Source organism: Xiphophorus maculatus, chromosome 18 (assembly GCF_002775205.1).
Source record: "Xiphophorus maculatus strain JP 163 A chromosome 18, X_maculatus-5.0-male, whole genome shotgun sequence".
Taxonomy (NCBI): domain Eukaryota; kingdom Metazoa; phylum Chordata; class Actinopteri; order Cyprinodontiformes; family Poeciliidae; genus Xiphophorus; species Xiphophorus maculatus.
Genome location: NC_036460.1, coordinates 9,941,824 through 10,013,912, shown reverse-complemented (window position 1 = coordinate 10,013,912; position 72,089 = coordinate 9,941,824).

Sequence of the window (72,089 nt, the reverse complement as noted above, 5' to 3'; positions counted from 1 at the left end):
ATCAAACCTAAATTACCACAAGCAACCTTCTGATGGTAGATATTTATGAGACTCAAAAACCAACATTTCTTTGCAGAAGACTGCATAGCTTAGAGACAGTTCCTCTTAAATTATCAGTCTTATGAAATATGCCCCTGGAACAATTCTGGACTAATTTGTGTTTCTTTGTATAAAAACCTTGTACAGAATAAAGTAAGTAGTGCATAAATAGCTCTCCCATAAAACAGAGAAAAATAACAATTGCATTTTATATATTCCATGTGTATTGCACATGGCCCTCATCAAGAAAGTGACGCATTTATCAGAGTTATTACACAGCTGTAAAAACTGTCTGAATCTGTCCGTAGTGTGACCTTTGGTCTGTGACCCAAAAGTAGCACCTTAAAACAGCCGCTGTCCTGGGGGAAATCTTCATGCCTTCCTAGAACAGTGAGTTCTGCAGAGGGAAGAGGAAAATCTGGTTTCTTCTGAGTGAAAGCAATATTAACAGTTTGAAATGACCTAGCCAAAGTCCCAAATTGAATTTGATGAAAGAACAGCTGAGGGAACTAAAGACGGACCTCATTTCTATAGATAAAGCATCAAAGCACAAGTGGTACCATGCAAAAAGCTGGTCAGCAGTTTTAAGAAAAGGTTTGTTTGTTTGGAATGGAATACAGATTAAATCTGTCATACTCCAGGGAGGATCTGAAGAAATTCTTGGATTTTTGGTGGCTGGATGCATGATGGCTACATGACTGATTCTGAGAAATTGGAAAAGTCCCCACAAGCCTCAGACTGTAGAATGGAATAAGCTCATGACAGAATATGCTTCATTTGAACTATTCACTGCTAAGATAGACAACATCTAGGTAAAAATAAATCAAATATGGCATCAGTCCATTACATTATTTTCCATCATAAGACAGAGAGCTCACTATACATCTGTATATTTGGGACCTGCTTTCGTATGTCTGATATGATAAAAAATTCAATAACATTTCAAATGAATCCCACAAAACGATAGAATTTACTCTCAATACGTAGAAGGCTCCTTATAATTACTTATTAACTAGCTAATTGATGATTAAACAGGGCTGTGTAATCTCAAGGCCCTCTCATTCGCTCCATTTCTCTGCGCGCCTCATAAACATCCTGCTGCTGTATAATGATGACTATCTATAAAAATCTTCTAACAGCTTTCTCTGTGTTTATTTGCGTACAGCAGAGTTTGTGAGATCTGGATCCATGTTTCCACTCAGGATACTCGAAATCCAACCACTCAATACTGGTGTTAATGCCAGGGCTGAATAGGACCACAGTAGAACCTGCCCTTGTTATATTTTATTTTTTGTATTGTATTGGTGGCTGGTTTAATTGTAATGTCATTAATTTGGATTAAATCGGTACAGTCCTTCTGAGGTACCAAACGCTTGATCCACCACTGGTATTCTGTGTGAGAAGTCAAATTCCCATGAAACATAAATCGAAGTGAGGAAAAAAGTTTAGGCTGAAGCATTTCTTAATTTACCTGTTTTAGATCTAGTTATCTTTTTAAAGAGCTTTTATACAGAACATTTTGACAGAAAAACAAAGTTAATACTTTTGTAGGTTTAATTTTCACGTCCTCAATGATAGATTTGATGTTATGATAAAATAAGATAATAAGCACATGCCTTTGATTGCGGATGTTTTTTGTTGTTTTTTTTTTTTTTTTACAAATTACCTTTAAAGAGCAAAATGAATCAAGTGAAATGCTTCCGAACATTACAAGACAGAAACAGAGGAATGAATTTGCTGGTTCTCGAGAAAGATTTGTCTTTCGAGAACAGGTATGGACAGAGGACTCTCCTCTTCTGCACAATACACACTCTGTTTGCCTCTGTAGTGGAACAAGCGCTGCCTAATCACTTGAAATACACACCGCTCCATTTCTCCAAGCAGCGTGTTTCCTTTAGACACTAAATCTCTCCACCACTCAGGTTATCACCTCACAATGACTCTTTCTCATCATCTTTCTCTACAAGCTCGCCGCCCCACCTCCACAGCCCAAGAGCGCATATATTCCTGCACAAAAAAAAAAGAACAAACCTTCGTTTCAGCCCCGCTCCTCTCCACCATTAAGCAGTAAACGGCTGTTCTGTCCTTGAACATGAAAGCATGAGCGAGCCGGAGACGTGGAGGAGGAGAGAGACAGCTGGAGAAGGAAAGCAACGTATAAGAAAGAGCTTTTTCATAATGACAGTCAGCTTAATGAAAAAGCAGTTTGGGCTCGTATATCTGCTGTTCCCCGAGGTGCAGCCTCCCCATTGTCTCCAAGCCAAGGAGAGTCAGTGCCTGGTCAGGCCACACCGAGGAACGTCAGGTTAGGATGGGAAAGGCCAAAGCAGGTTGGGGGAGAGGTGGGAGGAAAGTAGGGGAAAGGTGGGGGGCACAGTTTGAGCTATAGTGAGGGAGGGTCAGGAAGGGATTGGCCTTGAGTGCGGTACACTCTAGGATATCAATCCTCCAAGGCGGTGCAGGAAGGACATCAGTCAGTGGAGCTGCAAACCGCAGAATGAAACGCATCAAATGCACAGTTACACACAAACTGGGCTCCGTCTTCTAACACAAATCTTCCCTCTTTTTTTCCTCTTTCCCTGTAGCAGCGTCAGATCCCTGCCTAACTCTCGGCTTTTTCCATCAACTGGTTCCGAGAACAAACACATAATGCCTAATTAACGGCAAACAAATACATCAAAGAAGTCGGTACCAGTGGAGTGCATGCACAAGTCCTAAGCTCATTTCTTTCGACATCACTGCAGTGTGACTGCACAACTCTGATGCACGAGGCTTTTTGTCCTGCTGCAGAGTGAATGATGCGGTCAATAAAGTTCAACAGCATGTGAAAGAGCCTATGTGGCTGCCACTCTGACGTGCTCATGTGATGAGCTACTCGGATGAACTGGGCCAAGGGTATCTGCTTCAGTCGCATTTACACAAGGGAGCCTCTATCCACAGAAGAGCAAAAGTAGTTCTAGGCCAAGAAAGTTGGCTGTGTGTGCAAGAAACAAGAGACAAAGAAAGCATAAGTCCGCATACATGATATCTGGGAAGTTATAGAAGCATTTCCATCAATAAAATGTGCATTTGTGAGAGAGTGGAAATGTCAATGTGGAAATGTCTCACATTTAGTGTAAATAAAACCAAAAACAATGACGAACATGTGGTGGTGGAATCAGAGCCGTAACCAGAAATTCAGTGGCCATGTTTAAATCATCTTGGGGAAGTCACCATCACTTGACCAGCATCTCCAGTGCGTATTTTTCCTTTTATTAGTGGAAGTTAATAAGTAATGTTAACTTGTATATTGAGAAATGAGCAGACTTCCTTGAACTTCATTTCTAATTGTGGAAGAACATCATCAGTTATTGTGGGAAATGGGTCACAAACTTCATGTTAATACTGACAACAGCAGGAAAACCCTGTTTTTGTCTTCCTTACGGCCTTTCTTCACTTTTATATTCAATATTTAATATCTAATATGTAATATTGAATTGATGGTGGATCACTTGCTATTAACACGACTGCTTTTGTGGTCTGATTTCCAAATAGTAACAGTTGCTATTATTAGCTGAAACTGTGTGTGTTGGTTAAGTTTTCAGCTCAGTGAGAAAAGGCTGCGGCTTTTTCACACTTTCCCTCACCTTCTTTTATTTCCTTGTTTATTTTCCTGATGTCCCTTTTTTGTAGAAAAGGTGTTACTTTTTCCTCCCCACTGGCCCTTTGGTTGTTGGATCACTCTGTATGTAACTTAGTCAAATTGAACTGTAACTGTGTACCCTTCATTTTCCAGGTGTGTTGCCACAGGACAGTATACTTCCCTTCAACTTTCAAGCTCCAAGGAAGTCAGCTCAGGGCAAAAAAAATACAGTTGTGCTAAAGCAAGATTTCAGGCAGTTCGACCATTTAATTATTTAACGTTAATGTCTAAACGAGGAGGGGAGGATTGATTGTTTATCTGTTACTGCATAGGCTTGAATATGTTATCTGCAGCACACTGTTTGTGGGCCAGTAGTGCAGAGAGGTAAAGTGAGACGCAGCAGACAGGTACGCCTGGAATGCTGGAATGGAAATCAAATCTGCCCTCCTTTCTTCTCAATATCTCACTCCTCCACGCTTTTTGACTTCTCAAAAGTGTGATTGTGCACAGATTACCAAACCACCTTACACCCACTTAAATGGCAATCCACTGATGAATACATTTTGATAGATTTTTTTTGTTGTTTTATTTTTATTTTTGCCCTTCATTGAAAAGGCTACATGTCATGTAAAGAGCAGTTCCAAATAAACAATTATCAAATCATCTAATGCTTTCTTGTATAAATCTTATTTGATTAATATATTTTTAAGCTGTAGAGAAACCAAAACCAAATAGGGCATAAGTATGAAGTAAAAAGACACATTCATTTTCAAACTCAAGGGTGTTTCAAGCATTACTATACTGTGACAAACAACAACAAAAAAAGATTCATAAATTAGAATTTGTAAAACATTACAACACAAAGCAACAATAAAAGAACTCTAATTTCTTCTGCTTTTCCCCCTTTGTCTTTGTAGATACAATCTGCCGTTGACACTGCAAGGAAACCAGACCCACTGTTGCCGACGTCCTAAGCTGCCAGAGCAGGACACACACAAGTTTAATCCCGCCTTCCTACTCTGAGGTCCAAAATATTTTTGCATGATTTGGAGTGGAAGTTAGATGGATAGATATTGGCTGACTGGAAAATTGGACTCCAACTCAGGAGTTTGAGCTGTATGAAATAAATCTAGATCTAGGCGCTCCAAAAAGGTGCTTTTTAGAACATTTTTCACAAAAGCAGTGATTTTACAAAGTCAATATGCACAGGGGAGATTTTTTTTTTACGTAATATTTCCGCTTTAAAGTGGAACTGGGAAAAAAAAAACATAATGTAGAGCAGGTGTCGTCTACTTCTTTTAACCATAACAATAATTTTTCCACAGTAAAAAGAAAGCCGCTATTGTAACCTTAAACCCCAGCAGGTTATGGAGACCTGCTTAGTTTGAATTCAGGTGCAGAATTCCAAATCCCTGTTCCACCTCAGAGAATTCCCTGTAAACACAGGTGGAATGGAACGGGAACAGACCTCTTGGAGACATCTGACATGAATGTGGCCAAACTGTGGCCCTTACTAAATCACGTTTGTCAATGCTGTACTAATATTCAGTGATAAATATGACCTACAGCTTAATTCTGAGTTTTAATATTTACTTTACGTTGAAAATGTTGAAGATAAGATTCAGAACCAGCCTTGTCCTATCAAGCAGTAGAACCATGATAGAATTAAATAAGGCTCAGATGGTTTCCTATTCCCATCTCTCTGAGCTGGAAGAGAAGCTGGTTTCTGCTCCAGCAGCCATTAAGCCGGCCAAAAATTGCAATAATAAGCTGAAAGATTTGCTAAAGGTTTTGGATGTTTGCAATTTCCCTACTTTGAATTATTTAAGGAACCAGGTCAGATGCAAAGTGAGATTTATCAAAAATCTCAAAAAGGTTGATCAGTCCTCTCTGACCTACAAAACCTGCTTGATTGATCCAAAACTTCTCTTTGTTTCTCCATCACTGGCTGCTCATATTTCAAGATTTTCTCACTGAGATAAAGCTCCTTTTCCAACTTTGCTCTAACTACATTTAAACATGCTAAGCTAACATATTTTAAAAACGATTTTAAAACTACTTTTGGATGAGGAGTAATCATAAGGGTCTGGTCAGCCAATGATAAATGGACTTGGAGTAATGTAAGAATTACACAATCAGTGAATATCTCTTTAGGATATTTTATTTAAACAACAAACAGACTTTTTAGTTTCATTAAGGTCAATAATCTTTTACTGTTACCAAAATATGAACTATCTGGTTCAATTATGATTTTTAGTCAAAGTTTCAGACATGTAATTACTTTATTGAACATAACAGAGTCCCATTTCTAAATGAGCAAGGCAATATTTTTAATGAAAGAAGAACTTCCAGCCACCTGTGAGAATAAGCAGCTGGTTGTTTTAACCAAACCTCTGGATCTGCAAGGACACTTTGAAAAAACTTGAAGAATCGCTGCTCTTGAAGGTTCCCATCTGTAGAAGGGAGGCCTTACAACATAAGATTCTCCTTTTATTTCATCTCACTCTCTTTTATCTCTTTATGAATGTCAGCAATAACTTTTTCATGCACATAGGAGCCCATTTAATAATAGCACTGAATTTCAGCCTGGGCCTTTGCCCCTGAAGTGAGTTCTGAAAACGTAGGAGTGCAGTAATATGCAAGTGCACAATAATAAACAGGGAATGTGTCTGAGGGTTGGCGTGGCACTGCTGACCCCGAAACCTAAATGTGTGATAAGATGTAATGAATTTCTGTGGCCTGACATAAAACATACAACATTGACTTAGTGTTTACACTGCAGTGGAATGCCAGATACCCACCTCCACCCCCCTCCGCCTGCATTTCATGTGGGATGACCGCCGTCTCACACTGACACCCTCGCCCCAATAGAAGTTTTAAATTCGCCACATTTAATTTAGAATTTTTACAGGGCTGTTAAACTGAGGACAAGGTGTCTGGGTATGCGCGTGCATATCGGAGACCGTTTTGTGCTGCGCATACAGCAAATAGCTGTGATTCTTTCCTTCGTCCTTTCATCTGGTCGTTCGTTATCTTTATTGTCTCTGAATTTATTCATCTGTGAGTCGACCTTCAGGACTAACTTTATGTAATTGTTCCCTTGTGCCAGGATTGATAACTGGATTATGGGCTCAGCACTGAGTACACAAAGGCTTCTTTGATAAACGCAACACAGACAGAAAAAGGAGGCCTGGAGTGGAAACTGGGCCTCGCTGAAACCGCTGTGGATTACTAAATAAAAGAGCTATAAAACTCAGCCCTTTGGCTCTCACAGGGGAAAGCTTACACTAACACACAGCGGTAATGATTTTAATACCTATGTTCAGAGCAAAGGACCACACGCTGTAAATTACCAACCCTCCTCATGCTGAGATACTCCCACAACTAGCATTTCATCCATTTTTCTACTCTCTCAAGAAAAATATCCACAATTATCTCCTCTTTTTATGAAAAAACCCCCAAAACAATCCCTTTTGCATTTTTCTTCCTTTCAAATTGTTGGAACAGCATAAGAATTCCTTACTTTAACCATCTAACATCTTCAATGAAGTCATCTGAATGATCTACACCTGGACTTTGCTTTACTTACTGAATTATTGTCAACAGGGATCCTTTTGTCTCTGCTGATCAGTCGCAGGCCTGCGAAAATTAAATGTCCGAGCCATGCTGGCATGCAGCGAGTCACGTCAAGCACATTTCAGACGCTTCCAAGTTGTGTTCTACTGGTTGGCAATTTTGCCAAAATATGATAAGAAACAAAAGCAAAAGAGCAGAAAATATGTCTCGGCATCTGTTCACTGTTAGCAGGAGAAGAATATCAGGACCCCTCCTCTGCATTGGACATGATTTCTAAGCTAGTTTTGCTCCATTGGAAATGTTTAGGAAGGATTTTTTAGTGTTTTCATTGGCTAACTTTCCTAAGATCCATGCAGTGCCTGCCACGTTTCCTGGCACCACTGGTAAAGAAGTGTTAAAAGCGTTAAAATAAGTTCAAATCAATGGATAATTCACAAAAATCTACATGTCAAACATTTTTTTGGTACGTCTGCTACCAACTCTTCGACCAACCTCATTTTCTTGACATGAGAGCAAAATTTCTCAAGGCTGAAGACTACAGAGACTTTGACGCATCCCACCAGATCTTCCAGTCTGCCTAATGAACTCTTCTCTTTTCTGCAGGATTCCAGTCCGGGAATGAAATGCAGGCAGAGAAGGTTTGGCTCTATGTTTGGTGAACTATTTCTTGTTTGACTTAATGTCAAGTTAGGAATCATTATCCTATCTTCGGTTTAATGTATTTATTGAAGAGTTTTCATTACAAATATACAAAAATACCAAAATTACCAATGAGAAAAACAATGTACAGTATGTTGCTATAAAATACCAGCTCAACCAATACGGTGCAGTGGAATCTAACTGAAACTTTGGGAAATCCCTTCACTGGATCTGACAAGTCAAACCGGATATTCTGAAGCAGGAAAAAAATAAGGACAAATAGACATTAACAGACACAAACCAGATGGTTTCTGCATTTCCAGTTTTTCTGCTGCGGATTGTGGGTGCCATATGTGTCTGTTGTGTGTGAAGCAGACTCTGCTTTTATTGGAGGACAATGTAATCTGTCCTACATCTGTCAGGGTTCTTTACTGCAGATATGAAGTGCTGACAGCCTCAGTTATTTTTTAACATTCTCTAACTTGTGACTAAGACTGAGAAAACCAGAAATGAACAGGAATCAAAAATGGCAACTGCTCAAAGATTCAACAGTGAAGGAACAGCTGTGGATCACTGTGCTGAAAGATGATGGCAAAAACCTCCAAAACTAATATTAAGCACTTCTCATTCAGCCTCAAAACACAACAAGGCAGAAAGAAACCAGTCTGTTGTTTAGGTCAGTTAATAAACCTTTTACTATTGAAGAGTCCAGGATATTTTTTAAAACACACATTGTTTATGCACATTTTATTTTTTGTGTACAGTTTTGAGGACAAAGTTTTTACCACACTACTTCATTTGAGGTTTTCAGAAATTCATTCTGCACAGCATCACATTTTGATCTCCTGTTGAAGATCTTCTGCTATGCTTGGTATCATTGTCCTGTTGGTGACCCATCTGCCTTATACAATATGTTCTGAAATGCTTTATTTTAGAGAAGTTTATATTCAATTCATTGACTAAAAAGGAACCTGCGCAATCCATCACTCCCCCATCTCCATGCTCTAGAGAAGAAATTAGGCATTTGTGAAGTTGGTGTGCTTGCTTTTCAACAGTTTGCATCATTACTGTCATCTGCCCAAAGGACATTGTTCCATTAGTCTTTATGCAGAGATAGATCCAACTTTGTAAACCTAGACTGTGCTGCCATTTTCCTTTAAAAGGAAATATGCTGTCTCTTGGCAATTGCATCAAGCAAGCCGTCTTTTCATTGTGTTCAAAGGTGCAACAGGTCCAGTCAGAATTATTCTCCAGCTCATTCTGAAGGGTCCCAAAGTGTGCTTACACTTAAGGACTGCATTATGCTACCCACTGAATTCTGGGTCTGCCCCAGGATCACCTCACAATAACTCTGAGCAGACACATTTCTATGTGTTCCAGACAAGATGCTAATAATTACTGATAAATTAATCCTGACCCTGCTGGGTGGCTTTTAGTCGTAAGTTTTCCCATGGCTTTTAATAGGAGCATCATCAAAAGTGAAAGTAAAAGTTCATAAAACAGTTTTAAGATCCCATGGATTCTTTTGGTTTGGGTTCTGCTCTCATCAGCAGTTAAGATACCAAATGTTCGTCTCCACGAGGCCTTACTTTCACAAATGCCAGCTATCCCTTTAACAATGTACAACTTAGCCATTGCCCTTAACGGAGAGCCTGATTTTTCTAACACACAAATTCACCCAGCAACTCATATAATCCAACAACGCTCACTGTGCAGCTGTCCTCTGGCTATATCTGTCCACAGTGGTTTATAGCAGGCGCATGGCACCTCATTAGTGGACAGCGGTTGCTGCACCTCCTTCCATACTTCACATCTTCCATCGCTCCCCACTTTGCCTTGCCCTCACCCTGAACCTGTCCTGAGGGAAGAGATGGGGGATGAGTGAGGAGGAGGAAAATGGTCAGATAATTTTTCCTGCCTCAAAAAAATTAGCAATGTGTACCTTTTCAATCTGGGTGGGTGATGTTCTTTGAATGAAGGGTGATGAAGTGTTTGCTGAGAGCGCCTCTCAGCAGAAAATCCCACAGTGAGTCCTGTCAGAAACTTGTTAATCCCCTGTGATGGTCGCTGTGACAACTGTGTTTGTGTTGGTCTCGGTCGGGGGTTTGCTTTAGACATGCACATGTATCCACGTCTCCGAAATGATTCACAGGCTGCTGAAGAATATACGCCCCACAGAGAATGGAGAGAAAAGAAATGGTGAACTCTAGGCCGTGAAATACTAGATCAGCTGAGTTTTCTGTTTTCAGCCACATCCATCTGACAAAACACTTATCTGTCCCATCTCGCGTACCTTTTTTTCCGGCGGAATAAATCCAAGCTGTTCTGCTCAGGTAGCCGTTCAACAAAAATCCTCCCCTGAAGGGCTCCGCTTTTTAAAATGTCTGATGTCCTTTAACATGGTCGGCCCTGATAGGCTGGGTTCTGCAAGCGTCAATTTCTGATTGGCTGGAGGGCAGAGCATGTGCAAGTGGCACAGGTGCAAAACATTACTCCTGCTAATCAGAACCAATTAGAAACAGGTGTGATCACAGTCCAAGCAGGGAAGGTGACTTTTGAGACAGGAGCAGATCCTGAGGTTAGGGACCCTGCAAGAGACTAGGTACTTTATGTAGTGAAGCAGCATATTTTAATAAGAGGAGGAGCCAACTTCTGGTACAACTGTAAGTCTTTAGTCTGCATTCAGTCAAAGGCAGATTTCTGGCTGCTGTGGTTTGTTGCTCTGCCTTATATATGAGCAGCTAGTGGCTAGTAATTATGGCGATTAGCTGTTAAAACAAAAAGAATATATGTCTTTTTCATCATCTATCTTTGCAAGTTTCAACTGTAGGGTACTGCATGCTTTCTTTTTCTCTTGTGGCTTTTTTTTAGCTTCTACTTGTGTTTTGTGATTGGAGCATTTTAGATTTTGTTTCAGCTACTGAAACATCAGAACTCGGGCTGCCTTCCGGGGAGCCTGTTCAGCAGCTGTTGGCCTACATATTTAAGTCTTTCAAAACAACAAAAAAACTAATTTATGTTTTTACTATTATGCTAGCTGCACTACTCCAGCATATTTTTCTTTCCTCTGTAAAACAATCAGCATTTTCCTGGTGTGTAGGATTTGGTTGTAAGTAAGACTCTTTCTGCTCATCACCTCATCTGAAAACCCTAATTTAAGACATTAAAGTATCTTTATAAAGTGCTTGAAGAAATGGTTACAAAAGACTGAACAAGGCTGGCAGGCATTGTTTATTTACAGTGGTGTTTTCTGCAGCTAAGAACAATAAGGGTTTTCTTAATTTGTATACATATAAACCCATACTTTTATATGTGAATTGTGTTTTGAGCTGTTTTGACAGATTGTGTGCACTTCACCTAAGTTTTAATTGCTTTGAAATAACTGTACTATGAAGTGACACAGAAGCCAATTGCTGTTAGCCACTTGCTAGTCTGGATAAGGATAAGATGGCATATTTAGCTTGCCACCTTGGCCAGATAAATATGGGAAGGGAGGTGACATTTAAGTAAAATGATAAGTTTGCTAAAGTGTTCTGGAACTTTAACTGGAATCATGTGCTTTGGTCAGATTTGACAACGATTTATCCTTTTTTCCTGTATACCGGACGACTAGCTACATAAAAGGAAGTTCAAGATACTGGATACAAAATCAGGTCTCTTCTTTGACAATATGGAAACATCTCCATAAGGGAGCATATAAAAACAACTTGGATGTTATAGTTTCAACAAATGAACAGGAGGTCAGATTAGAACTATGTTGAAAGGCTCTCATAAAGAAAATATGATCCTTCACAGTGATATAAAGCTGCAATAACTGAATCTGGAGCTGGCATAACATCATAGTATTTCTTTTTGCAACTAAATAAGTTTTGTATCTTTGAAGACTGCGTCCTGCTCAATTCTTACTCTGGCTGCATACAATTCGGAATTATGCCAAACTTACAAGGAAGTCAGGCTGGCGCCGTGACTTCACGTCTCAGATGAGATTACTTCAACCAGCCTTTGTCACTGCAGATATTTTGACTGGTTACAGCGGAAAGAATCAGGTTGAACTAATGATGTTAACAATGGCTCCGGTAAAGCAACGAATGTACGGCAACTCTAGGAGGTAATGCTGTTAGTTCCGCCTGTGTTTGACATATCAGGACAACCACAGAACCAAATTCTGTCTCTGTTATGATTTTTCATGTTGAAGATGTAGATAAACTGCAGTATGTTTCCTCTTAGCAGTGACAGAGTACAAGCACTGAGGACTTGCATGTTCAGAGAATACACATGACAACGGAGTTATGATGTTACTGTGTTTCTATGGATTGTGGGCCGGGTCAATTATAGATGATGTTTTACAATCTGTCGTGAAAGCTCCATTAACTCGAATATTTATTCAGTTCTTTGTGTGTTTAATTTGTAGGTGGACTCCGAATGTTTGGAAAGACTTACGAAGTACATAGACTAAAGAGTTGATATGGACTGTTAAAGACGGGCCGAAAGATTTTATGCCACCCACCCATAATAAATATATTGTCATGGTTGTGCTTAGCTGAGTGCATTTGTGTGATCATTACACTTAAGCAATATTTATACCCTAATCGGTCCTGTGCCAGAATGTCCATTTGCTTTGCAGCTGAGTTACAGCATGGCTAATGGTTTTCCGCAATTAAAAAACATTAAAAAAAAACCTTAAATACATATCTTTGCACCAGAAAAAATCAGATTCAAGATAAAGCCAGTTGTTGGGCCTCATGCTTCCTTCTCACAATGTGTCGTTAGAACCCTGTCTGGTACAACCTTCACTAATCCTTTTTATATTATTGCATATCTGCAATACATTACAATGGTGTACAAAGACCAATAGCTTAATAAAAACGATGTTTCAGATAATTTGATGTCCAGATAAACCAGACTATGCTCAGTCTGCATGGAGCAGTAGAAAGACAGCATTCTGATTCACTTTTTTATTAACTCAGCTAATATTTTTCCAACCTATTGGAGGCACTCACATGCTGTGTGTTGAGAATTGAACTTGCATCCTGAGATAGTCACCGACTCATTAAGGATAACAAGAAAAAACAAAGTGATGTATAACAAATCAGCACACGTTCCAGCACAAACATGTCATATTTTTACAATGGAGAAAATACTTTGATTTCTTGGTTCCTTTTCAGGTACAGTTCTGGCCTATTTATCTCCAAAGGTGAACTTGAAAGTATGAGGCCTATTGAGCCATAACCCTTCAACCTCTTCTTACACCATAAAAACCTTTGAAATCCCCTTCAGTGAAAATCCATCTGAAACCGTTGGTTTTATAGAGCCTATATATTCCCGCTTAGTTTTGTAATTCAAATAAGTGTGTTACTCCACTGATGGCAATGTAAAGCTCTTCTTGCGATTTGTCTTGGAATATATTTGCGAGGCTGTATTTTCACCTTATTTGTTTTGTATATATTAGAGCTTGAGAGATTGTCCTATATAAAATGTCAGATCCAGTTGGCTGCTTGTGTTTAGTGGGAGGGTTCACAGAACCTGTGGAGGCTCATTATTTATAATCAACTTTTCTGCAGACTTCATGGTGGATCACAAAGATATTTTTTAGTGTTTTGGATAAATTAATCATTGGCCACAGAAACAGGTCGACCAGTTTACCTAAAATACCCTGAATTTATGAGATGGAAATTATTGTTTTTTTTTTTTATATAACCAGTAAAAGTAGTAAAAGTTTGTCAATTTCTCTTCCATCTACATGATTCTTGCATTTGTTTTCCAATATTTGCAAACAATAAACACTACTTCCTTCACTGTAACCTTGGTAATTATGTTTTCCTCTTTACATTAAGCCTAATATAAACTGAAGCTATATGCTTCAACCATTTAAACTGCACATAGTTAAAGTTGGTACTGAAGAAGCGGGGGTCAGAGACACAAAGAGGAATGAAGTTGCAGCTTAATCCTTTCTGTCACATCTAACTGCTTGCTGAGTGATGTTGAGTTATGTTTAGCCATATAAACAAGGACAGGGAGTCAAACACAGCACATATGTAATTAATAAATTATTTGAGTAAAATTTATATCAGCTGAGGCTTAACCATATAAAAGAGTTTTATATGAATCAGGATCCAAACTAGGCCCTCCTTGCTGCAAGGCAACAGTGCAAGTAGCTGTTCCACTGTGCAGACCCAGTTCCTCAGTAAATCTTAGAAAACTTTACTTCCATTTTAGTACCCTTTTATATTTTTTCCCCAAGACTTTATTTCTAGTCACCTCATGGTAAAATTGGACTTGTCATCACTTATCAACGGTATCCTGTCCAAAGAGTTAGCTTCTGCAACCTGGCAGGATCGATATGGTGTGTGTTCAGGCGTGAACATTGGCCACCTCCAGTCACTGCCTCATTTTTTGGTGTGTATTTGAAAGAAAACAAAAGTGTGACTGTGTGCAAAGCATGCACAACTACTGTGCATGCTTTGCACAACAACTGAATCAGAGACTTGAATAAACAGAGCTGCTGCCACAACTACTCCCACTGCCAAACACTGGGTTTCACATCAACCTCAGTCCACCACATGTAAGCATCGGTGGGCAAACATATAAACAAGGACAGGGAGTCAAAGAGAGAGAAATATGCAGGAACATAAATGTATGAAATGTATGAAAACATAGGTTTCAAGTCTTTAAGAAAAAATTGAGAGCCAGAAATGTGCTGGTTGGAAAGAGGGCAAAGCACAGACAGAGTGGGTAACAACGTGACCTTGTGGCTCACATCTCATTTTATTACAGCAATGTGAGATATAGCAGAAGCTGAACAAATCACTGTCAGACTAGATCCAAACTAAACATGAAACCACATATCCGTCTGACCTTCTGGTAGAACCACTAGAGGAAAACGCACTCACACACACAAATATGTTCTGATCCAAAAAAGAAATGATGTAGCACCAATTTAAAACACCCCGATTTGCTTCACAGAAACAGCCCATCTAACTGGAGACAAATACAGATTAGTTTGGAGTGAAAGATGGAGGGTTTTCCCACACTAGAAAAGAGAGACGCAGATGGGAGATAATGGGAGAGTAAGGAGGAAGGAGTTGCCTTTGTGATGACATCCGTTTAGATAGTTCCTGAGAAAGGAGTGAGGAACAGGGACTTGGCCTAGCTCCGTCTGTGTAGCTGCATTCTGATACAAAAATCAGACAGAAAAGTAACGCTGAAGGCCCAAAAGCAAGGACACTCTTCCAGTTTCCTGAGGGAGTTTGGTTCACTGTGGACAGCTACGAACAGTGGGAGTGAGGTGATGATAGTTTATGGATGGTTAATGTCCCGTCCTGTCAGCTTTCTGCTACACTGTAGAGGGAGTAGTGGCTTTTTACATGTGCAGGCTGTCAGGTTCTAATGGGGGCTAAAACTACCCAGTTTAGACCATAATTCTTCTGTTGTAATAACATTATTACTAACAAAAGAAACAGCTGTCATGACTATTCTGGAGAATCTGAGTTTAAAACCATTCTCCCAAAGCTGGCTTTCTTCTGCTATTTTTTTTAGATATAAAATAATTAAATAAGAATGATAATCATGAATAGAGCCTGTTCAGTCTCTAGTCTCTTTCTTGCAATCCAGCATGCATGCATGCATATCCTGAACAGAAACTTTGCTCTGCAGAACAATATGCAGGATGTGCATGGCAGGAGTAAAGGCTTTTTGCAGCAATTTGTATTCCTTTTCCAGTAGGTACAACACTGCCAATGATTCTAAAGACAGCAACATGAAGGGCACCGGTGGTGCTGAAACTTATTGATGATGTTTTGAGTACTTAATCCCAAACACCCCAGAATTCTTAGCATCCTATGCTGACTTCTCTAAAGTCATCATGGAAGGTTCTTCATTTTAAAAAGATAACCTCCTAAACTTCCTCCACCTCTCAGTCATGTCCACAGTGTAAGCCAAAACTCATCAAACAGGTGTCTCACAGTTTTGCTGTGGGGCGGCAGTGGCTCATGTCAGGCAGGGGGTCCGTCCTGTAACTTGGTTGCTGGTTGCCAGCGCCATCTGTCTCAGTCAATTTGTTGCTGTGTCCTTGGGTAAGATGCTTTCTCTGCTGGTGGCGGTCAGACGGCCTCCATACTGAATGGCAGCTTCATTTATGTCAGTCTGTCAGCAGTGGCAACAATGTCACTGACCACCATCAACGTATGAATGGATGAAGGATTGTAATGCCATCCTATGCAATTCTGCTATTCAAATCTCACTTCACAGCACAGTCTGGGCTTTATCCCATTTAGTTGGATTCCTCCAGTAGAAATGTTAATTAATTAATTAGCGACCAGAAGGAAAAGTTGTGAGCGATGACTTTGTTTTTCTGCGCTGTTTTAGAATAGTAGTCTGCCTGTAGTTTTGGCAGTGACAATGGAGGAAGTGAACAAAGCCATTCAGTCCTCATTGGTCACACTTCCAAATATTGCATTAACATTAACAGCAGCCTCGTTTGACTCGGCATTGAACTGGCACATTACATGTATCACAGGTAAACGTTAGCGACTGGGTAAAGTTTCAAACTTCATCAGGGTCCACGCCTCCAGGAAGCAGTCGTTTCTCAAAAACTAAGAGTCCAGAACCTTTCTATGAAACAAATAGCACAGAACTGGACTTTTACCAGACTGGTCATTTACCATTTAGTACAGTTTATTCTACCGTTTATTATTCTAATAATTATGTAGGTATAACACATCTATAATACTTAAAGCAACTGTGAATTTAAGTTTGTGCACGTTTCAGAGGGTGTAGTTCCTCTTTTTTATGGGGAATGTTTTCCCCCATCCAACTGTATTTAGAGCTGATGAAATATTCTCTTTTTTTCTTGTACATTTCTACCTGTTAGGATAATTACTTTAGCACAAGCAATGGAACCAATCCCCTTTGGTGGCAATGGTCAACCCAGATTATTTGCTTCAGCTGATTTATTGGAAAAGTGGTGAATTTGCATTTAGTTTATTCCATCTTTAAGAAACTGAGACATTCTGTAATAAACATAGACATTAATGTTTCTAACATAGCAGGACTTAAGGCATGTGAGTTTGAGCAAACGCTACATAGCTAAGTATAGCTACAGTACAATACCATTCAAAAAGTCATTTGAATCTTTTCTTGGAACCGTCTGACCAAAAATTAGCATGTCTGCTTGGCTAACAAGTTTGCATTCCTGCCAAATGGAGTTGGAGCTGAGAAAACCCCCAGATGACAGATTTTAAATGCTTGACAGAATTAATGTTCCATTTTTCACTGCAGACAAAAACCAGGCGTTAAAAGGTGTCAGAGTTTTTATGTGAGGTTTTTTTTTTGTTTATTTTAATAGGAAAAGAGGCTCCAGTGAATAATTATGCTGTGGCATTAAAGGAGAGCACTCTTCATACATTGCTGTGTGTTTTGTTTGTTTACTTTGTTGTCACACACACTTAAATGCTTTAAATTATCACATTTTTGATATCAGAAACTGTGATTTTTTTTTCCAGATCTGTTTCGCTTTCCACACCAAGACCTTTTACCACCAGTGTTTTCAAGATGAGACAATTGCTTTAATATCACCTCTATACCAACATGAAGTCAGCTACAAGTTGTCAAAAGCGACCCATCACCAAAAAAAATTCAAGAACATAAGGAGAACAAAGTCACTGACATCTATCAGTCTGGAAATAGTTGCAAACAAACCAACAAGGCTTTGAGACTCCAACAAACCACAGCGAGCACAGAGAAAAGATGAAACAGGTTCAAGAGATAATCAAACAAAACTCTAGGAACACATCAAGGTCTCATCCAAAACAAACTCAGAGCAACATTTACTGCAGGCCTCATTTCACTTAATTTATGTCAGCTTTCATGATTTAAGGATAAGAATATGATTGTGGAAAACTGGCATCCATAGAAGTTACAAGGCCAAAACCATTGCTGACCAACAGCTTCCCAAACGGCATCTCCAATTTGATAAAAAATAGACACCACATTTAAAAAAAATATCTCCCCAACAGTCAAAAACTTTGAAAGCAGTGTAATGCTCTGGTCTAGACACTTCAGGACCTGGATGGTTTGTTGTAATTGATGGAGCCATGTATTCTTCTCTCCACCAGAAAATCTTGAAGGAGAATGCTCAACTTTGAAGCACTCTGGGATTATGCAGAAGCACAGGGATCTATCACACCTGCACGCTCAACTCTGATTGTTTAAAATAAAAAATCCTACTGTAGGCTTTGGAGCAGCCTAGTTAAGGTCTGAACTTAAATTCAACTGGGAAGCAGTGCCTTAACTTTAAACAGGCGATCCATTTTCAAAATCCTTCCAGCTTGACTGTATTAAAACAAAGAAGACTGGGCCAAAATTTCTCCGTAACGATGCAAAAAACTCAGTGCCAGTCATCATAAATGCTTGCTGGCATTTGTTGTCATAAGAGTTACAGAACCAGTAAATTTAGATTCCATCTTAATTTAGACGACATTTTCTCATTAGTAACTGAAATTGTCATTGGAATGATAATAAAATGGATTTGATGATCTGATGGTGCAATGTGTATCTTTATAAGAAGACACCAAAATTTAGCTAAGCTGTAAACCTGTCACAATGAAAACACAGCTCACCACATAAGATTACTTAACAAAACACATCACTGCAAGTTCGGTAATTTCTTAGCGCAAGTTGCAAACAGCGGCAGAAAAAACAAGCTGATAGCAGCTGGTTAACAAGTAGAGGTTTCTGAATGGACGGCTGGCCTGCAACGTCGGTCATAGCATGCCAAATGTCTTATCTTAATAAAAGTGTCGACAAGTGTTTCTGGCAGTTTTTCTTTTTAATATTCAGGGACTTTCACTGTTGTGAGTAAACGTTTTATTTCTGCTGAGGGAAACCAGGGTAGTCAAACAAAGACCTAGACAGACTCCATGAGAACGAACAAACTCCCATATTGTCTGCCATCAGTTTTGATCCGTTTCCAGTTGTGACTGTTGTGTTTGGCAGCCATGTGTGAATATCAGTGTAATTCGGTGGAAATGCTCATTTGCATGTCAATGTGCATCAAAAGCTTTCCGAGTTCTGCTGTAAAATGGGAACCATTACGTGACGTAGCCTTCATCATTTGTCTCCCTTCTTTTGCGAGACATTCCTCTTCCTCTAGTTGTCTGTCTTCTGTCCGTCTCCCTGTCTTTCTGTCTCAGTGTGAGCATTCACAGACAGCTCTCAGAGGAAGTGATGTAGTCCATCTGGGGTGGTCGTTAGCATGCTCAGTGGAGAGAAAGCATTTGGCAGGGGACACATGAAAACATCAAGCATACTGAATCCTCAGCACAACCCAGGGGTGCATTATAACGGGGGGAATCATTTTGGGGGGAAAACGTCTGGAAAGACAACAAAGCAGTGGCAACTGTTACCGAGACAACCACAAGACCGCTCTATTTTCTTTTGGTTAGTTTTAGCACTCTTAGAGGGAAAATCAAATCATTCATGAAGTTGAATTTCTCAAATATCTTCCCATTGTCTGTGAAAATAAGTGGCTGAGATGCCTACATGCCTCTTTCTGTCCGTCACTCCCTTTGATCAACTCCGAGACAGATGCACTCAGCATGGCTCTTTGGCACCAGGCCACAATAAAATGCCCCACAAACTTTTAACACTGTACCACTGGAGTGTGGAAGATCAGATGGCATTCCATAGTGAACTTTTCTAAACTGACATTATAGAAGCACCCATAATGGTATTCATCTGCTTTTCCTTTCTTGGAAAAGTGATCTATGCTGAGGTCATACGAGTTTAAACTATCTTTAATTCACATGTACGTTTATCCATATCAGACAGCAGTACATCTCCATAGTGAGCTCAACACTGGTGAGGCTGTCTTTAATCGCAAATCCAGAATAGATCAAGAAAATGAAAAAAGCATTTATGTGTTAGACTTTTCAGAGGTAATCTAATGGAAATTGTGCAGCTTTAGAGGGATGTTTGCTTTTTAGGTCACCCTTTGGGTGATTGTAGACCTACTCATGTCTGAACAGTGAATGAGTATTTCAGTCTGGAGGTCATTTTGCCAAAAACAATCACTAGGTTGTCGTATTAAGGCTCTGCTTCATACTCGACAGAGCAATAATTTTAATGACAAGTCAGACAGATTGTCGATGGGCTCTGCAGAGATTAGTCTTTGAGGAACATGTAGACGTAATTTTGATGATATACCAGAACAGCCTCATCTCAAACCAAATTGGGCCGCCAAATCTTCATTTCTCTTCATGTCTCAAATCTTAAAGCTCCTTAACGCCTTTGCTACTGCAGCTGTGTTATGTGTTGTATCTGATCGCTACTCTGGCTTCAATTACAAGGGTCATGCTGTGCTGCTTAAAAGGAACAATCCATGATTTCTGTAAGTCTGAACCCGACCTTTTATATATAGAGTCCTTTTATCTTGCATCCTGGTGGAATAGGACGTTTAGCTGGCGAGGAGCGCTGACATCTCCAAATTGAGCATACTCTAGTTGACCAAAGGAAATTTAAAGGCAAAATGTACATCTCATGCTGTCAAAGAAAAATCCAGGAATGGCATTTAACTACGGGAAAAGACAAAGAAAGAAAAAAAAGAGACTGAGCAGTAGTTAAAAGCCTCATGATGCAGTTATACAGCTTAACCCTATAGAGTCCTTGTGTAATCAGCTCCCAACAATCAGTAAAAAACAGATTTTATATGCTGTGTGCAATATTTCTCCTAAGTACACTTGCCAGTTTAAATTAATAAGCTGTTGTGCCACTATAAGTCAGTAAAGCTGGAACTGGCAGGAAAAATAACAAATTAATAATGGTCGGCTTTCTTTATCTGCACAACTGGGAAAGCTAACATGCAACGCGTCTCTAGGGTTACTTAATATCATAATATTGAGATTATGGATTTATTTTGCTCATTCCCTTGGTCCCAATTTGGATTATTTCATGATAATGAGCTGCAAATGCAAATAACAAAGTAGCATTTGCAGTTAACTGGTAACCTTGGAGAGGCGAAAAGAAACGGGACAAATGAATGAGAAGGTGAGGAGGATGAATGAGGTAAAGATGAAGGAGAAGGGATGAGTGATAAGGATGAAGAGATGAACGGCTTAGGGTGAGAGAGGATGAGATTGAAAGAATGTGATGAAGAGTTATGAGCAGATCAGTAATTAGAGGTAAGGTCAGGTAAGATAGCACATTAACTCCTTTCTAAATGTCTCTCAACGTAGAAGAAGAAAAATATTCTAAAAAAACACGAGGGGACTCTAATACAGGCCCTGTAGAAACCAGGATGTTTTACCTTCACAAGAAAAGGTTCTAAATATAATCCTAGTCAAGCTGGATCATCAATTTAAATTTAAATACCGCAGAGAAATGAAGGTCCTTATATCCCTTCACATCAGAGCTAGATTAAAACAGTAAATGACATTAATGCAGTTGTAAAACAAACTGAAGGAGCTGCTAATAAGGTACAAAACAGCTCTGAAAATTAAGTGATTCATTAATAGATTTGTAGTGGGAAAACTTTTCCGGGAAAACAGAAGCAGCTGTGTGTGTATGGAAACATACACACAGGAGACACATTCGGAGGTGTGCAAAATTAACCTCAAACTGTCATTAATCACAAACAGCACATTAGTATGGACCTACAGAGAGCACTCGCTGATTAATTAGGTCCTTCTGCACAGTAAAATATACAGGTAAACACTAAAGAGCGAGGCTGTGGGCAGCAAGCTGGTGGAATAAGAAGAATCATCCTACACACACTGTTCTCCCCAAGGAACCTGGTCAAGGCTAATGTTAATGGGACAAATTATCAGCGTCTACTCACGGCAAACTGCGGCAAAGCCGAGGTTGTTAAGAGCTACACAGTATAAATAAGTACATCCATCGATTTTTAGTTTGCAGATACCAAACCCTGGCAACACAAAGTGGAAGGTTAGTTTCCCGTTTTGTGAGCATACTGAAGAAGCATGGCTGCTTGGAATCCCTGGATCAGGTGCAGCCATCAAGCGAGGCCTAAGGGCAAGAATGAGGAATGGGCTACTTTGGTATTCTCTTGCTAACCTCTTTGCCCCTCACTGACCCCAATAAAGCTCAAAGAATACTTTTGATTGTAGTGATTAAGCTGTACTGAAAGGGAAGGAATTTACTCATCCTTTTCATATTGTTTGCTGGGAAAGCTAAGATAGCCATACATGTCATTTAGTAATGTGACACAACGAAGCCAGGAACAAGTCTGCACCCGGAACGTTTGGAGTTATTTACAGATTCTAAGTAATTGTGGATTCTAAGCTTGTATGTGTTTGTTATTAATATCATATGTATATATAATATAATATGTATATAACACATATAAATAAAAAAATGAAGAAGATGTGATAATTTGAATGTTGACACTTTGTAAACAAGATAAGGGAGAAAACAAAGTTTCAAAAGCATTGTCGTCAAAGCTGACCAGTTAACAAAGGCGGTTCATTTATCTTATTTTGCAATAACTCCAACCGCAGCACTGACTGTCAACAGGTATGACTGACTGAGAAAATGTGCAGACAACAGGGAGATTTTGTCTGGCTTATCAAGCTTTCGGCTTTTGTTCCATTTTCCAGTACGGTTGTGAGCTTCTGTCTTGTGAGCCTTTGCCATGGAATCATCTGTAAACCCTGAACTTTAGTGGAATTAAACCATGCCTAAATACACAATAAAGGGACTATGTTTCTATGGTGACCTGAAAATGCCTTGGGATTCCCCATGAGGAGTGGTCCACGTGTCTGGGGAGAGGGAAGTCTGAGTCTCTCTGCTTAGGCTGCTGCCCTTACGATTTTCCCTCAGACAAGTGGAAGACAATAAATACAACATGTTCGACAATATTTCCTTTCAACCAAAAGAAAGCCTGATGTAAATAATTATTTTATTTTAGGTGTTGCGGCTGTTACATGCATGTATGTAGACACCACTGCCCACCTGCTTGGTCACCATCATATCGCACTTGTTACAGTCGCAGCTGTGCAGCGTCGGGCTGAGCTAGCTCAGATCTGCATGCCGGTGGCATGCTTTGTTTCATAATAGCGTTCCAAAAACAATAGTTCTGAATCTCTATATGTAAGAAACTGATAATATTCCTGCAGACATAAATGACTCCACGTAATTATGACATTATTTTATTTTCAGTGGTATCTTTCTCCTGGATGTTGTCATCTCCAAAGTAAGGATGTGCTTGGCTTCAAGATGTATTCCAATGTCCTGACCCTTTCTTTCTGTCTTTCTGTGTGTTGTACTTTGGAGAAAGTCTGTGACTGTGCGACGGTGTGGAAAATTCTCTTTTCTTCTCTTGTAGCATTAATCCTTACATCACAAGTTATCTGCGTGGCTCTGGTGTTTTTTGCCTCTGATCTGTTCCTGGTATGGGTTAGGGCAGTGAAAAATGACAAAGGTGTGATATGGCAAACAGATGACATGACCAGCAGCCTTTCTGGATAGCATACTCAGGAAAAAGAAACCGTGATGGAGATTAATAGGATTGATTTGCAAGAAATATTGCAACTGGCTTACAATTAGCCTTTAACTGATTCCAACCTAAGAGGGTTTTGCTAAAACACTGCTTGAGATTTATAAAGCATTTCACTTTTCATTTTCAATGTTTTTTGGTCTTACAACATGGCACTTTTAATGGATTGCTTGTCAAACCTAAACAAAGTTACTCTACAATCCTTACAGATTCTTTGTGAAACTTTTATTCTATGTGCAAAAGAGGGAGTTCTTAGTTAGTTTTCCTCAAAATATTGCTAAAATTTTGTCTCATTCTCATAAACCCAATAATGACTATTGTTGATTCTCTTGAGTTACACTCTCATTAAGGTCATTGTCAAATTTTCCTGTTGTATCCAAACTTTTTTATGCTTTTTAACTGTTGATACAAAAAACACCAACCAAAAAGTTTTGTAGAGCACTTTTAATACCCATGGATGAACAAACTGAAGGAGAAAATTTCCCTTCACCCTCGTTCTTTGGTCTGTCCTGTCCAGTTTTCTTTCTTATTTTTCTTCATCAGCATCAGGCTCAGCATTTCTGTGCTACACCGGATTTAAAGGTAGAAACTGAGACGAAAAAGCTTCAACCTTAATTTTCCACTTAGCCCATGTCACAACATATCCTCGGCCAAATCCTTGAGCCTCAACTTTCTTTCCCCTCCCCGCCAGCATCCACTTCCTCCGTCCTCCCAAAATGGCTGGTATCATTTCATAAATCCACACTGAAGCTAGAATTAGTTGGTCTCAGTTTCAAGCAGGGACATGACAATTTCAATTAAATCAATGCTACACCTCCTCCCCTTCTCTCAGTCTTTTCCAAGTTCCTGTGAGGCTTTCTTTTCCTCTCTGTGCTTATGAGTTTCTGTGCACGCACCCCAGCCCCCACCAGCTTTTCTGCGAGTTCCATAATCTGCTTAAAAACCTCTGGGCTGTGCCGTCTATGGGGTGCGACCAGGCATGGCCAAATGCGCCGAGACAAGGGAGAAGAGGGAGAGGAGAGCCTGACGGGGTTGTCTGAAATGAATCTGGATTTGTGCAGAAGTGGTGGTTGTGGGGCGGGAGGGGGTTAGATAGATTTCCATTTAAATACGTCTCACTCTCTGGATTTGGCAGGTTGTTCCCATGGCAACAGTGGCCCATCTTCACATTGTGAATGTCTTATTCCATGCGGGTGAGAGTCGTGACCTCTTAGCTTGACAACTTTAGCCAGTTAGTTTCGCTGCAGAGGCCGGGGCCAGCCAGTCACTGGCAATTCAGGGGAGATTTTGCTGTTGCCGTCTTCTTCCAGATCAAACGCTGCTTTTATTCTGCTGAGCTGTGAGGTTCACACTGGAATACTTTGCAACCATAGCAAGTACTTATTGCTGCTATGACTGCACTGCTCTGGTTTCTGTTTAGGTCAAAACAGTAACATATCACACCTTTGTCTAATTAGAACTAAATGTATTTGATTATACCTTTTGCTTTACACTTAGATGCTTTTCAGGCTATCATAAGGTTGTCTGTTTATTTTTTAACCTCGATGAACTTTAATAAATGTCCTATCTTAATTAACATCAAGATATTTCCCTCTTGAAAATGAGATCCAGATCTCAATGGGGTTTACCTGGTTAAATAAAGGAAAATAAAATATAAAGTATCTTATTAATTTGTGATGGTCATTGTTGCTCAATTCAATTCAAAACAAGTATTAGCTCCTTGAGATAGATTCAGAAAAAAACATTTCTAGTTTACTGTTTAAAACAAAGACAGTTCTTTATGCTTAAAATACTAAGATGCATAAAAAATGTTTTAAGCTTCAACTAATTTTGAAAATACTTGTTTAACTAATTCAATTAAATTCTAGCCATTTTAAGGTCATTCTTTTCATGTTATAGAAAAGCAGCAATAAAAATTGGCTTGAGATTCAGGGATAAAACATTTCTTAAATAATTTCTATTGTTTTTTCTAAACCTTTTTCCTGACAACCACAGCTGAACTCATCAAAAGCGACTGAGTCGGATTCAAAACGTTCAGCCTTCTAGCAATACTAACTTTAGCATTAGCAATAGTCTTAGATCGACTGTATGTAGTATTCATATGGCATGGTTTTGTTTTTATTTACATATTCATTTTCTTTAATAGATTTTTTTTGTTTAGGACTGCATGCCCTGAAAAGTAGCCCTTTAAGATTATATTTTTAATAGTGATTACTTCCACAGCCCTACAGCTTCTCCCTTATGTTCTTTGAAGACACAATTTTCCTTGGTAAATTTAAATTAAAGCTAATTTAATGCAGCCACTTTTTTTCAAAGTGGCTGCATGGCCTACATGTATTCACAACCAGGAATAACCACAACCGCAGCTTCACGTTTAATGGTTAAGTCATGTGCCTTTTGTCTGTAAAGTTATGTTTAAATGAGGGGGAAAGGCGCATATTGGTTTAACAATAACAGGTCCTCAGGATAGAGAGCCTGGGACGATGAGTCATGCAGATCAGAACAAAACAGAAGGAATCAGATCCTCCACCACACTCTTCTACAAGAAGTTTTTTTTTTTAACGTGTTGCTCTGTGCAGGAGTTAAATTCTGTTACTTTTATAGAAACACATTTGGGTCTATATGCTTCACTAAAGTCTTAATCAGTTCAGAAAAACTGGATGCATTCAACCATAAATTTGAACATTTCCAAAAAGTTCATTTATTTCAGAAACTCAATTTACTAAGCTAAACACATTATAAAGATTAATGACACATATATTGACATTTTCAACACTTTATTTCTTTTAATTGGACTATTTTCTACTTACAGCTAATGAAAACATTTCTGATTGCAATATTACGTTAGTCTAACAAAAAAAAAACTGGTTTTACACAGAAGTGTGGGATTAATGGAAAATATGTTTAACATCTGCTTAACAGCTGACATTTTCAAAACCTACCTTTATCTGACAAACAAGCCTCAACAGAATGCATATTCTAATTTATTGAATGTGACAAGCTGGTAATCTTTGGCTATTAATCTAATGCGATAATTTTTATTTATCAATATTTTTGAGCTAAAGTTTATTTTTTTATTTTTAATTTACTGTTTGGAGAAGTGAGAATAGTTCAAACTATTCATAGTTCATGATGCTACTGGGAGAAAGATTATTTACAAGTGGAAAACACTAGAGGCTTGCTAATCTTTCCAGGAGTGGACCTCCCACTAAGTCCCCTCCAAGACTGAGTGTGCACAGAGAGACAAAAAATAATCATAAAACATTGGAACTCCTTTTCACACCGAACAAGCCCAAGTTACAGGTTTAATGTAAATTTGAACAAACCAGAAAAATCCTGGAACTCTAACCTTTCACATAGATTACCAAAGTTAAGACTGTAATGCTCCACAGAATCGCTACTGACACCAAGTTGTTATTTGGGTTTGTTTTACAGCCGGAGAACCAAACGTAAGCCTGTCTGTCAGAAAACTATCTGAGGAGAGCAGGCACTCCAAGCACAGCAAGATGTTGCATTTTCCTAGTCTAGTCAAGATTTTAAACTAACACAAAACCTATTATAAAACTGCATGAGCTAGCTAAAAACAAATCCTGCAAACCTCACTGAATTGAGGCAACGTTGTGAAGAGAGAATTTTCTAAAATGACTCCTGAACTATGTGAGTGACTTTTAACCTAACTTTAGGAAAGGGATAGTGCAAAGAAAGTGTACATTAATTTTATCACTCCAGTCAATCATTTTTGTGATTGTAATCAATTAAACATAACAGCAGATTCTTAGCAAGCAATCCTACATGACCTGAATTGTTTGAAATATTCAGTCTTTTCTGTGATGATGCTGCAACTCTTTCTGGATAACAAAAATCACGGAGGAACACACCTTGAAGCAGATGGTGTAGTAGGTGACAAAAAATAACCAGCTGCATTCTGAAGTCTGAAAATAAACCCCCAGCAAACTAGTTGCACACCAATCAGTTCAGCCCTAACAGCTTTTAAACCCTGGGCTGAAACATCATGAGGGGGGGCTGGGCAGGTGAGGCGGTTTGGGGTGATAAAGGCATCAAGACTGGATGCTGTGTGCATACGCTAACTGGATTACTTCCAGTTAGATTGAGAGATCATTGCGTGTCAGGAAACCGAGACCCCCCGCTGGTTTTTCTTACCAGGGGGTGCATTGCGGCGTTGAGGTGTCAGTGAGTGGTTCGATTCACTCATTTGCAGACATAGCAGTTAGACAGTCTGAGCCTGATCTGACAGGCTGCAGGAAGGTAGAGCTGGGAGCGAACTCTGAAAAAATGTCAGACAGAGGAGGCGGAGGAGGGCGCTGATTGAAAAATTCACAATCCACGCCACCTCTCTCTCCCACACCCTCCTGCTGCGAGGGTGCAGCTGTGTCTGTGAATGCTAAAGGGCTGCCGATGAATTGGGGTGAGATGGGGTGAGTTTAGGTGGCACAGGGAATGTGAGACGAAAGCGAGTGTAAATGAATATGTTTCTGCCTGCCTGAGCTCAAAGCTCCAAATCTTGATAGTATTTCTCTGAAGTATCATCAGTGCTTTCACCAGGCAAGAGACACATTGTTTGCATTCATTTCAGTATTTGGTTTAATTTAGATGTAAAGAATGAGTTTACACTTGTGAAAACTACTTTATTCCTTCACCAACTGCAGTGTCATTCCCAGTGCCTTGCAAACATATTGATAACATAGACTTTCCCCCATTTTGTCAAATCCAAACCTGAAATGTTTATGTATTTCTTTAAGATTTTCTGGGATTGACTAACACAAAATACAGCACGATTGTGAAATAGCTGTTTTAATTTATATAGGATAGCCCTATGTTAAGCACCGTCCATCAACCCAGCTTCCCTGCTCCACTTGAAGAAAAGTATACCCTACGCATGATGGTGCCACCACCATGTTCCATAGTGGGGATGGTATCAAGGTTATTGCAGTGGCAGCATCATGCTAGGGGACACTTATTTATTGTGAATAGTTGAGATCAATTTGGAATGGTGAGGAAATAATAAATCCAACTGAAACTCTTTCTAACTTAATTGAGCGTAACCTGCTTTGCCAAGGATGGATGGAAATTTTGTGCAGGTTATGAAAACCGTGAATCTTTTACCTTTTAATTTCACAGTTATGTGCAGTTTTGTTTTGGTGTAACAGATAAATGGCAACAAAATTCACTGAGGTCAAAGGTTATAGCATCCAAATATATAGCTATCAAAGGGTGTAATACCCATGCAAAGCACTGGATATGGCCCAACCTTCACTTGCTACTTACACAAGACACAAGCCGAATATTCCTTGTCTGCAGGAACTTGAATTATTGGAATCTGAATCTTTGGTTTCCATTTAGCACTTTAGTAAGTTATTGTTTCAATGATTTGTCTCAGTTTACAATTAGACTCCATAAAAATGTTAGAAAATTGGTATATAAAAAAAAGAAACCTCAGAAAACAATGTAGAAGTAAATTTGGTTACTCTATGTGCAAAGAGAGAGAGTGAAAAGAGTCTCAATATTAAGACAAATTTAAGATTAAGCTTTCATAAATGTTTTTGTATGTACAGAGTGAAAAACATGCAAGAAGAATAGCACATTTTTGACCACTTCCTTCCTCCCTATCTAACAAATCCTGACCTGACAGCAGATCTCTGCTCCTTAACCCACCTCCTCTCCTCCTCTCCTTCTCTCCTCCTCTCCTTCTCTCCTCCTCGTGTGATTACCTGGGGGCGGGTACGCTGGGACACAATGACGGTCCAGATAAACTGTGCATGTCCTCTGAGGTCTCGGGGTCACACAGAGAGCCACCTGTGCAGTCCTGTTAAGACTTAGCACTGACACACCAACACACACGCTGCGGTGCTGAAATGACATGGTTCTCTTCCTCCGTGGAATGGCAGCAGACAGCGGTAAATTAAAAAGCTCTTTTCCTAATAATTAGCCTCTCGGCGGAGGCAACCTTTGTGCCTCCCACAGCAGGAGCAGCACACAGGTAATTAATGCCCCACAGCCGCACCCTCTCCTCTTTATCACGACAAGCAGACTCAAACACACACATATCCTGCCTAGTGGGCTGACACGGGCCAGTGGGCCACCTCTGAAAATGATACCTTGTCTTCGGTGCCCCCTTAAGGGTATCTTGCCTGGGCATCCATGGGCAGTGGCAAGGAAACATGGTCTGTTTTCTGCCTTTTAAATACAAAAATCACTTGCATGAGGGGGTTACAGAGTGAATGAGTGTGGTTTTGAATAGAAAACAGTGTGTCTGCTGTTATATTGTGTGTTTGCCTCACACTGTATGTACACTTCCTTTAAACCTTTTCTCATTTTGTCAGAATCAGAATTTTCTTATTGTCATTTTACAAGAAAGCACAATGAAATGTAACATAAAAATTCCACTGGGATTTTGTCGTGTATAGACCAACACAAAGTAGCACATTGATATGTAGTGGAAAGAAAACAACACATGGTCTTATAGTTTTTACTTGAACAAGTCTGAAAAGTTGTAATTTATATGAATATGTTTCTGCCTGCCTGAGCAAGCAAATGTATGCCAACCTTAGGCTAAAAAGCTCATTTTTATTCTTAAAGGTCAGATTTATGAAGTGCATGACCGATGGGTTTCCTCCCCCCAGGTTTCCTTACTTGAGCCACAGCTCTATAATCTGGGGGTGCAACTTTTCCAGTGTAAAACCTTATGCATGGCAGAAAACTAACACCCACATTGCTCCATCTTAATGGTGAAACATGGCAGAGGATCATTCTATGGGGATGCTTTTCTTCAGATGGGACACGAATACTGGTCAGAGTTAAAGTCTCCATAGGACTCAAAATTGGGGCAGGACAAAGCGACTGTGGAATGTTTTAGATGAAATCCTATTCCTGTATTAGAGTGGTCCAGTCAAAGTCCAGATTCCAAATGAAACATGGAAACGAATGTTTGAATACACTCTCCAGCCAATTTGACTGAACCTGAGCAATTTTGGAAAGAGATATGACCAAAAATGTAAATCTCTGGATCAAACTGATAGAGTTGTAACCTAAAAGTGTGACAGGTTGTTCCACAAAGTACCGACTCAGAAAGGTACTTGTAAGAAATGTTACATCTGCATGCTATTCCTTTTCTTGTGCTCATCTTCTACATAAAAAACCCTACAACATGTGAGGCCTGTGGTTAATACATTGTCCTTTATTTGCTAAATTACATGTGGATGCTTTGGTCTGCTATGGAACATAAATTGTGAGAGTTTTTACAGTAAAAGAAATCCTTTATAGTATCTGTCCATATGGTTTTTAAGTGAGTCTGGATGTCTTTGTGTGTGTGATGGCTGGTGTGGGGGCCGGTCAAAATAGCTGTGTAATGGTGCGTGGGCCCTTTTGATAAGTCTTACAGTTGAGACCTCGGCCCAGTCCTCTTATCTACAGAGGACAAAGTTGCACTCAGAGCAGCTGCCACAAGCACAACACACACGAGTTTGCACGCTCCTGCAGCTTCACGGCTTCCCATTCATCTCCACACGCTCAACTTCACACACACATATACACAAACAGATGCGGATTCCTAAAGCAAAGGCCACTGAGCGCATATTCAACACAGGAAATTGCTCTGCACATGTGCCCTGCACCACACTCCATCGTCAACAGTCTAAACAACTTACTGCTTATCGCTAAAACTCTTTCTGACTTCAAATTACTGCGTCATTATCCGCCACTCACCTCCTCAAAATGTAATAATTGATAAAATGAGATTGATTAAGCATGTTATTAGTGCAGGATAATTGGCTTGATAATGAGCAGATTGCCTGCTAATTGCTGAACAGATAATAAAGCTCACGTTTGCCTCAGGCAAGAGCAGAGCAAGGCTCCAGCAGTTCCACTGGCTGCAAAATGTCACGCTGCACAGACAACATGATCATGTATTTAATACAGATCTCCCTTATGTCTGATGATCACCAAATGCAGCATGGCTGCTGGTTTGACTCCTGTTAAACCTTGACCAGAGTTATAATTTAGTAAACCCAAGCTCTTCTTTAATATAGTTATGAGGAGGGTGGCCAACAAACCTTGCTTCTGTCAACAAAAACTAAAATTGCCCAACACAAATCTTTATGTCAGAACAACTGAGTAACGGAACACATCCTTTTGGTTCCCTGATCTCAGCAGCATTCTCTGAAAGCACCACCCCTCGATTTTTTTTAATTATTTGAAAGAGAAAGTGGAGTTTATAGTGAAACTGTGATCTTAAGTCACTATTGGCCTGGTCTATGATGGCCTGTCCAGAGCTGGACAGGCCATCATAGACCAGGCTAAGAGTGCCCAAACATCCAATATCATCAATAGCCAATGGGAGGACTGGCTAAAGACAAAGCCTTTATTCAAGACAGGTTATCCACTGGTAATCACAAACAATACCTCTTGTCCAGCAGGATACCTACTGTTAACATTCCTGATTGATTATTTTGTAACTTGGTAGCTTTATTTGTTACTACCTTGCTATTGACTTTACCAAAGGTAAGATGATTTACCAAAGGAAATTCACTAACCAACAATACCATCATTTATTAGATTATCACTGAAAACTTTTCACATGAAATGTTCATAGTGGAAGTTAAATATTTCAGTCTCTTGAAGGAGTAACCTTTCAGTGTGTCCACCCTTAAAAAACTTACCCAGACTATCTTGGTAGTTTAACTTTATGAGTCAGAAGTGACTCCTTAGTCAGTGCTGTAGCATCTCCTCAGACTGGTACTTAAAGCGATCCACCCCCACCCAGCCAGTTAGTCCTCTGAGTTTTTAGTTTACACCTACACTCTTTAATTTACAGCAGCAGTTATTCCCAAGAATCGTATATTTAAAGATGTGGGAAGTCATTATATAGTTCATCCAGTCTACCAGCAATTCTCAGCAGATTGGTTTGGTACCATTTGCTGTTCTCAGTCTTTTTCTCTTGAATGACGCACTAATATCTTGAGGAGGATGACGACTTTGGAGGTTTAGTCTGGCTTTACAAGGCTAAATTTAACCCTAATGTTCCTTCTAAACTGATTATTTCTTTGCTTCCAGAAACTTAATCTTTATGTAAATATGTTGGGAGGTTTTGGTGGGATGGAATTAATCACTGAAGCCCCTTTGCCTTAACTTGGGGTTTAGTGATTTAGCACCTTTGCATCTCATCTTCTTCCCCACCAGTTTCCCTTTTGCTCCATTCTTTTTCATTTCCGTCTATTGGAGGTGTCTTTCAGCATCCCCGTCAATACGATGGCCATCAATGGCCTTCTGTCCTCCTGCCTGGGCCCCTGTTTGGCTTAGGGCTTCCCTCTTGCTCCGGCCAGCCACCCTTTGTGTGGGAGAATCACAGGAAAGAAAAGCAAAGATGATGGAAAGGAGAGAACAGAGGGAGAGCTTTAGTAAACAGTAGCCTGTCACAGCTCAGCGGGAGGTGTTACAGCCACTGCCTCCACCATCACCGCTGGGATTTCTTTTTAATCACAGGGGCATTTAAAAGAGCCATTTGACAAAGGAGGGTTTTGTGTTCTCCCAGAGAGTGAGCCTGGACATTAACAAACAACTTTGGAAGAATTAAGACATGTCTTAGTGGTGGTAGTGTTATGGTCTTGTTATGGTCAAGAGCTGGCTGATTAATTCCTTCATGCATACAGTACTGACAAAAGGGGAGATTGGTTTTGACACCATACAGAAATATGGATAGAAGTCCCTTTCAGAAAATGCATGGTTGTATACTTGGGAATGAAACGATTCAAACTATTGCATGACCTCTACAGCATGCCACCAAGTGCTGCAAAGGCAATGTGTGGTGGAAATATTAGCATTTCACATCAACTTGAAGGGATGGGATCATGATCTGGTGGAAACACAATCAGGCTGAGGCGCTTTTCTTCAGGAGTTATCAGAAAAGCTGGTGAAAGTTTATGGGAAGATAGCCTGGCCACTGCCTTCCTGTGCGACTCTGCTTGAAAAAAGTCTCGCTTTAAAGGACAGTCTGAGCTTTCTGCCATTGACCTGAATTTCTCTGGTAGATTTTCTAAAAGGCTGATGATGTCAATTTTCTGCACTGTTTTAGAATTATTATCTGCCTGTAGTTTAAAAATGGCAGCAGAGGAAATGAACGAAGCTATTTGGTCCATGTTGGTCAAGCTTTCAAATATTTAATGAACATTAACAGCCTCCTGGTTTGGGTTGGTATTTCTCTCTTCACGGTGGAGGATGTTTACTTGCAGCGCAAGCAATTTCAATAAGCTGCATAGCACCATATTGGCACATTATATATGTCACAGGCAAACGTTAATGATTGGGTAACATTTAAAATTGCAACATAGGCCACACCTCCAGGAAGCAATTGTTTATCAATTAACCAATTAGCATACAGCTATAAATGCAACTAAATAAGGTTAAAAACTCAGAATATATACCGTATATAAAAAACAGACTAAACTTCAGTTTTTTATTTGGGAAAAAACAATAACATTGACGCTTATGGTTGAAAATGTGTAAGAGATGTGAATAACTTTCTAAAGTCACTGTATATCCAGTTTAAATCCAGATTATACAGGCCATTTGAAGCTCATCTGAAGATAGCACAGGAGAAATAGGATGTCAGATGTCCCAGTCTGGTATGCTCTTAGCCACCAAGCAACAGCGGCTCGTACAAGTCTCTGCTGTCATTAACCTACATCACTCTAAATTACCTCCTATTCCCAGTGAGAGGAGCTGGAGAAATCTGCAGTGAAAAAAAAAGGAAAAGGAAGACGAAAGCTGAGGACAAAGAAAGAGAAAAAGTAGTAGAAATTGTAACGCTGGTGAGAAAATTCAGGAGGTGCAGGCAGAAGAATAGAACAGATGAGGACAGTGATACGAGCTGACAAGAAAGAAAAAACTAGAATAAATGGGAGAAGCAAGGCCTGAACCATTAGGAAATGAAAAGCAAGCATATAACTTTGTCATATTTTGTCGCCAGACCCCGCATAAAATGCGAAAAGTATGATTTATTGGTGGTAGGGTTTCAGCCTGAAAACATAATTCAGTGGCCTATAAATGTTAGCGCTACCCGCGTGTGTCCGTTTAACATTTCAGGAGCTCCGGCTCTTAATTAAAATGCTACAACCAGAGACAGACTGCATCCTTGTGTGTTTCACCCCACAGTGTCTGCATGTGTATCCATTTATTAGTGCAGGGACTCTTGTGGATTTAGCTTTTTAAGTGTAAATAATGTGGTACCCTATTGGCTCCCAGTGCTCAAGCTGTGCACAGTTTCACCACTACGGTCGCAGAATGCTGTCACAAATTTGAACAATGCAAAAGACCAGCCAAAGACTGCGTGATAGAGCTGACCAGACTGAAAAGAAACACACATTCACACACTCCATTGCCTCAATTACCAAGCAGAAAGGAACAAAAATGATTATTGAATTCTACAATGATTTCAGCTCAGGCTGCAATAAGTAATGGGCATGTTGTGCGAATTGATTATGGGGGAGAACTGGCCATGAAATTGAAAAACAACAGTAATCATGTAACGAAAAGCTAAAACAAAGGGAGGCTTGTTCAAAAGTAAAGAAAAGAGAAAAAGTGCAGGCAGCTGAGATGGAGCAGAGTGACTGACAGCTATAGGCAGGTTGCAGTGATAGGCAGGTGATGAATGGCTCCATACACCTGATGCCTCGGGGTGAGGAGGCCCGGCAGGAAAATCTCAAATGACGCCACAAAGTGGTGGAGGATTCCAACCATGACGCAGGTCGCTCAGATTCTGACCACACATGACGGGTCACAACTGCTCTCCTGTCTTCTCATGCATGCAACCTTAACAACCAGTTTGCCCCCCCAACCCCATCCCCCAGCTCCAATCTGCACACAATTTTCAGATTGCTGCAATTAAGCCTTTTACAGACTGAATTTTGCATTTAATTAGATCTATTTTAACTAGGAGCTCTACCTTTTCATTTAGTTCCAAACAATTCTGGCAATCCCTTAAAGAGGCAGTTTGGGATTTTTCAAGTCAGGTTCTGGTTAAAGGTTATAAGCACTTAATATCTTAACCCTCTTGACATTTAGTGTAAATCCAGATTAGTTGATCCCACAGGCTGAAGCTAAAGGTTAGTGGAAGACGGGCCAAGACCAAAGTAGACTTTTACCATCGTTAAAAACCTCCTAAGTGGAAAAACCCCCACAGTGCAGCGGTTCATGTAAATTCTTTTCTAAGATGTTGTCACTCTGTATTGGGCAGTTATATAAAGAGAAGCCGATCTTTTTTTTTCCTACCAATAATCTTCCTGTGTAAAATGTGCTGAAAATGGAACATGTAAAGCATTTCCAGTCAGAGTAGCTATCAATTTGAAAAGTAAAGGAGCTTAAAGAGCAATAAAATATTATTTACTTAAATTGGTATGATATTTTTGTTTTTCACACGGTTTAATTTTATATCCAACTGTTACTCTGACAAAACAAAAAAAAACATTTTACATGCTCCCCTCTCAGTATGTGCTTTCTGTTTAAATAATACACATGTACATAGTCTTTAGCTTGTCTCTACATGTATGTCCAATGCAAATGTAACTATAGTTTAATTAATAACATAGTATTTTTATAAACTGCGAGAATTAGATCTATTTTACGTCTTCACACTTCTCAGATTAGATATTGTGAAGATGCCAAGAGATATAAACTTCAAAAATTCTGAACTATCTCTTCAGTTACCATGGTGCCATTATACTGTTTGATTCTGGTCCACCTTATCTGTTATTGAAGGTGTAAATACTACTGTAAAGTACGGGATGTAACTTCATTTCAGGTCCTGATTGAGAAATTGGTGCAGTATTTGCTACCAAAAGTAAATAGAATATCTCAATCCAGAGCTGGCTAAAGGCATAAATAACCACTGTCGCAGCCTTCTGTTCCAAAAAAGCCAAAGATTCCAGTAAAGGCTGTGGGTGGTAACAGGTGGTTTTGGATTTGTATGCACTTCCAAATTGATTTATTTATTGTTAAAGTAGAAATAAAATAATTACCAAAAAAGGTCTTGTAACTTAGTCGAGATGAAAAATAATCTCAATTTAATGTTTGAATGGAATAAAACGATGTAAACAAGTGTAAACAAGTGGTCAAAAAATCATTTTACAAAACCTCCCGTCCACACCAGACATTTACCAAACAATCCACCTCCACCAAGCACCCGGTGTGTTCTTAATTACTCAAATTAATGGGAGGGTCTAACAATTAACAACGTAATCTAAACAATTCCAAATGTAAAAATTAATTACAAATTGTGGTTCTAAATTAACTTAAATATATTTTAACTACCCAAAGAACAAAAAGAAACTGGTAGAAATTACAAACTACAAATATTTAGCATAAATGGCCACAACAACCGCACTAAGCTGCCACTTAGGATCTCCAAGCCACAAGGGTGTAAACATTTTTTAAAACATTTGACACTACTTTAGATAGTTTAAAATGGTAAATGGCCTGTCCTTGTGTAGCATTTGAAATGTTGTTGTTATCGTTTGTTGTCAATTTGCATTGACAGTCTAAGAACATTAAAATATTAGCACCTATTACAATCTAGGGAAGCATACAGTCTCATAATGTCTCAGTGAACATTTCAAAACAGAGGAAGCATTTATTAACAGAAGACATTGTGACATAATGCTTTTGGACATACAAATAGTCCACTTTTGGAACCTGATATTTACAAAATTACTAAAAAATGTTCAGCAACCTATAAATTCTTATTTCAGTACAGGCATTGCTACAAGAGAATAAATTATGAGCCCGTAAACAATTCAAGAGCCAACAATGCTCTAAGGCAAGAGAATATTCTCTGGAGAATATTCTGACATCCCTTTCACTCCATTCAACATTTCTCCAAACACCACTTCATCTGCGTTTCCATCTCTCGTCTTCCGCCTCTTCTCTCACCTCGGACTTCATTCAAGGATTCAAATGAAACCCAGTCCCAGCATCAGGACTGCATGGTTCTAACATTACACTCAGGTCCTTTCAAGCCCCCCTGGTGGTGCCTCCTTCCAAGCAAGCGAGAAAAACTCAGCAGGAAAACCTTTCTCAGTGGTGCTCAGTAGTTAGCTCATGCTGGGTGGTTTAAGTAAGTGCTGTTTGCCTTTTGCTTCAAGTAGAGAACAAAATAAACAAACCTACATAGCTCAAGTAGAAGACATAATGTACAGACAAATAAGAACAGCAAGACTAAATGCAGTACCACGCAGAAGCATTCACACACTTCAACTCTTTTTTTCTTTTCTTTTTAGATTTTGAAGACATTGAAGTTTACGATTGACAACTTCAATGTATTTTGGGGGGATTTTATGTGACAGACTAACAAAAAGTAGTGTATAATTATGAGGTGGAAGAAAAAGAAAAGAAAAATACTTCTCAACGTGTTTTACATAAAACACAAAACTAAGATTTTTCTCAGATTGGATAATAACCAACTGTTAAAATCTATTTTTAAGTCTTGCTACAAGTCCCATCTGCATTAGGGTCTGGATTTTGACTGGGTTATTATGACAAATAATATATGAAACTAATATTTTGGTATTTCAGGGCCATTTCCTTGCTGGAAGGTGAAGCTCTTCCCTCAATCTAGATGATGGAGTCTGTTTCCTTGTATTCTTTACCAAACCTCTGAGGTGTTCACAAACTTTCAATGTGTAATCCATTGCAGTGGATTTAGGGGTATCAGAGTAACAAAAGCTCATTAGAAGTTTTCAGACTTTTTTCTTTTAAAGGACTCAATTTATCATTTCTGTTCACTTTACTGTTCACTTTGTTCGAGGACTTCTTAACGTTGATTGAATTCCATTTAAATGTATTGTAGTTTGTATGATATGAAAATGTGTTGATGCTTTGGCAGGGGAATGTTATTCTAACACACGAGACGCACAAAACATCAAAGTGTCCTGATTCAGTCATGTAATAATCTACAAGACTTTGTGGCACATATGTGAAACTTCATCTGTACATGCCTTATGACTTAAAAGCAGGTCATTGGATGTGACAGATGGGGTCTGTAAAAACCCCATAAGGAAACGATGAATTTAGAGGTGGGATTTCTGCTTGATAGGTTAATACCAGGCAAACAGACCTGCTGTAAAAGTGCTCATAAATCATTCAGTTTGTCAGATAATGTACGGCGTATACAGACACAGGGACTCTGGTGCTTAAGTACAGGATGATGAGCACATGTGCCATGAAAGAGAAAAGAAGGGAAATTTGCAAGGAAAAGTTTAGATCTAAAGATAGAAGGAATCTGAAAACATGCGGGAACATGATAAGACACAGGTGCTAAAGGGCAAAATAGAAGTGGTTAGAGTGTGAATGAAATAAACCAGACAAAGGACAGCAAAAAGAAGAAGGAGAAAGATTTATTGATCTAAGCCCTCAGCTGAAGGCCATTTGAGGAGGGCAGGACATCTCACTTCATCACAGCCATAAATGTACCTGCTTGTCCTTGTCAAAGCCAAACTTCTGAAAGCATCCTAGGGACTGATAGCTCCCACCCACTCACCACCCACAAAAACAGCACACTGGATGGCCAGGTACATTGATATTTGAACAACTCTGTTCACTGACTGACCCTATGAATCCCGGGAAAGTTGTCTGTCTTCCCCATTTGACTTAAGTTTACTTAATAAAGGACAGCAAAAACAATGTTACATGTTAAAACAATGCAACTGTTGTTTTCATAGGGGTTTTCTAGGTAAAGATTCATTAGCAAATCTAGTCCTTGGTTGGATTTTAAAAATAAAACAGAAAGGGAACTAAATAGCTCACACACACATATTAATGACATTAATATCATGAGATATTACATGGTTAAAATCTAATAACATCTTTAAAATGGTGTATTGTGAATCTATAGGTACGTAGACTGGTTTGTATTAGTGTTCATAAACTAGTTTTTGTTTCAGTCATGATTTTTTAGAGTTAAAAACTCTAAAATCAATTAACGTTTTTATTGCTGATGCCAAGCTGTTCCAAATCTGAGAAACTCTACTTCTATATTTTACAGTGGTGTCACTGCATTGGTCTTTGGTCTAAAACTTCCAATTACTGGAACTGAAATAATTAATGTAATAACAAAGCAATATGGGTAAGATCGAAGTGTTGAAAATAAACCTTACAATAGTGACCTGTATACTGGTTAGACATGGACATTGCCATTGTGTATAGATCTGCGTCCTCATCGGATCCACATCAAACGCCATCCACAGACACGTAATGTGTGTGCCCTAAAAAGGAGAGAGAGAGCTTGAAGGAGAGAAAGCATCGGACATAAGCACTATGCTTTGATGTCGTTTGATATCAGATGCATATTGGTCTCTTCTCTTTATTAGAGAAGAGCCAGATGAAGGCAGCGAGATGAAGCGGCAGGCGACATGAAAGCATCATTAGTGAGCAGTGGATTTAACCTCTCACAAAAGGCATCCCCACAAACACAAATCAATGGCGGCACATATGAATGACATGCGTTGTTATACATTTGGATTCCGCCTTTATGCGCTCAGGCTGTCTCCGCCCATCACCCTGAAACATGGCGCCCAATTAAGTTTTTCTACTTTACGTGTTGTTTCTTGATCCGGATATGAGTTACATGAATGCCTGTTAGGGTCAATCCGACTTTCTCCATATCGCACAGAATTCACACCCAAGAATTCATATTTTGCATACTGTGGAAAAATGTAAGTGATGTAAATCATTTCTGGATGCACTGCATAAAAATGCTAAGCATGGAAGTTGTGCGGAAGCTTTACGCTTTGAACACTTTATGCTATGCTAAATTAAATTTGGTGACATAAATAATTTCTGTTGCTTGTAATAAGATGCGCCACCTGCTGGCATAAATGTATAAATTAATTTAGCACTAACACAGATCGGTTCTGATGTTTTCAAAGTGCATTATATGCGGTATTTGATGCTTATCAAATGACAAACTGCAACGCAACAATTCTCCAGACTTCAGCTAGTGAGATATAGTTTTGATGACTGCTATGAGGATTCCAGTTGGCTGGAAAAAAGACCAACCTGTGGCTTTCAAATGTTACAAGCTAAAAACGGAGCACGTCAGTTCGCAAGGAAATTAGGAGCAAGCAGCATAACCCTAATCAGAAATTTGAGTCACATTCAAAAATATCCCCATAACAAACAAATGAAAACTGTCTGGACCAACTAAACAATCCTTCTGAGTATAAAGAGTTGGTTCACTTTCAAGTGGAAACCCCGATGTTTCTCCTGATGAGACTCTTGTGTTAAGTGCATGGATTTCCTGCGGAGGATGAGGAATGGGAAACCAACTCAAGTGACTTTATTAAAAAATAAATTGTTTACCTTCCATTTTTTATGTGGTATTACTATGAGAGTTGTATTTATTACTTTGACTAAAAGTGTTTTATGATACAAAACTCTGAATCTCTTTGGATATCGTTTGGTTTCATATGGAGGCACATCATCTGAGGAACACCTCTACACTTCTCCACACACACACACCTCTTGACAGCCCCCTGAGGACTTCAACTTTTCCCCTCCTCCTTATCAGATTAACAGCACCTACTGTATTGTTGTGAATGGGCAACCCATTCCAGGCCTAATAGGCTGCCTAAGTGATTTTGTCTTTGTCCTTTTGTGTCCTTGCCTTTCAATCAGCCTTTGCTGATTGCAATCAAGCCAACCAGGTGGGTGGATTTGTCAGGAGAGAGACAATTGGCTGCCGAGATGGGCCAGATCCTTTATCTCAGTGGGACTTCCTGGATTAATTGACACAGGTTAAGTGGAACAGCAGAGCGAAACGTAACATGGAACTGAAGATTGCAGGGTTAGAGGATGGTGCTGACATGTCAATGTTTATTCTGTGTGAGGGAATCAGATGTCCTGCTTCAGCACTTCTCAATGACAGGGCTTGGAAAGCGATTTTACTGTAGAAGATAGGCTCATCATTTCTGACTCAAATAAAACTGACTGGAAAGATGTTTGGACTACCATGAAGATGGGGTAATTCTGAGTCAATATTAGCAAAAGGAGGAGTACAAATTGGGGTTTTTAAGGAATACTTTGAGGCACATCATTTTAGCAATGTCATTAGATGAGTCAGTATGTTGGATCTGACTCCAAAAGGATTACGGTGAACTGAATCTCAGTCAACCATAATCTAATGTAATTAGATTGAGCCCAGGACATGAACACTGGCAGCGTAATGATGGTCTGGTGCCCTAGTTCCTTATGATCAATGTTGTGATGAAAGAGTAATGTCCTAAAAACAAATTTCTCTTCACTAAGTTCCAAAGTAATTGCTTTCTTAACCACCAATTATGACACAATGTTTGCTCCAGGTGCTTGCACTACAAAGTTTTTCATAACCGTTTTGAAATTTTGGAACATTACCACCACAAACGTCAATGTATTTTATTGACAGACCAACACAAATGGCACAAAATCCAGACTGACATGGAATTTGTGCCATTTGTGCCATGGAATCTCAAAATTGAAAAAAAAAAACATTTTTCAGTCCCCTTTACTCTGATAATCTTAAATAAAACGTGTACAACTGCATTCAGAAGTCCTCAAACAAGCGAACAGTATTTCAACTGCATATTTTAAGCCTAATAATTTTTTTGTGAATGGAGGTTTGGTAAAGAGCATTAGGAAAAATGAGGGTTATTCTGGTCAGGTACAAAGAAAATTCTATTTTTTGCTTGTTTCACATTCACAGGTTACAAAACGGTATTTGTGGCAGACAACCTATTTTGCACATCACCCGGAATTCACCCATGTTGTACCGAAGTGGTGGTTCATGCTTTGGGGATGGCTTTCATCAGTAGGGATCAGGAAAATAGCAGGGCAGCGACTTAAAGCAATTTTACAAATGGTGACGGGAAAATAGTCTCTAGACGTGGAAAGCTGCTGGGCCGTTTCTGATTTTTATTTGTAATGTTTTTTGTAGGTTTCTGATTGTCATGCGACAAATTGCAAAAACCTAAAAGGGCCATGAATGAGCCACCAGAAAGTTTGGCATTTCGATTGAAGTGGTGAATAAAATAACACCTCCTCTGAATAGATTTGTGAAGACTGGTACTTTTTCCACTCTGATTTCTTGCTTGCACAATATTAAACTATTAAAGTTAAATGTAATGCTTGTGGTTGTACTCTGAAGTGGGACATCTGAGCAGGTGGCTAAATGCTCACTTTAAGACAATTTCAGGTTCAGTTCTATCGAAAAGTGTTGCTTTCTTTTATTAAAAGGCAATAAATCTTGTTTATTATACTTACACAGATTGGTTTTGATGAACAATAAAATGCCTCAACCTTTATTTTCCAATTTTAAGTCTCAGAGTAGGTTAGTCTTGATACAAACAGTTCTGCTTATCCTTTGCCAAAGGTATAAAAGACACAAATATACACACTTTTAAGCATAAGCACACTTGCTACAATGTTCTGTACTTACTGAGGACAATACTGACCTGCCACATCATGCCTGGTTAAGCAGACCATGACAGGTTCATCTGGGGAGAATAAGCTCATGAGTAATCGACAGAGAGGAGTTAGCATACTTCCCTCACTAAAACAACTCACATTCTTTATGTTCCTGTCTCATCCTAAAAGAGAGAGTTTTTTCTCTCTTTCTTTCTCTCTCTCTTCATCCCTCTCTCTTTTCCAGAGGTCCTGGCCTGGCCTAAGCCCTGTAAAACCTGACATACATCAGCAGCTAGTCCCTCAATCCCAGCCAGCTCTAAATCAACTCCCCTCTGACACTGATCCAATGTTTCCCCAGTATTTCTGCAGCACTTGTTAAAACCAGTGGCTGTCTTTATGAGACCATTGGGCTTGGTCCCTCATGGCATCCTGCACCCTTCTGTGATCAACCTTACTCGTTTAAAGTCAAGACATTAGACTCTGTGGAATAAGGCTGTACATGTAAAAGTTGCTGCTCTGGAATATCTTTCAAACCAGAAGGCAAGAACGTGTGCATGTCCTGCATGTGTTTGAGCTATCTCCTACTGCACGCTGCATGCTTTTAAAAGTCACCTCTGACTCCCAGTCAATGGTGTGTGACAGTCAAGCTCTCATGTGTTTCACTTTTGAAACTTCAGCCCCACTGTTGGCCTCTCGCTGCGCTCCCAGTCTCATCCGGGCTCAACAAGAGCCTGAATTGTGATGTTACAGCAGTTAAAGTCATCACCGAAACAGAGTCTGAGTCTCTGTTAAAAGGTTTTCCAACAGAAGGTCAAAGAAAAAAAATACTGAAGTGAAGAGTGAAGATTCACACATAAAATCTAGACTACTGTCTCAAAACACTCTTAAAATGTTCCATGTGGCAAATTAGCAGATGATGATCTGTAATGCCTTATGAAAGTGTCCATTCCCTTTGAACTTTTTAATATTTTTGGAGCATTTCCAGCCACACACTTTAAGGTATTTTACAGGGATTTTATGTGGTAGACCAACACATGTGATGCATATTTGTAAAAGTGTCTTATAACTACAATTACATCACTTAGTGTTTTGGGCATGTCTCACTCTCTTCCAGCTTTGCACGTGAAGACAGATTTCTTTTGCTCATTATTCTTTGCAAATGAACTTATTCTCAGTCAGACTAATGGAGAACATTTGTTCACATCAGTTTTCATGTATTGTCAAAGATTCTCAATTCGGTTTGGGTTTGTACTTTGACTGGGCCATTCTAAGACCCAAATATGTTTAATACAAACTACTCCATTTTATGTTGTTGCTGATTCTTAAGTCCTTTGCTTATAACAGATTTGCTTCCAGGATTTACTGAGACTAAATTAGAAACAGGTTAATTTAGGGGTATTGGCGTGAAGGACGCTGGAAACAAATCACATCACACCTTTTTATTTTTAGCTGAAAATACTATAAAAGACAAGTATTCTTTTCTCTTGTACTTTACAGCTAAATTTGACCAACTTTGTGTTTGTCAAATAAAATCTAGGTAAAACATTTTATGGCCTTACTGTGGCAAAACATCTCAAAGGTAACTTTAATGTTTTTAAAAAACACTATATATGAAAATGTAATCCAATCCAATCTTTAAACAGAGAAACCTGATTTGGAAACCTCTCTACAAACATCAGCAGACATCGTTTTTGTCATTTTCAAACTGGCCATCATCAGTGTTTCCAAAAAACACCTTTCTGAAGAACATTATAAATGCTAAATTAAAATGAAAAAATGAATGTCAGACTAATCAATGTAAATTATAACATATTAAGGGTTGATACTACTTTACCAATAATCTTCTCTAGATGTACAATGATCATTGCCTACCGCTCGTCAACAGCAAAACAGTAGCTAACAGAGAGGAGAATTCACCTTTTCTTTCTTCCTCGTTCTACTTCTGCTACAGTTTGCTGTCTTTGACACACAAAGCACCGCTAATTGCCAACAAAGCCTGCTCCAAATTATTTCAGAAACTGCAACAGCCGGGCAAAGCAGCTTAGCATAACACCTAATTCATGGCAAGAACAATAGAACAAAATGTGCTCACATCCTGCCAGAATAACAGAAGGAGAGATGAAGGTAGTGGAGCGGGCGGACCAGTCGGCGCCAGCTCCAGCACACCTGGTCCTCCCGACCTATCACCTCGGCTCTGCGTCTCGCTGCCAGTGCTTGGGAGTGAGGAAGCACTGAGGTAACCAGTGGCATGAGGGGGAGGATTAGCAGGAGTCGGTGGGGAGAGAACGGGAGTCTGCAAACACGTAGCAAGAGATGTTAACAGAGAAGTGCATACTTTGTCAAGTGTGTTGAGCTGTACATGTGGTATATTTTGCTGTTTGTTTATCATTAAGATGGCTATTTATCTGCACATCTCAGGAGAGGTAATGTGGTAGAAAATAAGCACCGGCGGAAAAATGAGAACGCAATGACATATCGAGACAAAATGCAGTTTATTTAAGCTGCTGCCATACTGTTTCATAAATTTATATTGCAAATACTAAACATGCAGAAAGAAAGGTAAAAGACACATCATACGTATTATTAAAGTAATGTTTAAAACCCATTTGCTGAACTATTAATCAGTAATGTTTTTGGTTAATTGGTTCTTAATGTTGTATTAACTACCACCACTAACTAGTTAGTGGATTCTCCTTTGTCACTTCCACAATTAGTGGAGGTGAGGTCACTGTGACATTGCAACTCATGGGATTCATCTAAAAATGTTTTAAAGAATCTCTGTGGCAAGCATGAAACTTCTTCCTTTGCTAGAAAAGAAGTTTTGGTTTACATAAAGCAAATGACCATAATGTATAAATATCATGGTCATTTGAACTTTGTCTTTATTTTAAATGGAAAGTTGAATATTATCAGTACTGACCTCTTTTTTTATTGTTATTATTTTCATAAAGATTACTGCAGTTCGGGTTTGATCAGTTAAAGCTCTCTATATATTTTGAACTACATGTGATGAGGAGCAGTCCGGAGTGCTTGAACAACTTTGTAATGACCATCAGCAGCTGAACCAACTTTGTCATGTGACATTTTCTTCCACACCTTGAAAAGTGTAAATCACACACAAACATGCAAAAGACAGGAAAAGAATTACCCCCAACAAATTATCACTGAGCTATCTTATCTATATCAAAATAAAATAGTGTGATGGGGTGTATTGAAATGCATCAGGAATCCTCCATTTTCCTTATGTAAGCAACATCATGATAAAAGCAAGAATGTACTTCACACTCAGTGACAAACACATAAGGATTAGTCTGTGAGTTATCACTGGGTAAGTCAATATACAAGAGAAATGGATGAGTGGAGCTGAGGGAAAGAATGGAAGGATAACAGGTGTAGAAACTGTTTCTGCAGCTAATTTAAACACACAGAAAGGTCCTAGGTAAATACTGGGACCAGGCCAAAGCGCGAACATAAGAGAACATGCACACACATTTCTGCTGAGGCTTTAGCCAGGACACACACGGTCATACACACACATTCCAGTGAAGCTGTCATATGCCTGGCTCTGCTGCAGCACTGAACCCTGCAGCCCGGTCTTCTTTAGGCCCATCTGTCACTCTGCCTTACCTCTCCTCTCTCTCTCCTCCTCTCCCTCGCTCTCTTCAACATTGCACTTTCTCCTTGTATTATAATTTAACCTTCCACTTATATATACTATCACTTATTTTCTCCCTCCCATCTTCACTGACTCAAACCTCAGATTAAAGCAATATGAAAGGAAAGATAGGGGATAGAGGGAGCAACAGAGTCCCAGACGTCATGTCAAACACTTGAAATGATAACTACTGTCTCAGAGGCCCGGAGCTGACACCTTGTGGCATCAGGAGCTCAACAAATCTCTTGTTTTCTCTCTGAGAATCCTGTTTTGTTTGTAGGACAATATCACGGTATGGCTTCCCTTTGATTTTCACTGCAGTGCTTGGAGCAACATGTCATACGTCGTCATTAAAGTATGTCCAGCACAGCAGGACTTTTTTCTCAGATCTTTTGGAATGATGAAACTGTCTTTGTACAGTAGGGGTGTCTCTCAGCCTTTTTTTATTGTTCTACTCAGAACAATAAAGTACAACAGACAAAGTGCAATTTTAAAACACACAACTAGGCTTTAATATTGAAACTGTACTTTGTTGCAGAAAGTTCTCCGACAGATTATATTTCCATGGAATTTTGTTTTCTTTTTATTTTCTATTCAAACCATTTTGTATTTTAAACCAAATAGTTACATCTTTTCTATAATGGTAACTTTAACATAGGCTAATTTAACAAGTAGCAACATAGTTTTATGTAAAATCTTCAACACAATACCTTTCTAATATATTCTTTAAATTTTCTACATCTTGTCAAATTACATCCCAAAACATTGGAATTTTATGTGACGGGACAAAATAAAGTGTGACCTAATCATGGATTTGGAAGAAAGAAAATACATTGTTGTCTATCTTTTTTGAAAAGAAAAATCTGAAATATGCTGTCTAAGTCTGTTTGCAACACTATATTACTTTTAGATCACTCAATAAAATCCAGTGCAAACAATCTCCTCTAGAAGTAAATCATAATTAGATCTTCTTTAGTGACAATGGGAAGAAGGAGGTTTTAAAGTTCAAGCAGATCCTTCTTGGCAGGTGTCACATCCAAGGAATCACGTCAAAATTTTAATTTGCAACTATGCTGCAGTTTTTTTTGCTACTTTTTCTATGTTGCACAAAAACCTTATTTTAAAATCGTATTTAAAATGAAAGATAAAAATCAAACTCTAAGAGGAAAAATAATCTTACATTTCCTACTTACTCTCTAGGACAGTTTGCCCTTTAAAAGTGAAATATGAGAAAACTCACTCAGGTAAACAGGCACAACACTTTGTTCCCTCTCTGCCGGGTACAGTATCACAGATAAGCCTTGACGTACATGAGAGGTTGGTGATTGTCCATCCAGATAAGCTCCTCCTCTTGATGACATAGGGAAGTCCAAGTGACAGGTTGACGACAGGTGGGTCAATAAGAGAAGGAAGTGCAGGAGGGAGGGGAAGTGGAAGAAGGAGGAAAATGTCAATCACTAAGGGTACTGAAAAGGTCAAACACTCTTACATAGACACATACCATAAATGACATGGAAACACACACAGAATTAGTGCTTTATGGAGCTTGACAAATTAATGCCTATTGATTATTAGTAGGAGGGGACAATGTGCTTAAACACAAAGTTACATCACAATGTGACCATACATATTATGTTTGTAATGCAATTTGTTGCAATTACAGTTAGAGATAATACAGCAAAATAGATTTTATTGCACAACTTGCTGTTTTTGAGTTTGTACATATGCTGTATGTATGTACAAAGAGTAAATTATGTTTTCAACTTTTGGTGGGAATAGTCTTCAAACTTTTTAAAGTACAGTTTGCAGACTATTGTAATAATTCTAGCAAAAATTGCTTTCAATTCTCCTCCTTCTAGCTATTAAAAATTTGTAGTGAGACCTACGCTGTGCAGAACTTAAAAAATAAGCCAGCAGATGGATGATAAACACTATCATGTGTCAGTGGGACCCTTAGGGTGATGAGTGGGAGGACTGTTTTTATACTTTCAGAGTTTAGCTTGACCCAAGAAGGAGGAACACAAAGTGAGCCACTGAGTATACATCAAGATAACAGTTTTTGTAATGTAGATTATGTTTAGATGTATAGCCTGTGATCTGAATGGAGCAGTAGCATGGCTTGGAGGGGAGTGGATGAATGATGAGTATTAGATTCTTGAATTACTTAAGAGTGTAGAGGTTACCAGTACTGGGGCAGGAGTGAAGATATGGAGATGGCTGAGGCTCAGAATGAACAGGCAGGCAATCTAGGACTCCAGAGGTTACGTTTGAAAGGTGAGTAGTGTGATGACAAACCAGGAAGAAGGACCAGCAGAATATTCTTTCGGAAGGACAGTTTATCCAGGTAGTAACTTTGTAATGCTATGCTCTAATCTGAACTGTAATTCCCAAAATCTGGTTGGGTTTATGTCTCAAAATGTTCACAAACATTTATGGTCCAAAAATAAAAACAATAACATTTAAACCAAAAGTAACACCTCATGAATGTGAACTAGTCTAGGAAAGTTCACTTTTGCCACTTAGGATAGAGCACCTTGATAAATGGGAAATGTATATTATTTTAAGTTAAATGTGAAAGATGAAAATGTGCATGAGAATTTATAGTCAGTCTTTGAGGGGAAAAGTATCCTGCGTGGACATTGGAGAAGGACTATGGAGAGAAAGAAATGGGCACATAGCTTCAGTCTGGTGAAAAATGAAAAGACAGAGGAAAGAGCAGCATAAAAGGCAGAAAGATGTTGGAAGAAAGGAATGTAATTGTTTGTAATGGAGTGACAGGAAGAAAAGGGGGAAAGAAAAAAAATCTGGAAGTAATGTCCAAGAGCAGAGCATTAATTGTGACAGGTAAGAGAGGAAGTGTATGCCTGTGACTCACCTTCTGTGTGGGTGTGTTTGGAGGTAAAAATGTTCTTGAAAAAAAAACTATGTGTGTATGTGTATATAGTAGATTGGTGCTGACACGGTTAGCAGGTTGTGACATTAATTAGCAGGCCTCAGCGATGGCTGAAACCTAATATCCCAGAGAAAAGAGACACCGGGGTGAACACATCAAAACATACACACACACACAGTCTGCTGACCTCACCTCCTGTGACTGGGAACAAGGGGTTACTGTCTTAATGTGGACAAGATGTGTATGTTTGTATAACTGCACGTCTCTGTGGCTTTTAAAAGCCGATTAATTTAAAAAAAATTAGGCACAAGTAAATTGAAAAAATAATCAGTGCAAAACGAATTCCTGGTGTTCATGGGTTCCTGCATTTACCATCATCATTACTAGTAAATATTTTAGGCTAAAGATAGAAAATTATCAAACACCAGCAGCACCACGTGATACTGACAACAACAGTCCATGGTTGATGCAGTTACTGAGAGAAATCAGGTTGTAAAATGCTAGTTACAGGATGAGCAAGGTGATTAAAAGTGAAGTGAGGGAGCACGGTATGCTAAGACATGTCTGAAGCTTTTCAGGGTGTGTGAGAGAGTGAGACTTCCAGAAGATAACATGAAGGCTGAGCAAGGTAAAGAAAAGGGACTCAGCTGAACCTAACCACACAAATACCTGATATAAAATGATAAAGGCCGTAAAAATATCAACTCTACTAATTTTGTCTCTGTTTTAAAATACTTACAACCTGTTTTACAGCTACAAGACTTTCACACAGCAACTCTCCATAGTCCTTTTCCACTGTTCACGCAGCATACTTTCCCCCTCAATATTGTCTGCTGCTAATATACACAATGACGAAGCACAGGAAGAAGGCTTGATACTTTAAAACTATTCTTATATTTCTTATTTTACAGTTATTGAAGAGGAAATCAGTGCACAAAATGTTTCTCTGTTGGTTATCAGCTTTGAAACACTTGTGTGAAAATTAAATGCTACAGCCTTTCACCATTATGCATAAACATCAGCAGTGATCCTAAAACGACTGTTCACTTTAAAATTGTTGGGTGACAAACAAATTATTTTCATGTGAAAGAAAGATTCTGGTTGTGTGCTTGGATGGGTGGTCTGTGGGACTTTCAGTGAAAGATGACGCAAACTCTTACTTATTGTTCATCTGACCAAATATGACCTATTATAGAATTATAGATATCAATCAGTGTCAGAAATGTTCTGAGAAATTTATGATGCATGACTACCACAGCATCCCACATCTGATTTTGCCCAACAAAGAGTTCTTCTAATGCTGTCTACATTCCCTCATCCTCCTCTACCTTTTTTACCCATAACTTCTTTATTTAATAATAGACAGAAATGTCTGTCAGATCTCTCTGATATGTCTCTGCTGCGGCAACAAGTTGTGCATTCTTGCATCTTCTATCTCAAAGTCTGATAGGAGTTACTATCATATCAAACTGGCACACCGTGATTTTCAAGTTCTACGCAATTTTCGAAATCTCCATGTGTACGTACCTGGCTCTGGAGCTGTTATTGGGTCTATCATTTTACAGCTGTTTTATTTTATTGAAGATTTGATGTCCCTTTAAGTTAACCCTAGGATGCAAGAACATACTATTGTTCCTTTACAAATTGAATGGGTCTTCAGTTACTACTCTTTATGTTAAAGGAATTGACAGGACAAGTCTGTACTTACTGATCAACAATGGATTGTTTGGAAGTTTAAAAAGAACATGACAACATAGTATCTATTTGCACCTGACAATATCATAAAAACAATGTCATTTGCAGTGAGAAACCCGAAGTAAAAATTACGAGTCACAATGCGTAGCAGCCTGGTTGGTGAAAATCAAACACAACATATCAGCACAAATCATTCCTGCAAGCTGTCAAGAATGGTGCTGGCTACTGATCTGGACTTGTTCTGTACAGACTGACTGTTTGGACTCATTGATTATTTTCGCTATCAGTCGACTACAAAGCCTTCTTTTCCAGTGAACAACAATTCAAACTGTACAATAAAATGGCTGAGAATGTTGACGGCCAGTTTGTTAGAATGGCCCAGTCAAACTCCAAACAAGTAAAAGTAAAGTTAAATAAAAGCTACTCATTTGTGTTTAGTAAATACAAAAAAGTTTTAGACCTTTATAATATTTTAATACTTTTTAATGCGTTCAGGCACTTATAAAATTCTCAAAGCACCTCTTCATGAGCACCAGCAATCAAAACCAGTAATAAAAATAAAAAGGTTTAGTTTATCATTATTATATTTGTTCTTTTACAAGTTTGCCCCCATTCTATATTTTCCAGAGTCTTGCACAATGAAATAACATAAATTACCGTTGGACTCTGCTTTAGCAGTAAAGGGAGCTTTTATTTTAAGTAGTCCATGTCCAAGCAGGATTCCTGCGGGTTTCCTGGGAAGAGCCAAACCTTAATGGGGACACAGAAACCCACTCATTCTTTACCCTTAACAAACTTCTCTTATGTCTAAAGTAGTGAACAGTGAATGTAAATAACCTTGGCCTACGGGGATCACATGTCTCACTCTTGCCTAAACATCCATGACAAGAGCACACGCTAGTGACAGGCCACACGGTAAAGCAGGTCAAAGGGCAACAGGGAGAGACAGAGCCATACAAACGGAGAGAGGGAGAACGAGGCTGACAGAGACAGAGGAGACAGAGATGGCCTTTCATTCAGAAGTCTGAGAACTTATAGGACCCAGACAAACACAACCAGTTTAGCTCTGTTAACAAAAGCCAGCAGCAGAACCAATGCAAACCATACGCAGGGCTGAGACACCAGGGCGACTGACTCATAGTATGTGTGTGTGCGTGTGTGTGCACTGTGCTGAAGTAGCAGTTTCTATTTCTTTTAAATGAGCGTAGCTCTGGAATTGGACGACAGAGTTCCTTCCTTGCTTCTCATGTGCGTATCTTGTTTAGGTTGTCATCTGTTCACCCTTCATGTGGGTTAAAAAAAACACCTCAGAGGCTCGGCCCCTGCCGGGTCATACAGAAATCCTTTCCTCTGAGTTTTACACGTGCAAAAAACCTGGACGGAACTAAACCAAAGAATGTGATGGTAAGGAGGCTTGATGACTTGGAGTTTGTAATCAAAGACTAACAGTCAAAATCCCAATAGAAACATGCAAAAAGCTGGACAGCAACTATATCAAGGGTTTACTACTGTATTGCCAATAAAGTTTTTTTTATTTTTATACATGTATTATTTTTCATAAAGTCAAACAAAGAAACATTATTGTTTTATCTTTTAAAAGAGGCCAGCCTATCAGAAACAGCTGTTGAGTACCGTAGTTGTTTGAATGACAATAAAAAAATCTAAATCTGCCAGGGGTGAGAATAAATTGGGTTTATTTGCAGGTATTTTCCTGCTATTTTTGTTTTTAATCACGGATTTCCTGTCACAAACATTTTGTGAAATATCATCCTTTTCTATTAGATTTGTATTTCATCTTAAACCAGGTTTTTAAAATGAATATTAAAAATACTACTAAAAAATCAGTATTTTTGAGTAATACTGGCTCTGACATCCCCAGTGATCTGGGAGAGCTGCACAGAGAGAAGCTGAAACATCAGTCGTTAAATGAAACCACGTTAAAGCGAAGCACTAATAATTTGAAGCTGAAAAACATTTTTTCTGCAGTCTTTGTCCACATATATTTAACTAGAACTGGAGTGAAATCTATTACAAGCTGAATTATCGACAAATTATGGCAAAACAGATTTTAAACATGTTACGGTTAGCCAAGCACTTTGGCAAAGTGGTCTGGAGCAATTCATAATGAACAGAAGCAAAATGTGGATTGACGGAAAACTGAATCTGTGTGCATCAACTCTTAATTTTTAAAAACATATAATAAAGCTATGCTTGTTTCAGTTTTAGTACATTGTCACAGCTTTTACAATCAAGTAAATCATAGTCAAAGAAAAACAGACACTTAAGCACACAGAGGGTGAAAGGGTTAATTTCTTCTTCTCACTACAGATACATGGCATTGATATTACCAAAGACGGACTAGGATTCAGTTTTCTGAAATGCTGTTGTGTGGTTAAGCTGCACAGGAGCAAAAACGATCATTGAGAGTTTATATTAATTTTCATTTCAACAGTCATACACTCCTCATGTTTAATTGTATTTGCCCTTTGCCTGCATGGAAATAGTTCCGATATCATAGAGTCTGAACGGAAAAAAATATGTTATATGCAAGATCTGATTTCATACTTGTAAAAAAAAACTTAAATTTTTTCTTAAATATCAGGCTCAAAAGTTGCAAACTAAAACCTATTACTATTGCTTTCTAACAATAAATTTTAATAAGTTTGACACACACCTCGTACATGACCCAAATGATGACGTCATGCCAGAAGAGTCATATTTTACAATGGCAGGAAATCAGCTTTATTCAGACCAAAACTCTAAAACAGTGAAATTTCACTGCTTGGTTTTTCTTGAAAGGAGAGAGCAGAAACTGATCCATAAATTCATAGGAATGAACTACCTTGGGTGTAGCTGCTGATTCAAAGCAGAGCTGAATTTGTCTCAATTTCAACTCTGTGTGTACCCAAAACTTCATTTCTGAGGAACTTGGCATTTTTTGCAGCTGTGATGACTTTTTTTCTTCTTCAATTCCTCTTGGTCTGCCCCTATGCCTCTCAAATATTTACCCTCTTGGCTCTCAGCCCCTCCGTCTCAAATTCCTCCACCCTTTCATAAATTAAACTGTCTTGCAGTTCCTCTCCTTACATTTCCCCCTCCTCCTGCAGATTTTCAGCACATCTCAGCCCACATCTCTCTTTTAGACACTATCACTTTCAGCCCTCACTTTCTTCCTGTCTTACCTCCCATCCCCTGCCACATCACGGTCCCAGTGGACTGGGCCAGAGGATAGCAAGAGCGTGGCGTGGAGGTGAATGTAAGGAAGCCTGAGAGAGAGGATGAGGGGGAAAGAAAGGAGGAAGGATGGAGCAGCAAAGAGAAACCCTCAAGGCTGGGAGTCGTGTGTGCATGTGTCTAAGTGTGTGTGCTGTCTCAGCAAAGTAAACCCCTACATCTGTTCCACACTGAATGAGCCAACACATGATGATAGATATAAGGAGGCTGCCAAACATTGTCATGCATCTGAATGTTTTCCATAAGCATATAATGAAAACAAGTCATAGATAGTGTCCTTTGTCCACTTTACTGTGCTGGCATCTGTACATGGAAGAAAAAGTGGCAGTCTGTGTTTTTCTCTGATCCTATATTGCTTTTTGACCCTGACTGCTTTTTGCAAGAGCGCCACAGTATTTCAGCTAAAGGCCACATATGGAGGGAGAGTAAGACATTATAGTCCCCTGTCTGTCATTTGAGCCTGCAGCAACGACAGAGGGATGCTGGAGCACACACATACACACACGCCCCCGCACACCTACACACTAACTGGGCCCAAGAGACGGGAAGGAGCGAGATGAAGTTACAGTGGGGCAAACTGGACTGGCTGTGAGTGAAAGGAGAAAATAGTGGCAAACATTTCAAATTTAAGCAAAGACAGATTTATGTTATGTTCTCGTGCTGACAATCGTTTCCATCAGGAAATCTGTTCTGAATAAAAGCGGTTGGAACTCCCATCAGGCCCTCACATTTCAGCATAGAGACCATTCAGACTAATAGAGTACCTCCAATTATTCATAACCTGCAAACCTTTTCAGATTGTGTCACTCTAAAACATAAAACTTGTTAGAATTTTATGTGGTAGATGAACACAAAGTAGGGACAAGGATATTCATCTAAACCCTTTTACTCTGGTGACCTGAAATAAAATTTTGACCAACTGATTTATGAATTTTGATAAGAGATAGATAGAGATAAATCTTTATTGTCATTGTCACAAGGACAACGAAATTTAAAAGGTGCCATCAGTTAGTGCATATGACAAATAAGCTGCAGAATGCATATTTTCCCAACTAACGTGGTTAAATGCACATGTGAAATAGTCATTCACACAATGTCGGTGAAGTCATTCATTTTAAACAATTTTTCCTTACTCTCAGATGTCTCTCTCGTTCGAATCCCAGCTTTGCTGTGTGGAGTTTGCATGTTCTCCATGTGCGCACTTTCTCCAGGTACTCCGATTACGTGTCAGAGTCCAAACCCATGACTGATTGAGTGTGAGCGTGCATTATAGTTTGTCTTGTGTGTCCCCAGGTTGACCCTGTTGTGGACTGTTGACTTGCCCAGGTTGTTTCCTGCCGTGTTTCGCTTTTTCCTGCTTTGAAAGAAAGGAAACAGCCATTTTGATGAATCAAGTGATGATGACAGATCATCAGTCAGAGTCATGCAGAGGCAGCTTTCCTGGAGGTCGGTGGAGGAAATGAATGAAAAGACAATCTTTGCAACTAGCATGTAAGGATCTTGTTGGGTCCAAAAATATCATAACGTTCTAACAAATAGTCTGGACCACATTTGAGGATAAAGTCTTAAAACAAAGCTTTGCAATAATTCACCTTTTATTGCACCAAAAAGTTTAGAAAAACACAATCTTTACTTCAAACTTTCATGCAGAGAAGAAAAATCCCATGCTCAGAAAGAAATGTTCTTAACAGAATCACAGATGGGACAAGTATTGCTCCCCCTGCTGTCATTACGTTCTACGGCTGCATTGATGACCTGAAACATTGCAGCATGACAAACACCCGAAAGACAGAAGAAATCTGTGAGAAGGGGAAACCATTTTTCACAACACTGCATATTCTATTGTGTATCAGCTGTTTCTCAGCTGCTAACCAAAGCTTGCTGTGTAATCTGTCATCAACTTACCCCATACCTATTGTTGAGCAATCTGTACTTTTCCTCTTCCCTCTATTTTTGCTTTCACCTTCAGTTATGTCTTCTGCTCGTCCCCATGTCCTGCTGCTCATCCAATCTGTCCAATCCTCTGGCCCTGTCCCACTCTGCCAGCTGGACATGGCCAGTGCCTTCCTACAGGGAGAACAGGTGTAGCGACATACAGTCCACTGAGCACAAAGCTACCTGTGGCATTAAGAGGGCCTGAAACCAAGTATGAGCAAACATGTATGCCCTGTGAAATATACTTTCTTTGGTGCATTGTAGCAGGCTGAGAAGCTCAAACAAATAGATCGCTTTACTTCACATACTGATTAGTGCATGCAACATCAAACACCTTTAGAAATAACCAATAATTCTTCCTTCACTTGTACTCAGCCTACTGGGTAATTACATGTCACTGATAAAGCTTCATTTGCTGCTTCTCAGGGCATACAGAAGCATGCACTGCTTAATCCTCTCAGTTGTTTAAATGATTGCAACAAAAACACCGATAACATGGGGATATTTGTGTCAGCTGCCTTCACTTATTAACAAGCAGCTCAGTTGCAAGCCATCACCGATGCCATTTACTCCTCCAGCTAGGAGCCTCTGCAGCATATTTGTACCTCTGGAAATTTTCAACAATTTGTCATGTTGCACCACTAATGGCAATGGCTTTCATTGGGGTTTTATGTGAATAACCATCACAAAGTAGTGCCTTAATGGCTGATGTAAGTGCATTTCCATTCAGAGTCACTGAGTCCATCTGTAGGAGAACTTTTTTGCAGCAGTTAAAGCTGCAGGTCCTTTGATTTCCGCAACGCAGAAAACGCAGACAGAATTACAGAAATTGACAAACAAAATGGAATCCACAATAAAGTGCAGAATGACGCATGACTATATTTCTTTCTAAATCATTTCACTGTAGCTCTGGCTGTATGTTTATGGTCATTGTCCTGTTGGAAGGTGAAGCTCTGCCCCCGTCTCAAGACTTTTTCAGCAGCAAGCTTGTCTTCTAGCATTGCCCTTTATTTAGCTTTGTCAGGTTCTCCATCAAATATGGTCATCCCTGCTGAAGAGAAGCAGGCCCACAGCATTATGGAACCTCTACCGTGTTTAGGTGAACTGCTGCATCTTAATGTTTTTGCATCTGTACTATGTTAAGATGACGGACTATATTGTTTTCTGTGGAATATTCAATATTTGGGATATTGTTTAAACTTCTCCAAATATGTTTCTTGATAATGATACTACTTTTTGTACTTTCATAAAGGGGTAACAGAGTAAAAGGAATTGACTTTTAATAGTAAAAAACAGAAAAAATCTTCACCTTACTTGCACTTTGATGTTAATGTTAAGGCACGGTACTGGTGTCTTCTGCAGCCAGCCAGTTCAAATAGTTAAAAGAAAAGTTATTCCTGTGTTTGTAGTGGGCTGATAAAGGTTTGGAACTCAGTTATTTCCAACATCAATATTTTCCATTGCAGACATAAACAAACAAGAAAAGGCTTTAAAGACAGGCAAGGACATGCATAATACATCTCAAATCTATAGGGAAAAAAGTACTTTTGTCAGTTCGGAAACTATTGAACATTTTGTTTATCATTCCACTTCAGACACTGGGAGCATACAAGCATCCAGATAATGAAACTCAACCTTTTGCTATATGGAAACAGATTGATTTGCAGCATTGTGAAGATGAGGTTTGATTTGCTTTGCTTGTCTTTTTGTTTCAGATGCAGAGAAAAAAGGGCTTGTTTTGTCTCATTTTTCTCTTCAACTCAAAGAAGTAGTGATCCCTGCCAAGACCTCTTAGCAACCTTTGACCCGAACGACCTGAGCCCCAATTGATCATTGTAGCACACAGATTAGCAATGAACCATGGGATTTGAAGTTCCTCCTGGTTTCAATCAAAGCTTCCTTGTCTTTTCAAGCTTAATATTTGGCTGCATGGATCAAGTGAGAGTGGACAGTTCATTTACAACAAATTAGTATTGCAAAGTGGCAGTCGCTGGTTTTGAAACTAACACTAATTACATTTACAGTTGGAAAATTAACAATTGGATTAAGCAAAACTGATATTTGGATATGAACTTTATCTTAATTGGGGGTTAGGATATCCCTTGGGTTTCATTTTGATATGGATCACTGAAATCCGTCAGTTCTGTGAATGTTTAACGAGATCTAGATGGAGCGGGGTTGTAATGTGATCAGAGCGTTACGGGTCCAAAGTTAGCTGCTGTCGTGAGGACGCAGGGAGGTGGCTGAGGGTAAGCAGAGGGCCATTGAAATGGATGTGATGTGAACCCACTTGAAGTCTCCGGTGGACTGAAGGGGGGAAGAATTAGATTAGTGGGAGAATGCAATCAGTGTGACTACATTACTGAGTCCGCTGAGTGGGGCAGAGAAAGAAGATGTGACTGACAAGATGTTGGACCGCAAAACTTTTCAAGACTGTGCTGAAAATGCCAGAAGCAGAAGAGACAATGTAGGGGCAAAATGATAAGGATATAGACTGGTTTTATATAGAGCTTAGATACACGTTTACTCAGAAAAGATCCTTTTTATGTTTTGTAGAAAATTAATCAACGAAAAATAGCTGAAAAGCAATACAGCTTGATGTCAGCTATGAATACCAATAACAAAACAAAAAAGAGTGAATAGGCATGGGGTGGGTGAGTGGGGGTTTGCAGAGCGTGCAGGCAGTCTCCTTTTACACTATTTACCCTGACTACAAACCTAATTAGCTCAAATCAGATTTGGTGTTTACACTAGCATCAGGAGATGATTAAGTGAAACCTAACATCCCTGTCTCACGTTCCCCGCTTGTAGTCTTCGGATTTGTTGGTCTTAGAAACTCAAAAACACATGCTAGTACACCCAGATATGTAATGACAACCAGTCACCTTTAGAACGTCAGTCCATGCAGTTCCGCCTGCCCTTCTTTGCACATTAACTTGATGGGCTTTATAAAGCACAATTACATATTTTTATTGGTTTCAAGAACATTTTGGGATTCCATTGTAGTACATTCATTTTTGTTATAATTAGGTCTTTATTTTAAGACTGTAATGATATCAAATATTCTTCTGTCTACCACGAAACAATACCATGTATGGCTTCTCTTGAGAAGCTTCAAAATGCATATCATTTCCGTAATGACTTACTAAATAATTTGCATCAGATGTCATTTTTAGAAGTAAAAGTGTAGTCACCTGATTTTTCAGAAAATCAATTGTTTATGTTTAAAGAATATGTTTGTTTTTTTAAATCCAAAACCAGATGTAAAGTAAAGTATTAGTTTTTTGTTTTTTTTTCCAAAACATGTAGCTCACAAATAGTACAATGGTTTTATTTTTCCCTGGGTTAATGTTAGACAATATGTTTTTATATATTAGATAAAGAAATAAGTAACCCCCATCTAAATGTTGCTTGCCAACCACCTTAAAGAAGAAGAGGGAATAATCCCCAGTTTTTTTTAATTTGTGTCGAATAGTTATAGTTATGCTGTTTAAGAGACCGTGGCGAGGCGCTAGCCTAGGGCTAGGCGAACGGAATTTTTTTCATGGAGGAAACATACTTCTGGGAAACCTTGGTCACGTTACGTTTGTTTATAGCGACTGCGAAGTAGTTTGTAAACGAGGCGCATCACGAGGGAGCGAGTTAAACTGTATTTCTAAGACTCAGCTGAGTATGTTAAGCTAAGCTAGCACAGAAGCTAACGCTACAACTTTTGAGCTAATTACTAAAGGAGTCAAGAGACTTGTGTTGCCGATGTGGATCAGCACTTACCTGCATTCTGGTAGGGAGGACGAGAAAGAGGGATTCTGCACACAACTGCTCTTTTGATCCTGAGTCAGAGGATTAGCTTCAGACTGGTAAGATTGCTTCTTTACATTGTGTTTAATGGGAATCGTGAGCTTCTACACGCCTGTGATTCTAACTGTAAGCTTGCACTTTGCACCCTAAAACTGAGTATTGATTTAATGGGGAATAGTATAATTCTATATTTCTCAAGTAATTTTTGTGTTGTGTGTCCTTTTAATCATTTAATATTAGGAAAAGTTTTGAAGATTTATTGAATGTGTTCATTATTTCTTCTGTATGTTGTAAAAATACATCCCTGAGTTGGTAGGTAAACCACTGTGCTTTTTTTGATCTATTTAAATATTGATTATTTTTTTCTTTTTGGTAATATTTTTAATATTGGTGCAATAGAGAATCATACTTGCTTAGTTTCTATAAATTGGAATGTCATTTTCACCCAGTGTTTAATTAAGTGAAGTAGGGCTGTTGTTAAAGAATATTTTAGTAATCGAGTACTCTATAGATTATTTTTACGATTAATCGAGTATTCGGTTTTCTCTCTCTCGCTCACTCTCAGTCTCTCACTCTTTGTTCTTCCTACCAAAAACCTGGTAAAACGCAGGAGTTAAATGTCATGCTGCTGGCATGCAGCAACAATTCATCGGCGGAAGTGACAGCGCTGCCCACCACAAATAATGACTTGGGTGCAACACAGTGCACTAAATAATAAAACACAATTTAGCGAAGTTTCGAGGCACATAAATTCTCCTCGAGGAATTTTAATAGTCAAGGCACTCAAATCATTCGAGGAATTGTTACAGCTCTAAAGTGAAGAAAAAGAAGGGTGTATATCAAGTTATTATAATGAGCTGGGTATTGAGGGGATTACACAGGCAATACATTTGGTGTGTTCTTCCAAATGTTGTAATGATATGCATGAATCTACTAAGCAAGAAAAAAGCTCTTAGTCATTTGTTTAAATCCAATGCATTTAAACAAATGAAAAAATCACAGTCTTATGGTAACTAAAATAAGTTTGCCAACACAATCAACATGCATATAAATACACAAATAGCATTAGGGTGATAATATGATCTCTAAAGATTTTAAAATTTGTATTCCTGTGGCTTGAAATATTTTTTCAACCCATAGGTGGGCTGATATTTTTATACTTATAAAAATATCAGCCCACCTATGGGAATTGGGATTAGTGAACTAATAAAAGAACAACATGTTCATTCTCACCAGAGAACTTGTACCCTTTAAGGACAAGATGATCCTTTTCACAGAAAAAAAGTTCCTTTTGAAACACATGGCAGAGGTGCCTTTGGATTATTTTATAATTTGTTTTTAACCACATCTTATAAATGAGTTGTAATTTTGTCTCCTCCTTCAAATTTGCATGCCAATTTAAGTTATGTTTTTGATGAAATACAGAGCTAAATTATCATAAAAATGCTCAAATCTCACATATTATTCACCAAATAATAATATATTTGATGTTGTATTACACCTTATTTCCATTTGTTAAATTTTATAAGCAACAAATATGTGGACAAGTTGGTTATTTTTGGAAAATGACAAAGAAAATGACTTATTTTTTATTTAGTGTAGGAACTTTAGAACTGGGGTGATGTGTTCTATCTTTCTGGTTTTAGTGAGAACACAAGTAGCAGCGTCCTGGATCTGATTGATTTTTTTTTTAGGCAAACCTGTTAAGACATTGTTGCAGTAGTCAAGGTGACTAAAGATAAACACATGGATGAGTTTTTCTAGATCTTGCTGAGACATTAGTCTTCTAATGTTGGACATTTTCTTCAGGTGATAGAAGGCTGACTTTATAACTGACTTGATGTGGCTCTGAAGGTTGATATCAGAGTCTTCGCAGATTTTGGGTCTGATAGCTAGTTTCCAGCTGTAATAACTTAAGCTGTGCGTTGACTGTAGATCATTCCTCTTTAGATCCAAAGATAATAATTTCAGTTTTGATTCTGTTAAGTTGGAGAAAGTTGTTGCACATCCACACATGTATCTGATTTAAGCATCTGTTCAATGCTTGGGTGGATTCAGGGTCACCTGGTGACATCATAATGTGTCATCTCCATAGTAATGGTAGCTAAATAAATAATGGCAATACATTTCCGAATCTTGTCAATTTACACAGTGGTCAAACTCTACTGGATTAAACCAAATTGTCAATAAAAGTTCCCTTTTTTCTTCTGTTAAATACCACAAACCTAACAGCGGCAGCATAGTATTACACCAGTGTGTTTCTAGGTGAAAAGAGCCTCTGTTATTTGTCTGAGGTGTAGTTCATCTCACCTCCCACAGATTCACTCCAATTTGGCAATGTGACAATTTTAGTTCCTGGCCCATAGAGTGGGTTGAGCAATTTGGACCACAGCACACTGTCTTTGTTCTTTCACACATTACACCAATGTACAACAAAGGTGTTTCTGGCAACTTTTAGAGAGATTATTTGTAATATTGCCTTAAGGAATTATCTTTGGATTATTCAGAAGAAAAGATGCCAAAACCGCATACTATTTCTGGATCTGAAATAAACACCTTCAAAAGTTAAATGTTCAGTTAATGTAAATGCACTTTCATTTAAAAAGTTCCAAATATTCCTGTTTATGTTGCCTCAAATGACTCATAGCTCATCCAAGGCAGCCATAACTTGGGATTTCACTTTTAAAATGGCTCTTTGGTCAAATATGTACAGACCCGGTGACCTAGCCTGACCATTGCCATTCTATACAACTCAATTCTCGTCTTCAACAGTGTCTGGAATTTTTTCCATTGAACTTGATTCCCCCTGTTAACAATTCAACCTGGCCAATCAATGAACAGAAGGAGGAGTTCTGAATTATGACATGGATTTTCAGCGTTGTTTCAGTATTGTAGTCTGCCTTTTGTGTGGCAATGGCAGGAGAGGAAGTGAACAAAGCCATTCAATCCATGTTGGCCACGCTTCTAAATGTTGAATTAACATAAACAGCCATCTTGTTCGGCGTCACAAACATTGATTCTACAGGTTTAGTACCAATATAATATTAAATCTCACAAATTAATCTTTATTTTGATACCCATTTTGTGGGGTTTATTTTTTATAATTCATTCGCTATTTGACGATCTGTTCGGAGGTTTTGATACTTTTATGATTTACAAAAAAACAAAAAAAACAACCTTTGACAAACTGGGTATGCCTAGAAAGCATATAGTTTAAGGTTTAATATGACATCACTGTTGGCTCATTTGGTTATTTGTTCATGATGCCCGAACCGATTTTCTTGGACAATGTTTCAGTGCAGTGTCAGGAGTGGCATTAAAATTAGCATTTAATGCATTCTAATCAGGCTTTTCAAAAATTTATGAAAACTATTGGGAACTATCTTCAAAACCGAAGCAGCACAAACGAAAATCTTTGCTGCACAAACCAGCACAAACGTAGCCGAGTTGATTGACACCCATTTCGTCTGATTTGAAGAAGGTGGGGGGCTGGTTGACCTTTGATGACCTCTAAAAACATTTCTTTATATCTTTAAAATGATAACGGCACAAACGAAAATTTTTGCTGCACAAACCAGCACAAACGTAGCCGAGTTGATTGACACCAATTTTGTCTAATTTGAAGAAGGTGGGGGGGCCAACTTCACTCAGGTATTCAGATCTCCTGCATGAAGCCAAGGATAGGACAAGGGTCTGGTTTTTATAGCACAGATTCTTTTATTACAAACAAAAAAAACAAACACCTGAGTCAGATAGCTTGACGTTCTCCAAAATGCAGTGCTTCCAGTGTGCCATTTTCAGTGTAGTCAAGAGTTACTTTTGTTCTTGCTGGAATCCCCACTCAGAAGACCTTCAGGCCTGCAGAGTTGTAGACCACAGCATAGCGCCACCAGGACTGGGTCTGTACTAGTGTAGAAAGTCTAGCGATTAAAACAGAATAAGATCTAACCTGATGTACCAAAAATGCAATATTTGGATTAGGCTGGTGGCTAACTCTAATCTCCAATGGTCGAAGGGTGATTTACACCCAGGACCAGACCCTTGTTCATCACAGTGACATAGAACAAATAATCATTTGAGCAGTTTAGGGCAGTAGTGTCCAAAGTCGATCCTCGAGGGCCGGCGTCCTGCATGTTTTAGTTCTCTCCCAAGGTTTAACACACCTTGATCAAATGATGGCTCATTATAAGGTCTAAGAAGAACATTGACATGCTCAAAAGGTTGTTACTATCACCAGGGAGGAAACTAAAACATGCAGGATGTCGGCCCTCAAGGACCGTTTTTGTCCACCACTGGTTTAGAGTGACCAACTATCTATCCACCCACTGTCTATTACCTGTTATTAATGCAGGGTCATGGGAAAGCTAGTGTCCATCTCCGGTGACCTTTATGTGAGAGGCGGTGTACATCCTGGACAGGATTCCGCTGCATCACAGGGTGACAGATACGGATAGGTTTTAAAATGTAAAGAATGATGGAGCTTCTGCTATTCCCCAAACCAAAAAAATGGCTCACAATTTTAGACTCACTTTTTGTTTAGCAACACTTAACCTCTGTCTTAGCAGTGTGAAACCAGCATTTGGATTAAAGAAATTACTTATCGGGTGTGGATTACAGTACAAGGGAAGGACGACAGCTGTGTGGTAAAAATAGAGCCCTCCTCGCTCACCAACTAACTGGCCAACTCAAGTCATTTAATTCAATATTGATATTAAAATCAATGATTTGATGTGACTGAAAATTAAAGCTATGTTTTTAAAGATAATTATTTGAGTTATATTTAATATTAAATACCGAAATCCAGAACTTGTAGAACCATGGGTATAACCAACCCCCTTTGTAGCCGTCCATCCCTCTTCAGTCTTTATGTACAGCTTAACAGCCCCAAATCCAACCCAACCGGTTAATCCCAACATCTGCCTCTTCGACCCCCAACCTCCTAGTCTTTTATGCCCACATACATCTCAGAGCCAAGTACAACCCCCACACTTATGCTACCCAGGCCTACAGAGAAAGCAAACAAAGTGGAAGTAAATGGGCAAACATGAATCTAAACACATATTGTTTGGTGTCTGGACCTCTTTCTTCCCTGTGTTGATTTTCATCTGCGTATCGGGTTTAGTATCCCACAGATACGAGAAATCATAACAAATCTCCTGCACATGCCTGAAACTACATGTATCGGCAAAATATGTTAACAAATGAGTGTGGCTTTGGTTGGAGTGCCCACATTGTGGGTTAAACAAGAACTATTCAAATGAAATTTTGCATGAAGAAGGCAGTGAAGGATATATTTCAGTTGCTATACATCCTTTGAAGTTCAGCTGGAATTTAAAACACTCCCATAATGCCGCTTTCCTGATTATAACCACATAATGAATTCCCAGCTAATTTGCTCTATCTTTTTAAATTACACCGTATGAGCTCCTCGGGGTGTAAAATGACATCTTCCTCTTGACGGTTTACACAGGCTTCATAGATCAGAGGATCAGTGTGTGAACTGATCTGCGTGTTTGTATATGGAACATGTGTGTTTGGGTGTGTGTGGGTGGATGTTGTGTGTAAGTCTGCAGGAGCTGTGAGAACTAACATTCCCTGTGATGACCACAAGGCATGCAGAGGGGAGACTGGTTGTATTAGCAACAAACCTGTTATTGTTTCACCCACATCAGCATCTTCTTCATGCTACACACGCCCTCACACCCACACACACAAAATGCTAAGTCTTTTGCCAGGATCAAAGGCAGGAACTGGGAATGACTCAGAGTCCAAGTGTGACAATAGCTGCACACATTATTCGTCTTCGTCTGGGTCTGTTTTTGTGGCGCTGGCGGAGCTGCAGCGGTTCTTCCCATGACCAAATCCTTCACAAACTGGGTTACTCACTTTATGTTTTAGAACTGAGAGGAATCTTGGACAGCCCACCGGAACAAATACGGTTGCCAGCACAGCTCGGTTTCTGTTTTAGTCTCAAGGGTCTTTTTGGAAAAGGTACAAAATCTCCCAACAGTAAAAAAAAATGCTTTGACTCTTCACTCGGTAAGACTCAGTAGCTTTATGCAGTGCATATAAAACTACATGTGAGAGACAGTAAAGAACATACACTAGGAGTCTGAATGTAAATTATTTTACAATTAATCAGTCCCCTTTCCTCTGATACCCTTAGATAACATTCAGCACAACTAATTGCCTTATTTATTAAGTTACTTTGTGGGCAAAATAATCTTCTTTCTTTTTTGTATAATGTCTTGAGATTTTATTTATTGTGAAATTGCTGTATATAAATAAACTTGAATTGAATTGAACTTCAGGTGCTTTGAGGTTTATTAGAGGACATTAGGACAAGTATCGAAACAAGGCACCACTCCTACAATAATACATGGTGGTAAAAGCATAATTTTGTTTGAGATTTAAATTTAATTACATGTTTATAGGTTAATAGCAATAAGGACATCTAATCACCAAGGTAATCAGGGCATAAAAGACTCCAAATATTACAGGTTTTAAAAAGCTCAGATAAATAGAAGTAGGAAAAGTAACCTTTTAACAGCTATTTGTAAGTAAATTTATCTCTACATAAAAAGCATTTGGTTCCTTTTCATCTACATTTGGTTTCTTGAATCAGTAGATATTTTTTATTTCATGTTTTTCTAATAAAAGATGTTTTCAGAGTTGATATCCAAGAAGCTTCATTGAATAAGCTCAGAGCAACATTCACATGGACTGAAGTGCTGCTTCTTCAGTTCCTCTTAATATTAACGCTTACTGACATAATTTAAAAATGGGCTTCACAAATGTTCTCGAACTTGGACTACATTTTTTTCACATAACAGTCCTTGTATTCTAATAATCCCAGAATTTTTTGGTTTTTCCTGTCAGATTCCTCCCGTTGCACGAATGCCAAGAATTAAAAAGCTTTGATAAATCCACCCCTAACTAAATACCAGCTATCAAACAGACAATAGCATTTAGGTAATTCATTATTTACTGTAGCTGATATTTGCCATGACACGCAAAAAAAGGGGGGTTTAGGTTTCTTGGCTCGGCATGCTCTTTGAACTACAATTGAGGTATTCCTGGTGCCTGAATTGGAACAAATGTAAGATGAAAGAAGCAAAATAGGGAAAATATACAAAAATTTGAAATTGCAAAAACAAATCCTAAAAGTGAATCTACAGCTCTGATGCAACCATTCTGCCTTAAGCAATCCCATTCCACCCCTCCACAAACTGTATCCATTTAGGGAATTTTGTCTAATGTGTCCATGAGGGATCCACTGTTTCTTGTCACAACCTCACTGTAAGCAGCTCAGGTTAGTACTTGTAAAACTACTTCTCCTCTTTAATACTTGAGCTCCCTGGAGCCACTGTCCTCACAAATTTAATAATCTGGATACTGCAGTCTGCATGTAGATCAGATTCTCTGCGACTTAAACTAGAAATGATTACATTTCCAGCGAAAATGCAGTGTGAATGTTGTGAGCTGAATATTTTTAGTGAAAATTGCAAAGTATTTGAAGTTAACTGCAAAAGACTTGCAGACATGTAAGATATAGACAGAAACAGTAGAATAAAATAAAAGCCTGCAAAATGCAAATAAAACTACATCAACATAGTCCATTCAGTGTGAAAAAACCCTTGTAAAAACTAAAATTTGCTGGAATTAGGGTTGGAAGGAGGGTTGGCATTTGCGTTGGAATTAGATTTGGAATTAGGGTTTGAATTAGGGCTGGAAGGATTAGGTTGGGAACCCTCAGTTACTGGGTCAGCGGTTTTTATGAAAACTGTAAAAGATATTAAAAAACTGAATAAGCCAAAGTAGTTGAAGGATGTGACTACATTTTAAAGTTGAATGGCATTTCTAGATGAAAGTACATGGAAGTAGTTAACTGAAAACTACTGAAAATTCTGCTAGAAGTTTGTAGCAGAAAAAGACACAGCTGCAATGTTCTGAATGAGCAGAATATGGTAAAAGTTTAGTGGTTGAAAGCACAACGTATGCAGATGTAGTTAAGTGACGAAAATTGTATGTGGGGAAAAAGTGGAGGAACTGCCCCCAGTTGGCAGGGCATGCAATCACTCTTCGTTTTTGTACTTGTTTTTGTTATCCGTCCTTTTGACTTGATGTCATTATTTTCTTGTTATATTTTTTCCTGATGCTTTAAATGTCTTCTTCTCCTTCATCTCTCCTCTCCCGACACACCACCCACAGGCCTCAGCCTTTCCATAATCTCTCTAAGTCTCACTCTTGACCTCATACCCAACAAGGGTCATCTGACCCTTGTTCTTCAAACTTCACCTCATGTATTCTTCTGCCCTGACACGAAAGCAGAACTGAAGACCTCATTTATCTTTTTTTCCCCCACTTCCTCTCTCTTGGCCTCTCTGTGATCTCTTCCTGTTCTCCTGGGTTCAGATGCATCTGAAAGCAGGAATGGAGAGTAAAGGTCTAATCACCCTTTTCCACTAGCACCAAGCTCAGTGGCTCGTTCCAGCTCAGTTCTATACGGTTTCCATTTAAATTGAGCAACATCTTCAGGGTGACACTCAGGTTCATTCACACCAGCCCTTCTTAGTCCACTTTAATCAAACATTTGTTTGTATGCCTAGAAAGTCCGATTAGTTTGGGCAGGTCATGGGCAAATAAACTCTGATGCAGACCAGAAATGCGAACACTGATCTGCCTAAAAACCTAGGTCTGGATTAAATTAAAGTGAACTGATGATTCGAGTGCATATGTGAATGCCAACCGGACCTGTGACTGCACATGGCATTCTAGGTTGGTAGGATCAAAACAAATGTGAGGTACAGCAAGAAATGGCTTGTGGTCTTTTCCCAAAAACAAAAGGAAAACCCTACTATCACTACTCTTTTTTTGGTTAACATTTTGTGAAGAAGGAAGTTGTGATCATGTCTTGTGCTCAGTACCAGTGGTGCCAGAGCATGGCAGCCGAATCTCTGTCAGACTGCCCAGGGGCAACGATAGCTGCAATTCAGTAGCTTGCACCATCAGTGGTCCTATGGAATTGATATAACACAACTGCCTTGTTGCTGAAATGTGCTATACAAGTAAACTTTAAAGTATTCAAGTTCTCCAGGTCTGTGCTTTGAAGCAAGCCAATTTAAATTAGTTCATCAGTTATGATGTAAATGGTTGTTGATTACTATAAAAGTGTGTAGTTTCTATTTAACTTAAAAGGAAAAAAATAATTAAACATTATTTAGGGAGCATGTGTGTATTTGAGTCTGTATATTTTATATTTATTGAAGACCCCCAATTGACGGTACCCAATTCTTGATTCTGAAATTTATTGAAGCTGTTTATTGAAGAACCAGTACAAACAGTAAAAAGAACAATTCAAATGCATTATTGCAAAAACAATCAATTTCACATTGTGTGTAAATGCATGTTAATCTTTCATCAGCCATATACATGCTAGTTTATTATTGCATCTGTCACTTTTTATTTTTCATTGCCTTTTGATTTTTTTTTTCAGCAGCAGCGATATACATTTTTATACTGGTCATAGTGAAAAAACCTTCAAGTAGAGTTCCAGTTGATTTCTTTGACATGGAACTCAAATAATCCAACTTCTAACTACAAACAAAATGCACTACAACTTTACATTCTATGCTTCAAAATTAAACAAGAACCCATCTGCTCCAGATTGAAAGTCATCATGAAAATTAAGTCAAAGTTGAATACCAACATGACATGAGATTTTATGAAGCATAATCTGAGTTGATGGCAGAAACGATCCTCCACAGATGAGAGCAAATTGTGAACATGTCAGCAAATGTCTTTCACTTAATTATCATTCTCCTTGCTAGCTGGGACATGGGTCAGAGTAGCTGCTGAGTGATCTTACAGTTGAACACGCATTCACATACATGCACACACTCTCATACACATCAGAGGGAAGTGCAACACTCAGTGTATCAAGGGGGACTTTGATGTTCCTGCTTTTGCTGGACAGCTGCGTCTGATGAGAGGGGAACGCAGACTCAACGAGCTTTGGCAGCTTTGGCTAATTGAACTGTTCACTCGCTCATCATATAGGGAAAAAAAACTTTAGACATCCAAGCTATGTGTGTGTGAGAGAGACGGGGAAACAGGGAGACATACAGGGATAGAAATGAAGATCTCACTCCCGCTCAGGTGTTCCCATCTTCTTTGCACTCCATTCCCACTTCTGCTCCACCTCCTTATCACGCTCCTCTCCCTCTTTTCTTCTGACCTCCACCTTTTGTTGAAACGCCTCCCTGAGTTTTCCCACTCCGCCTCCTTCCGTCCCCATCTATCCATCTTCCTCTCATCTCTTCTTTGATGTGGTGATGCAGGGTTATCTGGGTTTCTTGTCTAAGGGGGAATGGTAGGGGGTGAGAGTGGATCGAGAGGGTGGAATGAAGAAGGGCAAAATGAGAAGAGGAGAGGGAAAAAGCAGATGGGGGGTGGGGCTGTGGAGAAGAGAATTTTTTTTTACTTCTCCCTGTAACATCATCTTTCAGCATGCCCTTCACCTTCACCTTTAAAAAAAGAGCAAAGGCAAAAGCAACCCTGTCTTTTTCGGTCTCGTTTTTTTTCTCTCCTTTGTTAATAAAATATCCCACAGTCCCGTCTAGGATGAAAGCTGGATTGTAATTCCGGCCCGAAAATCCTATTGCCACGGTTTCAGTGAGTGCCAAAGCATGGCAGAAAACCAGCATGACCTCAGAGAGCATGCTGCACTCAAGATGTCTCTTTTTATTTGTATTTATGCTATTTTAAAATTCCAAATGAATAACATGGTAGAAAATTCCCACTTGTTACAAAGTCTGGCAATGCTTTTCTGATATTTTCTTTCTTCTCTAAACTTAAAACAAACAGTACTGAAGACATGAGCTGCTTATTAAATAACACTCATCTTAAGTGACAGTGGAAATTATTTTTTTATTTGTTTTTTTAGGTATATTTATAAGAACATCTGCAAAGAAGGAGAGAGTTTTCCCTGCCAACTTCCGCTCCTTTGAGGCCACCGGGTCAAGAAATTGCCAACCAGCCCACCTTGTACGCTGCCAACTCCATTTGAAAGTAAACCGGAACACATTCACCTACAAGTGTGCAATGCTACTGCTGATGCATCTAAATGCATGGGCATACAATTATTCTCTCATGCAAACACACAAACACATGCACACACACAGACATTAGGAGGTACTGCATTTCCTGGAGAGGATTTGTTAATTAGGAATCACTTAGCGCTATGCAGAGTGGGAGGTCTATGCTGAGGCCTGAATGGGAAATTAATTGATTAGCATCTTGTGGTCAAACAGATCAATAGCAACCCATCTCTTCACATGCAATGTCCATAATGTAATTAATACGTACTTAGGTAAGTAAACTGACCCATGTGTTCATGTAGATTTGGGCTGAGAGTAGTACAAATTATCAGTGAGCAAAGGAAAAAAAAAAATCATTAGTTTACTTTCAAACATGAATGCAGTGAGGCTTCATGGATTTACAGTCTATTAGACTGTCAGTTGGTCCAGTTTTCTGACTTGGAATATTAATATCTGAACGAAATCCAAACTTTTACAATTAAGAGATAAAATGGGAACTGAATAGTCCTGAGTCCCATGTTGCTCCCTGTTGCACAAATTAGTTTCAACATGTCGGAAAAATTCCTCAGATTATGGTCCATATCAACATGATTACATCATAAATTTGCAGCAGATTTGATGCACATCCATGATGCCAATCTACTCTTTCATCAAATTTCAAAAGTGCTCTAATGGATTGAAATCTTTTCACTATCAGGGCCACTGGAATTCAGTGCTATGATAAAGACACCTAAATTCCCCTTGTTTGGCACTTTGAAATTCAGCAAGTCACCTTTAGAATTTGCATACCTAATGCATTTTGTTGGTGCAATGTGATAACCGCAGCTGTACCTTATAAAATGCCTGGTAAGTGTGTTTAAATGTTTGTAATGTACTGGTAAATAGATGCATGGGATTTTATCTGAAAAGTCATTTCTCTCTTATAGACATGAAAATACCATTTGTTGAACAGG